Source organism: Canis aureus, chromosome 6 (genome assembly GCF_053574225.1).
Source record: "Canis aureus isolate CA01 chromosome 6, VMU_Caureus_v.1.0, whole genome shotgun sequence".
Lineage (NCBI taxonomy): Eukaryota > Metazoa > Chordata > Mammalia > Carnivora > Canidae > Canis > Canis aureus.
Window position 1 is genome coordinate 37629237 of NC_135616.1, and position 56388 is coordinate 37685624.

Sequence of the window (56388 nt, forward strand, 5' to 3'; positions counted from 1 at the left end):
GATATGTTCTGATAAACCAGGGAAACCTCCCTTCCCAAATCTCAGAAAGGGACAAACAGCAGCTTCAAAAAAAAGAAAGTTGACTCAGGAAGATGAGCGGTGATTTTAAAAATTACAGGGTGTTGCTCATGAGGAAGTGGTTTAAAGAGAGATGTTTTAAAAAAAAAATAAAAATAAAGAGAGATGTTTTAAGAGATTGATATGTCATACTAGGAAATGGTAACAGCAGAGAAAACATCAGATTCTGGGTTTTAACATTGACCTCACCATTTTCTCATTCTATCCATCCAGGATCTTCATCTGTAAGAAGTTCCACGTAAGCTCACTGAAGCAAAAAATGGGAAATACTGTGTTATGTAACTGGTAATCTCACTGAGATAATTCAAAGGATCAATGAACCATAGCCTTGGGACTAGAACAGGGAACTCAACAACATCCATCCAGCTGTCCATCCAGCTGTCCATCTATCCATCCTTCTCTCATCACTGTTCATCTCTTTACACACTGGCTTTAATCTTACCACAGCAGGAAAAAGGAACAGGCCATAAGCTGTCCCAGCTTTGTAAACCCAGTACCAATCTATCCCAGGAAGAGCACTGATTGGCCTTGCTTGGTTCACACACTCAGCCATGAACCAATGCTTATGTCCAGGGAGTCGGGGCACTGTGACTGGGCACTGTGGGTCAGGTTCCCAGCCCAATGGTCAAAGGATTCTTACCAGAAGAAGGAAGCTATCACAGTCACTACACTAGCCATATGACCTTACAGATGGTCCTTAATTTCCCTCTAAACATCAGTTTCTTCTTCAGTATTGTGAGGATGCTATCATCCCCCCTCAAAGATCAAACAAGATGATACACATAAAGCACATAGTGAATACTAAAAGGATTTTTGGATACAGCAGTAGAAGAAGTATAGTAAGAATTTATGTCATTGCTGGGATGGGGTTGTCTAACATCTCAGCAACATGAAAATACAATCAAACCCCATACATTCCCCAAAACACAAAAACAATAATGTATTCCTGGTTTCCTTGTCAATATTTATTCATCCTTTGAAACTTCATTTGGTCATCTGCTAGTATCAGATGTTAAAAGCTTAGGAAAAAATAATAAAGTAAATCTTAAAATTGAGAAAAATCTGTTTATTTGCTTGATTCTTTCTCTTAGTTTGGAAATGATCATATTTTTCCCATTGGAATTGGCAAAACACGCAGGTCCAGCTTCAAAGATAGTAGAGTTTGGTGACAACCTAGCCTGATCCAGTTTAATGCCTCCCTGCACCCCATGTCATAGAGAAAGAAATTGATACCCTGCATAGGGGCAGACACTCACATCATCATGCCAGCTCCCCACGCAGCCCGCTAAGATTGTCATCTTCATGTGCCCTGGCTCTCTATCCACCAACCAGACTCTGGTTTGCATTTGGATTCTCAAAGGGACTTTCCTGCTGGGAATAAACTGAGCTGATTTCTGGAATGTTTGGGCTTGCCAGACAGTCACAGGAATGAAGAATAATTAATCTCTCAGAACACGATCATCATTAACTGAAGTGGTAAAGAATGCCTTTCTGAACCTGCACAGCTTCGAGCTAGATAAAAGAAAGAAAGAGGAGGGCAAGCAGGAAGGAGGAAAGACACTGAAGTTTACTAAGGGCCTACTCTTTGTAGACATTGTTTTGAGTACAACACATACACTATCTAATTCAATCCTTTCAACCACCCTATAATGTGAGCAATGTCTGTGATTAACAGATCAGGAAACAGAGGCTCAGAGGATGAAGTATAGAGTCAGGATTTGAACTCAGTCGCCCTCACTGCCACCTCTCCACCCCAGGTTCCTGCCCTGGCCACTTCCTGGTTATTCTTCCTTTCCCTGTGCCTGCTGGTGGGGCTGTTATTAGTGTCTACCTTTTTCTCTCTTGTTCTCTTGCTCGCTTACAGTGGTTGCCTTTCTGTCTCTCCCCCTTTCTCAGAGCATCATAATCTAGACAACTCCTAGAATGAAAGGATTTGCCTCTGCACAGGCAGCCCCACCAGTGCAGCCCTAGGCCCTGGCTGCTGCCCCAATGTGGACATCGTCTCTGACTTGCTCCATTGAACCCCAGGCCTAGCCAGGCAGCCCTGGCCATCCCAAGTCCACCCACGGACCCTTCTTCTCTGTACCTACAGCTGCTGCCTCTTCCCAGCTGTCCTAAGGCAGCAACCTCCTGACCAGTCTCTTCCTGGACTCCCTTCTTCATCCATTCTGATCACAGCTGTCCATTCTGTCACTCACTTGCTCAAAACCCTTCTGAGTCTCTCTACTCACCACCACATCTTTTAAGATTTATTTATTTATTTGAGAGAGAGAGCACAAGTGGGAGGGCCAGAAGGAGAGGGAGAGAGAATTTGAAACAGATCCTGTGCTGAGTGCAGAGCCAGATGCAGGGCTTGATCTCAAGACCCTGAGATCATGACCTGAGCTGAAACCAAGACCTAGACACTTAAACCGACTGTGCCACTCAGCGCCCTGACCACCATATCATTTAAACTCTTAAGTATGTCGGGCAACCCCAATGGCTCAGCAGTTTAGCACCACCTTTGGCCTGGGTTGTGACCCTGGAGACCATGGATCGAGTCCCATGTCGGGCTCCCTGCATGGAGCCTGCTTCTCCCTCCGCCTGTGTCTCTGCCTTTCTCTCTCTCTTTGAGCTTCTCATAAATAAATAAAATCTTTTAAAACAAACAAACAAACAAACTCTTAAGTGCAGGTCTCAAGGATCCAACTCCCTAATTCATCCTTTATGCGTACACTCAGCAAATTTCTTTTCAGCAGTGACACTGTCTAGGCCCCAGGGATACAGTGGTGAACAAGAGAGACATCCCTTGCCCTAGTAGAACATGTAATCAAATGGGGAAGATGGGACATAAATGTAAAGTACAGGTTGTAGTAAGGGCTAGCAACAAAAATGAACAGGTGTACCAACAGAATTATCACCTGGGCAGGTGGTCAGGGAAGGATTTGCTAAGGGAGGAGCCCTGAAGGATGAGGAGTGCCTATACTGGGAGAGGAGGGTGTGTTCCAGGCTGGCCCAAAGGTGCGAAAGAGTTTGGGGTGTGAAAGAAGAAAAAAGCAGTGTGGCAGGCCATGGATGGTGATGGGGAGAAGGGCCGGTGATGGAATTGGGAAGGTCAGGAAGGGTCTAATCATGTAGAGCCTTGTAGGCCAGTGTAAGGATTTTGGATTTTATTCTAAGTACAACAGGAAGTCACTGGAGGCAGGTGGGATACACCTGGCTGGTTCAGTCAAAAGAGCATCCAGCTCTTAATCTTAGGGTCATGAATTCAAGCCCCACGATGGGCACAGAGACTACTTAAAAAAATAATAATTTTTTAGGGGCATCTGGATGGTTCAGTCACTTAAGTGTCCAACTCTTGATTTCAGCTTAGGTCATGACCTCAGGGTCGTGAGATCTTGCCCTTTGTTGGGCTCCATGCTCACCAAGGAGCCTGCTTGTCCCTCTCCCCCGGCCTTGTCAGTCCATCCCCCACCCCTTCTCTCTCTCTCTCTCTCTCATAAGTAAATAAATAAATAAAAAGATAGATAAAGGGATGCCTGGGTAGCTCAGCGGTTAAGCACCTGCCTTCTGCCCGGGGTATGATCCTGGGGTACCAGGATCAAGTCCCACATCTGGCTCCCTGTGAGGAGCCTGCTTCTCCCTCTGCCTGTGTCTCTGCCTCTCCCTCTCTCTCTCTCTCTCTCTCTCTCTCTGGGTCTTTCATGAATAAATAAATAAAACCTTTATAAATCAATCAATCTTAAAAAAGATAAATAAAATCTTTTTTAAAATTATATATATATATATATTTAAAGATTTATTTATTCATTCACAAGAGACAGAGAGAGCAAAAGAGGCAGAGACACAGGCAGAGGGAGAAGTAGGCTCCCCAGAGGGAGCCCGACACAGGACTCGATCCCAGATCCCAGGATCACACCCTGAGCAGAAGGCAGACGCTCAACCACTATGCCACCCAGGCATCCCCCAAAATAATATTTTTTTAAAAGATGTTTCTGGAGGGCAGCCCAGGTGGCTCAGCAGTTTAGCACCACCTTCAGCCCAGGGCCCGATCCTGGAGATCCGGGATCAAGTCGCACATCAGACTCTCTGCATGGAGCCTGCTTCTCCCTCTGCCTGTGTCTCTGCCTCTCTCTCTCTCTCTCTGTGTCTCTCATGAATAAATAAATAAAATCTTTAACAAAATAAGTAAATAAAAAATAAAAGATGATTCTGGAGAATTCTCAGTGAAAGATGGCAAAGTAAAGGTATTTATTTGTGTCTCCCCTTCAGAGCCACACTAAGAATAACCAAACACAACAAAATGTAAAGAGAAGAAAAGACCATGTTCAATGAAATTTGTATAACTTCAAGCCACAATCATGAAAGGCACCTGCCAAATGTAGTTATGTGTGTATCTAAGCAAGGGCATTACATGAAAGCAGAAATATGCTGCCCAAACCCTTGCATAGGACACCCCCTTAAAGGGATATCCAGGATCCCTTTGTCTGAAGCAGTAATACTGAAGTTGAGAACAGACTGAGGAGACGTTTCCCTTAGAAACCTGGTTTGAGGGGATCCCTGGGTGGCGCAGCGGTTTGGCGCCTGCCTTTGGCCGGGGGCGCGATCCTGGAGACCGGGGATCGAATCCCACATCGGGCTTCTGGTGCATGGAGCCTGCTTCTCCCTCTGCCTGTGTCTCTGCCTCTCTCTCTCTCTCTGTGACTATCATAAATAAAAAAAAAAAAAAAAGAAAAAGAAACCTGGTTTGACACCTCAGGACAGCAGAAAAGGAGTAGTTTAAGAAGAAATCATGCTGGGATGACATTCCTATTGCTTTGTGACATGACCTCCTAATCAAGGATGAACTGAGGGGAAGCAGGACAAAACGCAGAGAATGTCAGACTGTGTGCCAGCAAGTTTTACCATGACATGACCCTATCTCCCAAATACCAAAAACTGAGAGGACATGTGTCCCTCCACACACCTTCAGGTACTCTCCGCTGAGCAGGGAGCCCAATATGGGACTCAATCCCAGGACCTAGAGACCATAACCCAAACTGAAGGCAGACACTCAACCATCTGGGCCACCTAGGTGCTGATGAATTAGATTTTAAACCAAAGACTGTAATGAGAGATGAGGAAGGACATTATATCATAATTAAAGGGTCTACCCAACAAAAAGATTTATCAATTCTAAATATTGATGCCCCTAACATGAGAGCAGCCAGTTATATAAGCCAATTAATAACAAAATTAAAGAAACACATTGGGGACACCTGGGTGGCTCAGTGAATTAGCATCTCCCTTCGTCCCAGGGTGTGATCCTGGAGTCCTGGGATTGAGTTCAACATCAGGCTCCCTGTGTGGAGCCTCCTTCTCCCTCTGCCTGTGTCTCTGCCTCTCTCTTGCTGTGTCTCTCATGAATAAATAATAAAATCTAAAAAAAGAAAGAAAGAAAAAGAAAGAAGAAAGAAAGAAAGAAAGAAAGAAAGAAAGAAAGAAAGAAAGAAAGAAAGAAAGAAAGAAAGAAAGAAAGAAAGAAAGAAAGAAAGAAAGAAAGAAAGAAAGAAAGAAAGAAAGAAAGAAAGAAAGAAAGAAAGAAAGAAAGAAGAGAAAGAAAGAAAGAAAGAAGAGAAAGAAAGAAAGAAAGAAAGAAAGAAAGAAAGAAAGAAGAAAGACATTGATAATAGTACAATAATAGTAGAGAACTACAACACCCCACTCACTGCAATGGACAGATCATCTAAGCAGAAGGTCAACAAGGAAAAAGGGCTTTGAATGACACACAGGACCAGATGGACTTCACAGATATATTCAGAACATTCCATCCTAATGCAACAGAATACACATTCTTCTCAAGTGCACGTGGAACATTCTCCAAAATAGATTCTATACTGTGTCACAAATCAGGTCTCAACCAGTACCAAAAGATTAGGGTCATTCCCTGCATATTTTCAGACCACAATGCTTTGAAACTGAAACTCAAACACAAGAGAAAATTCGGGAAGAACTCAAATACATGGAGGCTAAAGAGCATCCTTCTAAAAAATGAATAGGTCAACCACGAAATTAAAGAATTTTAAAAATTCATGTGAACAAATGAAAATAAAAGCACAACTGTTCAAAACCTTTGGGATGCAGCAAAGGTGATCCTAAGTATATAGCAATACAACACTTTCTCAAAAAACAAGAAAGGTCTCAAATACAAATACACAACTTAATCTTATACCTAAAGAAGTTGGAGGGCAGCCCGGGTGGCTCAGCAGTTTAGCACCGCCTTCAGCCCAGGGCCTGATCCTGGAGACCCGGTATTGAGTCCTGCGTCGGGCTCCCTGCATGGAGTCTGCTTCTCCCTCTGCCTCTCTCTCTCTCAATGTGTCTCTCATGAATACATAAATAAAATATTTAAAAAGAAGAAGAAGAAGAAGAAGCTGGAGAAAGAGCAGCAAATAAAGCCTAAACCAAGCAGTAGGAGAAATAATATAATAAAGATCAGAGCAGAAATCAATAAAACAGAGACCAGAAGAACTGTAGAACAGATCTATGAAAGTAGGAGATGGTCCTTTGAAAGAATTAATAAGATTGATAAACCCCTGGCCAAATTTTCCAAAAATTAAACAGAAAGGACCCAGATAAATAAAATCATGAATGAAAGAGGAGAGATCACAACTAACACTGAAGAAATACAATTTTAAGAATATATTATGAGCAACTACATGCCAACAAATTAGGCAATCTGTAAGAAATCAGTGTATTCCTAGAGACATATAAACTACCAAAAATGAAACAGGAAGAAATATAAAATCTAAACAGATCCAAAGCCAGCAAGTAAACTGAAGCAGTCATCAAAAACCTCCCAACAAACAAGAATCTAGGGCTGGATGGCTTCCCAGGGGAATTCTATCAAACATTTAAAGAAGAATTAATACCTATTCTTATGAAGCTATTTCAAAAAATAGAAATGGAAGGAAAACTTCTGAACCCTTTCTATGAGGCCAGCATTACCTTGATCCTAACACCAAAGACCCCACAAAAAAGGAGAGTTACAGACCAATAGCCCTGTTGAACAAGGATGCCAACATTCTCACCAAGGTATCAGCCAATAGGATCCAACAGTACTTTAAAAGGATTATTCGCCATGACCAAGTGGGATTTATTCCTGGGCTGCAAAGGTGGTTCAACATCTGCAAATCAATCAGCTTGCTACAGCACATTAATAAAAGAAAGGACAAGAACTATATGATCCCTCTCAATAGATGCATAAAAAGCATTTGTCAAAGTATAGCATCCTTTCTTGATTAAAACTCTTCACAGTGTAGGGATAGAAGGAACATACCCCGATGTCATGAAAGCCATCTACAAAAAGCCCACCGTGAATATCATTTTCAATGGGGAAAGCCTGAGAGCTTTTCCCCTAAGGTCAGAACACGACAGGGATGTCCACTCTCACCACTGTCAACATAGTACTAGAAGTCCTAGCCTCAGCAATCAGACAACAAAAAGAAACAAAAGGCATCCAAATTGGCCAAGAAGAAGTCAAATTCTCAATCTTTGCAGATGACATGATGCTTTATGTGGAAAACACAAACGACTCCACCCCAAGATTGCTGGAACTCATACAGAAATTCAGCAAAGTGGCAGGATACAAAATGAATGCACAGAAATCTATTGCATTTCTATACACTAACAATGAGACAAGAAGAAACAATAAGAAAGAGAAATTAAGGAGTCAATCCCATTTACAATTGCACCCAAAAGCATAAGATACCTAGGAATATATCTAACCAAAGAAACAAAGGATCTGTACTCAGAAAACTATAGAAAATTCATGAAAGAAACTGAGGAAGACAAAAAGAAATGGAAAAATGTTCCATGCTCATGGATTGAAAGAACTAATACTATTAAATGTCTATGCTACCCAGAGCAATCTATTCATTCAATACAATCCCTATCAAAATACCATGAACTGGGATGCCTGGGTGGCTCAGTGGTTTAGCATCTGCCTTCAGCTCAGGGCATGATCCCAGGATCTGGGATCGAGTCCTGCAGCAGGTTCCTTGCAGGGAGCCTGCTTCTCCCTCTGCCTATGTCTCTGCCTCTGTGTGTGTGTGTCTCTTATGAATAAATAAATAAAATATTTTTTAAAAATACCATCAACTTATTTCACAGAGTTGGTACAAATAATCCTAAAATTTGTATGAAACCAAAAGGACCCCGAATAGCCAAAGGAATGTTGAAAAAGAAAACCAAAGGGGCGCCTGGGTGGCTCAGTAGTTGAGCATCTGCCTTTGGCTCAGGTCATGATCCCGGGGTCCTGGGATCGAGTCCCATGTTGGGCTCCCCATTGGGGAGCCTGCTTCTCCCTCTGCCTGTGTCTCTGCCTCTCTCTGTGTGTCTCTCATGAATAAATAAATAAAATCTTAAAAAAAAAAAGAAAAGAAAAAGAAAACCAAAGCTGGCAGCATCACAAGGCCTTTATACAGCTAGTATAAAGCTGTAATCATCAAGACAGTATGGTACTGGCACAAACAGACACATAGATCAATGGAACAGGAGAGAGAACCCAGAAATGGACCCTCAACTCTGTGGTCAACTAATTTTTGACAGAGCAGAAAAGAACATCCACTGGAAAAAAAGACAGTATGGGGAAATGGTGTGGGGAAAATTCAACAATTCAACACCATTCAACAAATGGTGTGGGGAAAATTGGACAGCCATGGGCAGAAAAATGAAACTGGACCATTTCCTCACACCATACACAAAAACAGACTCAAAACGAATGAAAGACCTAAATGTGAGACAGGAATCCATCAAAATCCTAGAGGAAAACACAGGCAGCAAACTCTGTGACCTTGGCCACAGCAACTTCTTGCTAGACACATCTCCAAAAGCAAGAGAAACAAAAGCAAAAATTAACTATTGGGATTTCATCAAGATAAAAAGCTTTTACACAACTAAGGAAAACAGTCTACAAAACCAAAAGGCAATCTACAGAACAGAAGATATTTCCAAATGACATAAAAGGGCTAGTATCAAAATAAATAAAAAAAAAAAAAAAAAAAAAAAAAAAAAAAAAAAAAAAGGGCTAGTATCAGAATACCTGGGTGGTTCAGTGGTTAAAGTGTCTGCCTTCAGCTCAGGACATGATCCTGGGGTTCCGGGATGAGTCCTGCATCAGGCTCCCTGCATGGGGCCTGCTTCTCCCTCTGCCTATGTCTCTGCCTCTCTCTCTGTATCTCTCATGAATAAATAAATAAAATCTTTAAAAAGGGGGGGGCTAGTATCAAGATCTATAAAGAACTTATCAAACTCAACACCTAAAGAACAAACAATCTAGTCAAGAAATGGGCAAAAGACATAAGCAGACATTTCTCTGAAGAAGACAAATGGCCAACAGACACATGAAAAAATGCTCAACATCGCTTGGCATCAAGGAAATACAAATCAAAACCACAATGAGATACCACCTCACACCTGTCAGAATGGCTAAAGTTATAAGTCAGGAAATGACAGATGTTGGGGAGGATGTGGAAAAGGGGAACCCTGTACACTGTTGATGGGAATGTAAGTTGGTAGAGCTGCTCTGGAAACCAGTATGGATGTTCCTCAAAAAGTTGAAAATAGAGCTATGCTATGACCCAACAATTGCACCACTGGATATTTCCTCCAAAGATACAAATGTAGTAATCCAAAGGGACACCTGCACCTCAATGCTTATAGCAGCAATGTCCACAATAGCCAAACTATGGAAAGAGCCCGGATGTTCATCAAAAGATGAATGGATAAAGAAGATGTGGTATAAATAAATATATATAATGGAATACTACTCAGCCATCAAAAACAATGAAATTTTGCCATTTGCAAAGACATGGATGGAACTAGAGGATATTATGCTAAGTGAAATAAGTCAATCAGAAAAAGACAATTATCATATGATCTCACTCATGTGGAATTTAAGAAACAAAACAGAGTATCATAGAGGAAGAGAGGAAAAAATAAAACAAGACAAAATCAGAGAGGGAGAGAAACCATAAGAGATTCTTAGTCATAGGAAACAAACAAGGGTTGCTGCAGTGGAGGAGGGTCGGGGGATGGTAACTGGGTAATGGACATGAAGGAGGGCATGTGATGCGATGAGCACTGGGTGTTATATAAGACTGATGCATCACTGACCTCTACCTCTGAAATGTATTATATGTATTATTATACATTATATGTTAATTAATTGAATTTAAATAAAATTTAAAAAAGAACCAATGGGGGGAAAGACTTAAAAGTAATTGATTAGTTTATGTGTTGACTGAATATTATAAAGCATAATGAATAATAGCAATGACCCCCCCAAAAAAAATCAGGGTAATAATTTTGATATTTGATAAAGAAAAGTTCAACATGAAAAAAATGAGACAAGTAGAAAATAATACAAGAAAATACAAATATCGGGCAGCCCCGGTGGCTTAGCGGTTTAGCGCCGCCTTCCGCCAGGGCGTGATCCTGGAGACTCAGGATCGAGTCCCACATCAGGCTCCCTGCATGGAGCCTGCTTCTCCCTCTGTCTGTGTCTCTGCCTCTCTCTCTCTCTCTGTCTCTAATGAATAAATAAAATCTTTAAAAAAAAAAAGAAAGAAAATACAAATATCATAAACATAGAAGCACCAAGAATATAGTCTCATAGCCTCAAAATATATGAACCAACAACTTTGCTTTGGAAGAAATAAATAAATAAATAATGGTTAGATTTTTAACACACTCTTCTTAGAACTGAATGACCAAGGAGATGAAAATAGAGGTATAAAATAGATGAGTAATCTTATTGATAAATTCAAGATACTGGCAAATATAAACTTCTATACCCAAGAAAGAGAAAATACACATTCTCGTCTAATGCATTGATTATTTATTTATTTATTTATTTATTTATTTATTTATTTATTTATTTATATATCCCAGGACCCCGGGATACAACCTGAGCCAAAGGCAGATATTTGGGCCGCCCAGGGGTCAGCGGTTTAGCACTGCCTTCAGCCCAGTGTGTGATCCTGGAGGCTCAGGATCGGGTCCCATGTCAGGCTCTCTACATAGAGCCTGCTTCTCCCTCTGCCTGTGTGTCTGCCCCCACCCCCACCCCCTCTTTCTCTGTGTGTGTGTGTCTTTCATGAATAAATAGATAAAATCTTTAAAAAAAAAAAAAGGCAGATGCTCAACCACGAGGCACCCAGGTGCCCCACTCCTTTTTATTATAAATAACATGTATTATGGTCCATGTTTGTGGCTTTTATTCCTGTAAGTCCCTCTCTCTCTCTGTCTTTCTAGCTGTTTTATACTGTGAGAGATCTAAATGGTGCTCACTCAGTGCTAGTGCTTATTCTGGGTGGTGGGATAGTGATTCCTCTGTTGCATCAGGATTTGCTGTATTGCTTGAATTTTTGTCATTGCTGCTGGGACTCATGGATATGGGTCATGGACATTCTAAAAAAGAAGCAGAAAAGATGAGCCAAGTTGTTGTTTCTAGCAGCCACATGGGAAGCGGGTGACAGGCTCCTGTAGAGTGGGGGGTGGCAGGGATCTGAAATGAGGGGAGGAGCATCTGAGAGGGAAAGAGAGAGGTTGAAGACTGATTTCTGAGGTAGAACTTGCTGATGCATTGCATATGGTAAGTTAAGGTGAGGAAAAGTCCAGATCTGACCCGAGGGACTGAGTAGATGGGGGCACCATTACCGTGTGGGGGGTAGCACAGATTTAGAGAGGAAAGCAGGAGTTTGTTTTTGGACTTAGTGGGTTTCAGACACTGTGAAACATCCATGTGGACATCCATGGGCTCAGCAGGTGTGTGCCCTCACTGTGTGCTGGCCCAAGGACAGCCCAGGGCACAGGACAGACCTGACAACCTTCCGTCCTACAGCTTGGTTGGTGCCAAGGGAAGGCCAGGCAGCATGAGTGATGCACACGTATTTCAGAAGTTACCTGTGCAGTGCAGGGGGAAAGGCCACAAGGAGGAAGAGCCTGCAGGGAGGCTAATTGAAAGGAAACTGGCCATGAAAGGCTCCATGGGAACAGCTGCATTAAGCAAAAGCCTCGAGGAGAAGAGGTGGGACGGAGGGGTGAACCTGGCAGGTGGCGGGCAGGTTCTGGGCTCACGGAGGCCTCAGGGCCACTGACAGGACTTCGGCTTTCCCTTGGAGGCCAACAGGGGGCCACTGAGATATTTTGAGCATAAGGCAGACATAATCTGATTGGCACTTGCAAAGGATCCCTCCAGCTGCTGCATGAGTATCTAAGATGAACATGTGATGCCGTCATCCCCCATTTGTGCAGGTGTGTTTCCAGGCCCCTGGGGGAGGCTGCACCTGCCCATGGTCGCCAGCCCTCACCACTGTGCTTTCCTGGGTATGCATAACCTATACATCCACCTTACAGACTAGGCTCAGCAAGAGATGACCATGATGCCATGAAGGACATGGATGACAACAACAAAAGTACTCAGAACAGCACCTGGTATAGTATAAGTACTTGGTAAAAAAATAATAATAATAATAGCTGTTATTTGCTATTGTTAAAAATTACCTCCTCACCTGTCTCCCTGAATCCACCCTGCCATTCTTCTCTCAAGCTTTTCCATATTGCAGACTGAGATTATTCAAAATTACTGATCACATCACATGCACAAGTGCACACACACACACATACTTAGATTGCTGAAAAAAAACATTTAGGAGTGCCTGGGTGGCTCAGTAGGTTAAGTGTCTGCTTTTGATTTCAGCTGGGATCATGATCTCAGGATCATGAGATTCAGCCTCAGGTCAGGTTCTGTGTGCATGGCATAGAGTCTGCTTGGGATTCTCTCTTTCCCTCTCTTTCTGCCCCTCTCCCCCTAAAGAAAAAAAATTCAGTGGCTACCACTCTTTAACATGCTCCTCGAGTCCTGTGCACCTCTCTAGTCTTGCCCTGTATCTCTGTCTATTTTGCTCTTGAGCTACAGCCACACTCACTTTCCCTCAGAAATTTGGGCTCAACATGCCCCCCTCCTTCTAGAGGGCTTTTGCATGTGATGGTCCCTCCATCTGGGAAGCCCTCCTCCCCTCAGCTCTGCCCTTTGCCTGTCTGCTCATCTTGCACATTGCAACTCCAGCATGGCTTCCACAAAGGTGCTCCCCACTCCCAGGCTAAGTTACATTCTTATTCTTTGTTAAAAATTACCACAAATGTGATCTTTCAGAAATTACCTCTATTTGTAATTATCCATTTGTTTGTGTGATAGTGTGGTTATTTGCTGTCCTCCCCTCTACACTGAAAGCCCTGTAAAATCAGGAGACATATTGGTTCCTACTGTTTTTGCTGCAGCATTCTACCTTGCCTGGCACATACAAGTACTATATTCTGAATGAACGAATGAATGAATGAATGAATGAATGAATGAATGAATGAATCTGCAGAAGAAGCAACCACAGCCAACACACAGGGTCCATAAGGGGCACTCTTGGCCCTTCCTAGTGACAGGGGCAAAGCCGCTGACTCCAGTTAGTGAGAGGTGGGGTCTGGGTCGCAGGTGTGGTGGGGCAGCAGTGTGTCCTTGGCTGAGTTCTGTCGCCTACATGAGCCTCAGTGTCTCCATCTGTAAAATGTGGATCATGATTCCTACATCTCAGGGTTGTCAGAAGGACTAAATGAGCCTTGGATAAGATAGCACATTTTTAAAATTTTAACATTAAACAAGGTAATAAGTTGTTTAGTTTTTCAAAAGGAATTTTGCCAGGAATCAAGATGGAAAGAAAAACCAAATATACAAGTACCAAGGCTGACACCGGCAGTTCTGACAACTTACTCGACGTGTAAGCCCAGTTCTTAGCCCAGACGATGGCAAGTCTGGCTACAGATGGGCTTGATGGGCACTATTTCCTGGGACCACCTCAGTATCCAATGGTTTGGACACAAGGCCAGGACACTGCGAGACCCTAGACAGAGGGACCCAGCCCAGCCCAACTCTGGGACCCTCAAAGAAACCCATTTCTGCCACTTGCTCCCCAGGGTGGCTTAGGTCCTGCTCAGGCTGTGCCTTGTGGTCCAGAGACCTCTGGGTGAGGGAGGAGGCATTCCTGCCCCAAGCTCCCTCAGGCGGACACTCACTCCCTGGGAGAGTCTCCAGCTGAGCGGTCTGAACCTGTAGCAGCTGCTCTTGTCCTCTGGGGCCTCTCGAGCTCCAGGCAGTGAAACCCTAGGCCTGGCTGCCTCTGACCTTCTCTGGCCTCCCTGAAACCCAGCTTCAACAGCAGAGCTCTGGACTTGGGCTTAGGCCTCTAGAAACAGGCCTCTAATTGGGGTCACACACATGTTTGTTTCACACCAGCCGTCCTAAGGTCTTTGGGGATGGGGTTTCCAGAAGCACAACCTCTCCTCTCAAAGAAACCAAAATGGGTCCTGGGGAACAGGGCTGGGAGTGGTCCCCAGACACCGGGCTCTCTGGTCTCTGACCAGGCACACTCTCTGTCCCACTTTCCCCTCCCTCCCCACTTTCTCTGTCCCTCTGGAAGGAAGGTCGGAAATGTTGAGTGGGTAGGAGGGAGCAAGCACAGCATAGGAAGTGGGAGATGAACTGAGTCGTTTGTGGGAAGAGGAGCAGGAAGGGCTGCCCTAGTCTGAGTTCCCAGGATTCTTCATGGCTCCAAGTCACCCCCGACCTGAACACTGTGCCTGCTCTATCTCCATCCCTGCCCACTAGATCTGCCCTTCCCCTGCCTCTAGCCCAGCCCGTTGATCCTCCAGAGCCTCCTCAGTAGCAAACACTCCACACCTCAACTCAGGTGACCCTGCTGCTCCCCCAAGGAGTGGTCTATCCCCATAGTCTTCACATCTGTGCTCCCTAAGGGAATTTTTTGGGGAAAAAAAACTACATGGGATGCCTGGGTGGCTCAGTGGTTGAGTGTCTGTCTTTGGCTCAAGGCCTGATCCTAGGACAGAGTCCTCCATGGGGCTCCCCTCAGGAAGCCTGCTTCTTCCTCTGCCTATGTCTCTGCCTCTCTCTGTCTCTCATGAATAAATAAATAAAACTTAAAAAAAAAAAAAAACACTACTTACTACCTTGAATGTATTTTGAACAGCTAATTTTTTTTGTCATTAGTTTAAATCATTACAGAGGATATTTCTGATGTCATGACTTTTCTTGTTTAAAATAAGGCTCCATGCCGAGTGTGGATCCTGAGATGAAGATCTGAACTCAAAAACCGACTGAGTCTCCCAGGTACCCCTAAGTGTTGTAACATTTTTAAATAAAACCATTAAGACTTTTTTTTTAAACATTTATTTATTTGAGAGGGAAGGAGAGAGAGAGAGAGAGAGAGCACTTGGTGGGAAGAAAGAAAGATCAGTGAGCTGCAGGAGGGGCAGAGGAAGAGAGAATCTCCAGCAGACTCCATGCTGAATGTGGAACTCAACATGGGGGTCAGTCCCACGACCTGGAGATCATGACCTGAGCTGAAACCAAGAGTCAGGTGCTCAAGCAACTGAGCCAGCCAGGTGCCCCCATTAAGACTGTTTTTGTTTTGTTTTTTTTTTTAAACTGTTTTTAAATGTGTGTTCAGGGACACCCAGGTGGCTCAGTGGTTAAATGCCTGCCTTCGGCCGGGCCTGATTCTGGAGTCCCGGGATGGAGTCCTGCGTCAGGCTCCCTGCATGGAGCCTGCTTCTCCCTCCCTCCTGTGTCTCTGCCTCTCTCTCTCTCTCTCTATCATAATAAATAAATAAATAAATAAATAAATAAATAAATAAATAAATAAATCTTTTTAAAAAACCTTTAAAGATAATAATAAATAAATAAATGTCTGTTCAATACAATCTAAACATCACAATGGTTTGACACCATCCATTGTCTCTTTATATACAAATAGACAACTAGACAGAAGAGCAGTAAGGAGACAGACACTTAGCACTATGTGCGGTGGATCCATCACACACACAGATGGCAGCAGAATGCACACATAGAACATTCTTCAAGACAGATCACATGTTAGGCCACAAAACAAGTCTTAACAAAATTAAGAAGATTAGAACCAAGTGTCTTTTCCAATCACAGTGGAATGAAATTAGACATCAATAGCACTAGGAAAACTAGAAAATTCACAAATATGTAGAAATTGAACCACCAAGGACCAAAGAAGAAATCATAAGGGAAATCAGAAAATATCTCAAGACAAATAAAATGAAAACACAGGGACTCCTGGCTGGCTCAGTCAGTAGAACTCTTGATGTTGGGGTGGTGAAATCGAGCCCCACTTAGGGCATAGGGATTACTTAATTTTTTTTTTTAATAAAAGTAAAAAATAAAAGGGCCACCTGGGTGGCTCAATGGGTTAAGCGTCTGCCTTCAGTTCAGGTCATGATCCCAGGGTCCTGGGATGGAGCCCTGCATTGGGCTCCCTGCTCAGCAAGGAGTCTGCTTCTCCCTCTGCTCCTCCCCCTAACTGTGTTCTCTCTCTCTCAAATAAATAAATAAAATCTTAAAAGAAAAAAGGAAGGAAAAAAAGAAAAAAGGAAGGAAGGAAGGAAGGAAGGAAGGAAGGAAGGAAGGAAGGAAGAAAGGAAGGAAGGAAGGAAGGAAGGAAGGAAGGAAGGAAGGAAGGAAGGAAGGAAGGGGGAGGGAGGGAGGGAGGGAGGGAGGGAGGGAGGGAGGGAGGGAGGGAGGGAAGGAGGAAAGGAAGGAAGGAGACAGGAGACATGAGAGCTAATGCTGAAACAACACAAGGAATCATAAGACAGTACTGTGAACGATTACACACCAACAAACTGTACAACATAAAAGAAATGGATAAATTCCTAGAAATACACGACCTACCAAGACTGAATCATGAAGAATTAGAAAATCTGCAAAGACCTAAGGAATGAGTAATCAAAAACCTCCCGACAAAGAAAAGCCCACAGCCAGACAGCTTTACTGGAGAATCTTACCAAACATGTAAAGAAAATTAATGCCAATCCTTCTCAAACTCCTCCAAAAAATTGAAGAGAACAGGGATCCCTGGGTGGTGCAGTGGTTTAGCGCCTGCCTTTGGCCCAGGGTGCGATCCTGGAGACCTGGGATCGAATCCCATGTCAGGCTCCCGGTGCATGGAGCCTGCTTCTCCCTCTGCCTGTGTCTCTGCCTCTCTCTCTCTCTTTCTCTCTGTGTGTGACTATCATAAATAAATAAAACTTTAAAAAAAAATTGAAGAGAACAGAACACTTCCAAACTCATTCTATGAGGCCAGAATTACCCTGATACCAAACACAAACAAAGACACTATAAGAAAACTAAATACCAATATCCCTGATAAATATTAACACAAAATCCTCAACAAAATACTAGCAAATCAAATTCAACAGTACATTAAAAAACTTATACACTATGACCAAATGGGATTTATCCCTGGGATGCAAGAAAAGTTCAACATAAAAAAAAAACAATAAACATAATACACCACATTAACAGAATAAAAGAAAAAAACACATGCCCATCACAACTGATATAGAACAAACATTTGAGGGAATCCCTGGGTGGCTCAGTGGTTTAGCACCTGCCTTCAGCCCAGGGCATGATCCTGGAGACCCGGGATCGAGTCCCACATCAGGCTCCCTGTGTGGAGCCTGCTTCTTCCTCTGCCTGTGTTTCTGCCTCTCTCTCTCTCTCTCTCTCTCTCTCTCTCTCTCTCTCTCTCTCTGTGTCTCTCATGAATAAATAAATAAAATCTTAAAAAAAAAATACTTTGGGTTTCAACACCCTTTCTTGATAACCACTCAACAAACTAGGAAAAGAAGGAACAACCTCAACATAGTAAAGGCAATATATGAAAACACACAGTTAACATCATACCCAAGAGTGAAAAACTGAGAGCTTCACCTCTAAGGTCAGGAAAGGGCAGGGACACCCCTCTCGCCACTTCTGTTCAGTTCTGGAAGTCCTAGCCACAGCAATCAGGTAATGAAAAGAAATAAAAGACATCCAAATGATCAACCAGGCAGAAGACTCATCTGCTGAAAACCATAGAACATGCTGCTGAAAGGAAGAAGAGATCAATAGAAAGAAGCTCCATGTTCATGGATTGGGAAACTTCATATTGATGAAATGTTGGTCTTACTCAAAGTGATATACAGATTAAATGCAATCCCTATCAAACCCCCAAGGGTGTTTTTTTTGCAGAAATAGAAAAAAACTATCCTAAAATGCATATGGAATCTCAAAGGACCCCATATAGTCAAAAAAATTTTGAGAAAGAGGAACAAAGTTGGAGGTGTCATACATTCTGATTTCAAAACATATTACAAAACTACGGTAATCCAAACGGTATGGAAGTGGCAAAAAGACAATAAAGACAGGCATATACACCAACTGAATGGAATGAAGAGCCTAGAAATAAAGCCTCATTTATTTGGTCAAATAAATGATTTTCAGCCTTATACCACATACAAAAATTAATTCAAAATGGATTAAAATCCTAAACATAAGGGGATCCCTGGGTGGCTCAGCGGTTTAGCACCTGCCTTCAGCCCAGGCCGTGATCCTGGGGTCCCGGGATCAAGTCCCATATCGGGCTCCCTGCATGGAGCCTGCTTCTCCCTCTGCGTGTCTCTCTCTCTCTCTCTCTCTCTCTCTCTCTCGCTGTCTGTCATGAATAAATAAATAAAATCTTTAAAAACAAAAAAACAAAAACAAAAACAAAAATCCTAAACATAAGACCTGAAACCATAAACCTCCTAGAAGAGAACATGGGGGAAATCTCCATGACATTGTAACAGGCAATTATTTCTTGGATATGACACCAAAAGCAGGTAGGTAACAAAAGCAAAAATAAACAAATGGGACTACATCAAACTTCAAAACTTCTGCAGCGAGGAAGAAATGTCAGGGTGAAAAGTAGCCCACAAGAGGGGAGATATATCTGCAAACCATACATTGCACAAGAAGTTAATATTAAGGATATATAAAGGGGCACCCAACTGGTTCAGTTAGTAGAGCAGACAACTCTTGATTTCAGTATTGTGAGGTTAAGCCATACACTGGGTATAGAGATTACTTAGAAAAAAAGTTATTAAATTTAAACAGTAAGGGACACCTGTGTGACTCAATGGTTAGGCATCTACCTTCAGATGTGCCTCAGGATGTGATCCCGGGGTCCTGGAATTGAGTCCTGCATTGGGCTCCCTGGGGCTCTCCCTCTGCCTGTGTCTCTGCCTCTCTCTCTGTGTCTCTCATGAATAAATAAATAAAATCTTTGAAAAACATAACTAAAGATAATAAAATTTTTAAAAATTAAATCTTTTTTAAAAATAATACATAAAGACCTGCTACAACTCAATATTAACAACAACAACAAGACACAAATAACCTCATTTAAAAATAAGCAGACAGGGAACACCGGAGTGGCTCAGCGGTTGAGCATCTGCCTCAGGGCATCATCCTGGAGTCCCGGGATTGAGTCCCACATCAGGTCCCTGCATGGAGCCTGCTTCTCCCTCTGCCCGTGTCTCTGCCTCTGTGTGTGTGTGTCTCTCTTGAATAAATAAATAAAATCTTAAAAAAAAAAAAAGGCAAATAGACATTTATGCAAAGCAGATATGCGAACAGCCCATAAGCACATGAAAAGATACTCAACATCAGGGAAATGCAAATCAAAACCACTACATATCACCTCACCCCTATTAGGATGGCCACTATCAGTAAAACAGAACATAACAAGTGTTGGCAAGAACGTGGAGAAATCAGGGCGCCTGGATGGCTTAGTTGGTGAAGCGTTGGCCTTCAACTCAGGTCATGATCTCAGGGTCCTGGGATTGAGACCCACATCAGGTTCCCTGCTCGGTGGGGAGTCTGCTTCTCCCTCTTCCTCTCACCCCACTCGTTCTCTCTCTTGTTCTCTCTCCCTCTCAAATAAACAAATAAAATCTTTTTTAAAAAAAGAAGAATGTGGAGAAATCAGGCACTGTCAGTGGAAATGCAAAAGGGTGCAGCCACTGTGGAAAACAGTGTAGAGGTTCGTCAAGAATTTAAAAATAGAACTACCAGCAATCCCACTTCTGGGTATATCTCAAAAGCATTGAAAATAGAATCTTGAATGGGACGCCTGGGTGGCTCAGTGGTTGAGTGTCTACCTTTGGCTCAGGTTGTTTGGCTCAGGGTGTAATCCCGGTCCCAGGATCGAGGCCCACTCCTCCTGCGAGGAGTCTGCTTCTCCCTCTGTCTGTGTCTCTGCCTCTGTGTGTGTGTGTCTCATGAATAAATAAATAAAATCTTAAAAAAAAAGAAAAAGAAAGAAAGAAAACAGAATCTTGAAGAGATGTCAGTGCTCCCAAGACACTGATGCGAATTGCATGTCTGTCCACCCACAGGTGAGTGATAAAGAATATGGTACACATTGAATGGAATATTAGCCAGCCTTTAAAAAGAAGGAAACGGTGTTGTGCGCAACAAGAGGGATAAACCGTGAGGATGTTATACGACATGATATAAGCCAACCCTAAAGAGACAGATATGGCATAATTCCACTTATCTATCTAAAGTCACTGAGCTCAGAGAAACACAAAGTGGAGTAGTGGTTGGCAGGGGCTAGGGGGCCTGCCACAGGATGGGCACAGTCTTGGGCACGTGGGAGTTCTCAGGCCCTGCAGGACCACGACAAAGTGCAGGGAGGTAACTACCATGACGTACAACTTGAAAGTTGTTGGGCATGAAATTACGTTACGTGTGTTTTACCACAATAAGATAGAGAGCCCCCTTGCCAAGAAATGTGAACAAGCTCTTCCCCACTTAGGGACATTGGGACAGGCAAAGGGGAGCTGGGGACGGGCCGTTGGGGTGGGGGTGCCACCTTGACTACAGACCTGTCCTGAGCAGATTATCCTAAGAAGTTGAGGATCTGTAAATGGAGTGTAATAAAAGTGTCTGTGCCTGCACATCTTGAAGACTGAAACTTTGGAGTACCTAGCCCCAGACTGAAAGCCCTGATCAGAGCCTGCTGGCTGGGTCTCCTCCCCTCCTGGGGGGCCATGGGGCACTGTCCCTGTGTAGGGGGCAGCCAGCATCGTCCCCACCTCACAGTCCAGATCTGGCCACTCTGTCCCTCCTCTTCACTCCTACTTCCCGGTTACACAAACTATTAGAAGGATCTATTGAGAAGGATTCAGGACCCCAGCACGGCTTGCGACTCCAGGCCGAGGGTGGCGGCTGCTTGCTCAGAAAACTGGAAGGAGACCTGATGGGACACCCTGTGTGCCCGAAGTGGAATGTGTGGCCCTGGTGAGCTGTGAGGGCCCTGGTGAGCTGTGAGGGCCCTGGGAGTCTAACAGCCCTGCCAGGATCAAGCGTTCTGGCTCCTTTCTCTGTCTGGCCAGATCCCCCCTTGCCTCAGAGCCCAGGGCAAAGACCACCAAGGAATGAGGATGCTCCAGGGAGTGGAAAGGCTTTAATGAGCGTCACAGATGGACCGGGTGGGACGGGTACACATTCCAAATGCAGTCATTGCCTCAGTGAGCAGGACAGTGGAGGCCCAGGCCTGCTCAGCTGTCCTCCGACTCACTGGCAGCTGAGGGGAACCCCTAGGCATCCCCTGCACCCAGCACAGGCCTTGAGAGGAGGGGGCAAGGGCTGCTGCTGCCACCTCAGCAGGAAGACCTCAAGCAGCAAGCTGACCTCCAGAGGTCAGGAGAGGCCAGGAATCAGACAGAACATGGAATCCCGTGGGGTCCCCAGACAGCACGGAAACTCACAGAGGGGCCCCCAGAGCCAACTGGCTCCAGGAAGTAAGTCCTTTAGGGGACACCCCCAGACTGAGACACTCACAAAGGGCCAGCAGAAGGTCTGGAGGGAGAAGCAGGGGTGGGGGCAGGGGGGTGGAGGAGGCAGGGGGGAGCCGGGAAGAGCACCAGGGCTGGGCGCCGGGCAGTGCCATGAAGGGGTGCCGGAAGGGGTCCTCTAGCTGCTGCTCTGCTGCTCCTGTTGGCGGATGAGGTTGGCAATGGGGCTGGTGATGCCACCTATCAAGGTCCAGTACTCGTCGAAGCTGATACGCCCATCGTGGTTGGCGTCCAGGTTCTGGATGAGCTTGTCTGCCGCCTTCCGGTTCCCCGTATCCTGAAGAGGAATGAGGGTCAGCGGCGCTGAGGGCAGGAGTCCGGCCTGGGGCTCTGGCCTGAGCGCTGCTGCCCTGGAAGATGTGGACCGAGCCTTCCCTGGTCATGCCCAGGCAGGGTAGGGGGTGGGACCCTGGTTTGGGGGGTGCCTCACCGTCAGCATATGGTTGAGCTCTTTCTGGAGCATCTTCCGGAAGCTGCTCTTGCTGATCTTGTTTTTGACCAGGCTGTGCTTAGACACATATTTGTAGAAGTTTTCCACCAGGACCACGACCGCCTTCTCCAGCTCCGTGTAGCTGTCTGCCATCTCACCGCCTCACTCCTCAGGGCCTGGACATCAAGAGCACAGGGGAGGTGAGGAGACCCTGCAGGCCAAGTCCCCTGCAGCCTCCTGCCCCCATCCTTCTGCTGCCCGCCATCCACCCCTGCAGGTGCTCCACAGGAGAGATGAGGCTGAGACAGGGAAGCCTGACTGGGGCAGCCAGGCAGCTGGGTGGGCCTGGGACAGAAGTGTGTGGCTGCTGCCGTAATCCAGGCGCTCACCAGCTAAACCGCCCCAGCAGGTTCCCCCAGCACATTCCCGAGGCCCTGCCCCAGCCCCAGGCACCGGGCCTGTCAGGGCCCCAGCCAGAGCAGTAGGTCCTATCCCTCTGCTCTCTCCACACCTGACCCACCCAGGGCCCTCCTCAGGAGCAGCACAGCTACAGACTGTGAGGACAAGCCAGAGGGGCCAGGAGGCAGAAGCCATGTCCCCACCCCAGGCAGCAAAGCGAGGGCAGGCACCTAGGCCCTCCCCAGTCCCTGCAGCCAGGCGCCAGGACAGGGACTGCAGGAGCCCAGGGAAAGGAAAGGACAATGTCCTCATTCACTGAGTTAGACTTTCTGCAGACCCCCAGCCACCTCCCGCTAGCCTGCCCTCCTTAATATCCACCCCCAAATACATAGGAGGCGCCAAGAGCCCTGCCCCATTACCTAAGGAGGAGCTAGGCCTGGTTCTGCCCCAGCTGGAGGCAGCTGCAGCCAGTCAGAGACTACACGCATCACCCCCTCATCCCAGGACAAAAGGCACTCAGTCCAAGCGGATACAGCCTTCAGAATAACAGGATATGAGGGGAACAGGCGGATCTACTCCAGGAGTCGCCGCCCATGCCCAGAGCCCCCCCAAGTGAACCCGGGCAAATGAACCTCCTCCCCTCCCGCCCCCAAGCCCAGGAATGAGCTAGTCACCCTGCCCATCAGGTCCCAACAAGGGAAGGTAGACACAGCCACTACGTGGGCCTGAGCATCGTGTGCCCCAACTTGGAAGAGAGGTCTGCTGGCCAGGCCTCCCTCAGCAGAGCCTCGTGCCCTGCCAGCGTCCCTCTGCTTCCCTGGCTCTCACAGGCTCCCAGGCCGCACTGGCAGGGGCTGCCGACTCTTCCAGGATCTGGTCTCCCCAGGTACCAGGCAATTCCTGAGGCAAGGATAGTGTTTCTTATGTGCAACCATTGTGTATTCTGAACCAAAATGCACAACTCACAGACTTTAGGACCATTTTTTAAAATCCTAGGTCCATGAGCTCCCTGCTTTTAATTTCTACCTTTCCCCTTGCCTGCATCATCTGGCCCAGTGGCTTACTGGAGGTAGACGTTCTATAGATATGATACCTCCCTCCAGCCCTGGAACCAGATATCCAGAGCCCCTGACCACCCTTCTATCATTTGTCCCTTAGGAAGCTCTTTATGAAGGAGGAACATCCAGAGGGACGAGGCCCTAATGGAGGGAGAGAGGTGGGCTGAGGGAGAGGAACAGACCAGGGTGTCTCTGAGACGGGCCCTTGCCTTCTGTCCCTGCTTCGCCCACCTGACCACTCTGGTCTAGGGCCAGAGGACGGAGTGTGGAAGTGGGACTACAAGAAACCACGTTCTTTCCCCATGCTCCTCATTTATCAAGTGTGTGACTGTGAGGTCCAACGTTCCCATCTTTGTGAGACTTTCATACAAACATCCTAACACCAATGAAGAGGGAGAAAAGTTCTGATCCACAAAATGCTGCTCCACTGGCCCTAGTCAGGGGAGGCCCAGGCCCACGGCCAGCACTCCTGGGGGTTCCAGAAGCTGTACTCACTTCCACAGGGACTGTGTGCCAAGCCTACTCCCAATCAAGCTTCAAGAGTTTGAAGAGAACCCCCCGAACTTAACCATCCCAGACCTCCTTCCCTAAATGAGGAACCCTGTGGGAACCACGCAGCAAGAGGAAAGAGGAAAAAATCAGGTTTGGAGTACTACACCTCTGACCCTGACCCACCTTCCCCTCATAGCCTTTCTTGGAGTCTGGTCTCTCTGATCAGGGGAGACTCCTCTGGCCCCGACCTGGCCTCTGGCAGCCATGCAGGCCAGACACTGCTGGGCACCCAGGTCGGCCAGCTGCTGTCTCCTTCAACACCCTAGTTTCGGGTCCCTAGCAGTCCGCGCCCGCGCCCCGACCTTCTTCTAGTCAAATGGGAATGCTGGTGATAGCCATCTGGATAAGGGCTTCTCTGAAGCTTTTTTTGAAGGAAGGCTATCAGAGTGGGATGGTCAGGTGCCATTACCCTGGTCCTCCTGCTTCCCTCCCCTGGGGACCAGGAGACAAGCTCTGCCACCACACTCACTCACCACACCTGCTTCTCCCACCTGCCCCATTCTGCCACCAGCCAGAGGGAACTAGGCCGGAGGGGTCAAGCTGTGGACATGGACATTAGAGCCCAAAAAGTGGGAGTGGGGGACCACTTGTCCTCCAAAGGGTCCTCTCACACAGAGCCCCCCATCCTCCCCCAATGTCCTCCTTGTCCCTTCCTCAGCTGATTCATCCCTTGAGCAACCAAGAGGTCCCACCCCCCAACCCCGCCCACCTCAGTCCAGCTTGCTGATTTCTCCCAAACTCTGTGGGCGCTCTGACACTTGACCCTGGGTCTCAGCCACTGCAGCCCCGCCTCCCACCCCCAGGTTCTAGGCTCTACCCCTCCAAGTGCCTCCTAACCACACCCAGCCCCCTTGGGTCCACCACACACACTCCACCTCTCCCACCAGAGTCTCGAATGGTCTCTGGGGGCCAGTGATATCCCTGAATTTCTCTACCTCTTGGTCACTGTCCTCTCTAGAGCTTGGCCCTCTCTCAAGCCTGAATTTGGCCTTTCATGTGTCCCTTCCATCCACCTCAAATTTGTTCACTTGTTTCTCATCATTTATTTCCTTCTTCATCCATTGTCTCATTTATTCACTCCTTCATTCACCGACCGGTTCTCTCATTCATTCACTCACTCATTTCCTTCTTCATTCATTTGTCTGCCCCAAGTACCTGCCCTGCACAGGGGAAGTGTGATCTAAACTGGCTAGTAACCGGTCACTCCATTTGCAAGGCTGTTTCAAATGAATGTCTCCAACCTTAATGGCCCCATTCTGTGCTCCCAGTTCCAGAGGCTAATGCATGACCCCAGGACCCCTGCCTCGCCCTCCGCCCTCCGTGACCTCACAGGACTCACTGCATCCACCTCCCACATCCACACACAGAGCCCCCAGGTGCCGTGCACTCACTTCTGCTTCAGAGCAATGTCGCTGGAGGAAGAAGGCTGCTTCTCTGGAGCGTTGTCCAGACAAGTGGAGTTGGAGGATGGTGTAGCGGCTCACACACCCGGCTGTCCCTGGTCTCACCAAGGGCCAGAGAGCTCTTTACTAGTCAGCAAGGAAGCCTGAGCCCAGAGCACAGGCACCCCCAGGGCTCCCTCTCCAAGCGCCCCTGCCCTCATCCCCACCCTCCAGGGCAGGGCACAGCACCGGTGGCTCCGTCAACCACAGCCAGTCAAGCCACCATCTGCCTGGGTCCCGGAGTGGAAATAAGCCTCCTGTCCTTGGGCTCTTGGGCTGGCTGGGCCCTGCCCGGTTCCTCTCTCAGGACAGAGTTCCCAGAGCCCAGTGAGGCCTGTGTCCAGGTCTGACCACCCCCAGCCGCCACCAACACGCACTTGCCCTTGTTCTGAAGGCAGGACCGAGCAGCTGAGACAAAGCTCCTGAGCGCTCTGCCTTGTGGCACAGGCCCTGCCTGAGAGCCCAACCAGCATCCGGGTGGGGAGGGGGCTGCCCCAGCCGCTCCTCTGAAGGCCTCTCCAGCCCCCAACCCCCCCCAGATGTCTCCATTCCCAAACCAGCCTGTGGGAAAATTAACAATTAACCAAACCTTCCTGCCCGGGGTCTGCAGGCCCCTTTCATGGCCCCCTCTCCTGGCCCCAAATGCCGGCAGGGCCTCTCGGGCAGCCCCCAGACCTCCCAGGCTGGGCTGGGGGTGCTCACCTGCCTCCTGGGATGGCGTCCTCTGCAGCAGGGCTCTGGGGCCTGGGCTCTGGCACTGCCAAGCAGCTCCCCCCGGCTCAGCCGGTCCAGGACTCCTCCCCGCTTCGCTCCCAGAATCTGTCCTACTCCCTTCAGCTGTGCCTGGCTGAGCTGGCTGGTGGGGAGGTAGTGACTGAGATCCCTCTTGACTTGGCCCTGGGGTTGGGCCCTCGTTAAAGGGATACACACCTTTTTTAACACCCCTCCACCCCCACCCCAAAGGGAGTGGTGGAAGCTGGCACCCCCCACGATTCCACCCTCCTTGCCCTGCAGCGCCTGAGGAAAAGAACCTAGTCAGTGGAGAAAGAAAGGGAAAGGCTATCACCTGCCCTGATCACCTGGATCCCTAGCAGCCCAGTTTCAAGGTCCCCCCCACCACACACACATTCAGTCAGCATTGCAGGCCAGCCTGGCTGGCCACAGACCCCCTTGCTATTAGGATTTCAGGAGTATTGCCTGAGTTCTGTGGGTCCCGTGAGAAGGCAGCGGCTGAGCCTGGCCCCTGGCCTTCCCACCCCCATCTCAAGCACCAGGAGCTGACACCCAGTATGCAGTGGAGGATTGTCCTAGGAACACCCCTCCACCCTTCCCCAGGACACCCAAGGGGAGCGGCCAGTTCAACATATAGAGGCAACAGAGCAAACCCTAACGGTAGAGACCTCAGCTCTGGGTGCTGGCTCTGTCAGGCTCTCCGCTAAGGACTTTATGCAAGGTGTCCATTATTCTCCAAACAAATCTGTGAGAGATACGGACAGGCCATTTTACAGAGGAGGAAACTGACACCCTGGGAGCATGCCCAAAGCTCCAGAGATGGTCAGTGGCAGAGCTAGGCGCACACCCAGGCAGCTCAGCCTGCTTCTCAGCCCAGCATTCCCCTGCAGCCAGTCAGCCAGGCTCCAGCACACCCGCTTTCTCAGGGGAGCACGCAGTGCCTCCTCTCCCGTCAGAGAACAAGTGACTTGGCAAAGAGAAGCCTACCCTTCCGAGAGGACCAGGTCTCCCAGCTTTGGGGCCTCCACTGAAATCCATGGGGGAAGTGAGTCCCCGTTCACTCTCACTGCAACTACTGCAGCCCCACAAGTCCCGTGCCTCCAAGGACTCTGACATTCACCCCAAGCACCCATGGACCAAGGGGGAAGCATCCAGTCAAGACAACATCTTTCACTTTTTCCATTTTTTTATTCATCAAATGATACAAAACAACCATACTTCTTTAAATGCCCAAGCACCCTGTTGATCCTCCCCAAAGTCACACCCTCCTCAGCCTGCTCTCTCTTTTCCTGCCCAGGGGCAGAGCGGGAGGCAGGAAGGTGTAGCACTGGACAGACAGCTACCGTGTGGGTTGGGGAAGAGATCTGGAAGGGCAGGTTCTCAGAGGCCCTTCTGAGTACCAAACCTCTAACCCCCTGCTTCAAAACATTTCCAGTAGCCCAGCTCCCCACTGCCCTCCTCTGTAACCCAATCACTCAGCCCTACACCATCCTTGTCCCCCCAGCCTCTCACCGAATCCATACCTGGCCCCCACCCGCCCCCCTCAGCGGGGGCCTCTGGGGAGCTCTCAGAGACCCCGGGAAGGGCTGCTGAGGCCTGGCCCTTGCAGAGGTGAGGCAGGTACAGACAGGGGAATCGTGTGGTGCTGGCAGAGAGGAGTTTAATTTCTAGGCCCACAGTCTCCAAGGTCCCCTTTCCCCCAACATCCCCCAAGAATCCCAGGGAAATGTTCTCAGCTGCTCCGCACAGGGCTCTCCAGCTTCACGCTCCTGGCTGCTTCTCCAATCAGCTCCCAGAAACTTCCAAACTCCAGTTTAGAGTCAGTACAGCTGCCCAAGTTGGCAATTTTCTCTTCCAGCCCATAGTTGCTCTGAGGGGAAGGAAGACAGCACAACTCAGCAAGGCGGCACCTGCCGCACCCTGCCCAGCAGGAAGCAGGCCCTGAGTCTACCTGCCATTGGCAAGGGGAAGGGCTAGGGCTCCCTCGTGCAGGGGCCAGCCCAGCTGTGGGTGCGGTCTTGCGGCCCTTGCCTGGAAAGTCAGGACCTTGCTGCCTGGGGCGGGGCGGGGCAGGGCAGGCCCACCAAGTACCGGCATAAGGTGGGGCAGCTGCTGGGTGACCAGGGCCTGCAGTTCTGAGGGAGTCAGCGTCTCCTTTCCGCCTTCCACAGAGTACTGGTGGAAGCTCCTGATGAGGGTCTCGATGGCCCTCTCCACCTCACTGAAGTCTTGTGTATCCTGAGGACCCGAGAGGGGGGAGCAATGGGTTAAGGAGGCCCCGCCCACCCAACCACACTCCACCTCCCCAGCCCCCCAAGGCCCACAGGGCAGAAGACAGCTGGAAGGCAGAGGGGCTCTCACCCACCACAGAGACCAGCATACAGCTCCCCTCGCCCCCGCTGGCCTCTGCCCTGAGCCTCAGGCTGAGCAAGGCCTCCTCCCTGTCACCCACAGCCCCCACACAGGATGGTCCCGGCATGAGGCAGAGATACCCTTTCCCCAGAGGGCTCCTTGTGTGGACACATCACCCTGTGTGAACCCCAGAGAGGAGTTGGGGTCTCCCGGGCAAGGTCTAGGGCACAGGCAAAGGGGGCAAGTCAGCAGGGATGCAGACCCTCAGGGTGGAAGATGAGCCTGGGAACAGAAAGGCATGACTGGCCCCACCTCAGCATTGGCCGACCGACACTGTCCCATGGTGACTGGTGTGCTGGTCCTGGTGAGAGCTGTGTCGTCCTACAGCTGGCCCTAGAGGAGCGGAAGGTTCATGATCTGCCTGGATCTACGGAGACAGTGGGGGTGGGTGTCAGCATTTCTTTCTCAACTATCCCCTCTAGCTGTACCCCAGATACTCTGTGCCTCACTCAGGAGGCCAGAGCCAACTCCACATGAGGCCGAGTTCCTGCAGGGGATCCAGGAGCTAAGATCACAGCCTCCAGGCCCACCCATCTAGAGGGAATCCCTTGGACCTCACCCCAGATCAGCCCTTCCATTTCTTCCCACCACTCACCTCTGCTACACACACACACACACACACACACACACACACACACACACACGCGCCAGCCTCCAGGACCTGCCCTTCTCCTGGCTGGCTAGGGCAGAATAATGAAGTGTCACCCTTTGGACAGGGGGCAGCCCCTTTGAGTAAAGAGCCCTGCATCTCCTTACCTGCTGGCAGCTGCTGGGACAGGAGGCTAGGAGTCAGCTCACCTGAGCTTAGTGCTTATACCTGGGGGCAGGGAGAGAAAACAGGGGGCTGGGCCTTCTCCTAAGCCTCCCCTGTTTTGGCAGTCATCCGGGCTGTGAGCCAGCTGTGCGGGGCCCCACCCTCCACCGGCCAGAACTCCAAGCCCGCCCATCCTCCCCTTGGAGGGAACCCTGGATTGCCCCTGGCTCCAGACCAGCAGGCCAACTCAGGGCAGGAGAGAAGGAAGGAGAGGTCGGGGAGAGAAGAGTTGGGGGTTGGCAACACTGCAGTGTCAAGCCTGGGGGGAAATCTTGGAGGAACTGTAGGGCAGGAAGTGGAGGGGCTTCTCGTCAATAACCAGGAAAGGAGAAGCAGAGGCTCATGGTCCAGAGGGAGTAAGCTACCCATGAGCTGCGAGGTCCCCCTGGACCGCACTGTCCTTGGACAAGTCTCACATACATTCCTACTCCTCCCAGCTGGGACAGTCTGGGCTGGGACACTCAAACCTGCAGTCCCCACAGCTGAGAGGTCAGGACTCAGGTGGGGAAGGAGCTCAGAAAGGGCACAGTGTAAGAGATACCCACATGGCTCAGCTGGCAGGGAGTGACCTCCCCAAACAGGTTGGGCTGCCTACTCCTCCCTCCCTCCCACGCCTTTCCTGCACCCCAATCCAGTGCCCAGGATGACATCCCCAGTGGGCCCTTCACCACCAGATGGGAAAGGGGAGGAAGACAGGCAGGGGAGTTAGGGGGGTCCAGCCCATGATGAGGTGGGATCCAAAGCCTGAAATCTGAGGTCAGGAGCATGTCTCCCAATGCCCTTCCCTGTGTCTCCTGCTAGGACTCCCCTGTACTTCTAGAAGTGTCTCCATGAAGAGGCCCTCCCAAGAGCATCTCATCTCAGTCTGAAGGCTTTTCCAAGTGTGCCTCAACCTGGGGTCCCTGTGAGAAGTCTCCGTCTGGGTGACTCTCCTAGGGTCTCTCACTGTGGGGAAGCTCCTGTGAGATCCCTTCTGGGATGTCTCAGCCAAATGACCCCTGGAAAGGTCCCCCCCTGGGGGTTCCTCTAGAGTCTCTCAGTCTGAGGGCACTTAGATCAAAGGTCTCAATCTAGGACCCTTTCTAGTGTGTGGTACAGAGGTTGCCTCAGCCTAAACGTTCCTCTGGACTAATGGACACCGAACCCTGGAGTGACTTCAGCTGGAAGTCCGCAAGGCCATTACCCCCCTACCCGCCCCCTGCCCTGCCCCGGGCTGCCCCACCTCTGCTCCCTCTGGTGGCGGGCAATGCAAACCACATACCCTTCAAGTCCAGAAGAATGGAGAGGATGCACCACTGCCCATCCCAGCCTTCACACCTTGTGTCCATTCTTCTGCTTCACCCCTGCTATGGTGGGAGGAAGGACAGGAGGGCTTGCTTCTCCCAAGCCACCCATCCAGAGAGGACCCCAGTTCATCACAGACATTATGGAACAGCAACCCAATTCCCCCTATTCTTGTCCTGGTGAGCTCAGGCTCTCTAAAATCTGTCTCCTCATCTCTGATACAAGACTTAAAAATAGCACCTCCCTGGAGGGAGGTGAGCGGGGATGGGCTAGACAGGACCCGCAGCAAGGAGGGCACCTGTTGTGATGAGAGCTAGGCGTTGTATGGAAGTGATGAATCACTAAAGTGTGCTCCTGAAAACAATACCATACTGTATGTTAACTAATTAGAATCTAAATTAAAATGTGGAAAAAAGGGACACCTGGATGGCTCAGCGGTTGAGCATCTGCCTTCGGCTCAAGACATGATCCCTGAGTTCTGGGATCAAGTCCTGCAACAGGCTCCCTGAGGGGAGTCTGCTTCTCCTTCTGCCTGTGTCTCTGCCTGTCTCTCTGTCTCTCATGAATAAACAAAATATTTAAATAACCAAGTATTTAATTAATATGTGAAAAGAATACTACCTACCTCAAAGGGCTGTGAGAATTAACTAGGTTAACACAGGAATTGTTTGGTACTGTGCCTGGTACATAGCCAGCCCTCAACACAAATTCACTGGTATCATTATCATCCTATAGCACAAAACTCAGGAACTAGAAAAGTGGGAGCTGAGACCATCTGCCTGAGCTCCAGGAGTCACTTCACCTGCCCCAGAGATCTATTCTCTCCCTTTCATATACTCATTCATCAACCATTCATTGAATAGCTACCCTGTATAAGACCTGGTGCTAGATGCTGTAGAGTATTCAAAGAGGAGTAATATTCCTGGTCCTTAAAGAGCTCAAAATTCTAGACCCACTCTCAGGTCAGGGCAGAGCTTTCCCACCACCTACTCGAGAAGAAAGCAGGGCAGGGTGTGTAGGAGAAACGTGTATTTTCAGGAAAAGACTTTATTTGAGGGGAGTGGGGTTCTGCTGGCCAGCCCAGCCCAGCCTATCCTGGTCAGGGGCTTTACTTCTTCCGGATCTCCAGGGCTCTCTCCTTCTGGATCTCCTTGGCCAGCTCCCCAATCAGTCTCCAGTACTCATGGAACTTGAGCTCAGAGTCCTGATTCACATCCAAGCTCTTCATCTTCTCATCTAAGGATCCGACGTCCTGAAAGGACACCAAAGGAAAGGGCGGGTTAGAAGTGAGAGTTCTCAAGACAGCGAGAGAGGAGAGAACAACTAATCTCCATTCGCTTTCTATGGGACAAGGCTGCAGCCCCAGGACAGCACTGCCGTGGTGTCTGCCACTGAATAACCTCTCCAAGCTGTGTGGGCTCCAAGGGTGGCAGCAGTAGGACATGGGGGACCTGACCTGTAGTCTTTGCCAGCAGGACCACACAGAGGTGGTGTCAGTGAACACAGAGCTGACAAGACATGCACACAATGCGCTGTCGCCTAAAGGTGAGGTAGGTCTGCTACAGGACGCTTGGGCAGCCCCAGAAGCCATCAGTATCACCCTTTCAGGCCCCTTCGTCCTCCACAGAAAGCTAGAGAAATTCACAGCCCTAAGTTGCTCATTTGCATGACCCCTATAGAGTCTCCTTTTTCCACTTTGGTTATTAGCCTGATTGACCAGGGCAATGGCAACAAAGGATTTTGTCTGTGACAAAGTTTCCCATGACAGGCCTATGAAATAATCTTAATTATTTAAGTAAAATCTTAAAAAAAAATTGCAGGGAGGCCAAGAAGCCATGCCAAATGCACAGAAGCTAAAGCTCATTCATAGAAACACTAAGCAAGAACTTTGTAAAAGCCACAATCATGCTTTTTAAAAATAATAAGATTTTGGGCAGCCCGGTGGCTCAGTGGTTTAGCGCCGCCTTCATCCCAGGGCGTGATCCTGGAGATCCGGGATCGAGTCCCACATAGGGCTCCTTGCATGGAGCCTGCTACTCCCTCTGCCTGTGTCTCTGCCTCTCTCTCTCTCTCTCTCTCTGTGTGTGTGTGTGTGTCTCTCATAAATAAATAAAAATCTCTAAAAAAAATAAAAATAATAAGATTTTATATATTTGGGGGGGGGGAGAGAGCGAGTGCACAAGAGCAGGGGGAAGGGCAAAGGAAGAAGCAGATTCCCCACTAAGCAGGGAGCCCAACATGGGGCTCAATCCCAGGACCCTCCTGGGGTCATGACCTGAGCTGATGCTTGCTTCACTGGCATTGGTGCCCCTACAGTCATGCTTTTTTTTTTTTTAAGATTTTATTTATTTATCCATGAGAGACACGGGGGCGGGGACAGAGACACGGGCAGAGGGAGAAGCAGGCTCCATGCCGGGAGCCCGACGTGGGACTCGATCCCGGGACTCCAGGATCGCGCCCTGAGCCAAAGGCAGATGCTAACCCCTGAGCCAGCCAGGCGTGTTCCCCGCCCCACCCCACACCCGCCAGCCCACAATCATGCTTAATTGTAAAACGCTATAAGCATTGTCAGTGGAAGGCAAAGATGCCCAGTGTATTGGGAGGGGGGAAAATATACAAGAGAAAGAAAGAAAAACTGTAAGTACTAGGAAAGAAGAGGCAAATTCACCTCTTATTACATTAGCAAGTATGTAATTGCATAGGTAGGAGAAACCAAGAGTGATAATGATTAACATTTCCACAACTGTAAGCCCTTGATCACGTCAACTGTTCCAAGTCTTCTGCTAAACACGGTACATGCCTTCCCCCATGGAACTTCGCAATCTCTGAGTGTGACGGTGACTCTGTCCACCTTGCTCACCTTCACAACCCCAGAGCCAGAGAGAACATCTGGCACACAGCACGTGCTTGTTCGTCACTGCAACCCAAAGCCCAGGACATGGTAGATGCTCGATAAATACTGACTGAATAAATGCAAGACCAATCCCACAAGAAAGGTATTATTAGGAGACCATTTCACAGGTAAAAAATGATGACTCAGAAAAAGTAAATGACCAAGGAAGACATGCTAGAATCTGCATTCGAGCCTAGATTGCCTGACTCAAAGTTCATGCTCTTATCCACTATTCTGCATTTTTCCCCAAAAAAACTATTAGAAATGATTAAGTATCTGCTTACAACATTAACACACAAACCCAGTACTTTTTAGGTGTTATATTAACCAGTCATAAAGTATATGAAAGATCCTGCTTAAAACACTAAAAAATGGGGCTCCTGGGTGGCTCAGTCAGTGAAGCATCTGCCTCCAGCTCAGGTCATGATCTCAGGGTCCTGGGATCGAGTCCAGTATCAGGTCCAGTATCACGTTCCCTGCTCAGTGAGGAGTCTGCTTCTCCCTCTCCCTCTGCCCCTCCCCCTTGCTTGTGCTCTGTCTTTCTCTCTCAAATGAATAAATTAAAAATCTTTAAAAAATAAAATAAAATGGCAAAAAAATGAAATAAAGAAAAAAGAACTAAAGAATCTAAAACATGAATAGAAAAATGTACCCTTAACGACTTTTGGAGAAATAAAAGTCAATTCTGAGGGTGAAAAAAAGAAAAGAAAAATGTACCCTTTTTTTTAAGAGAAAGACTCAACAGTGTAAAGATGTTAATTTTCCCTGAAATATAATTTTATATGATGCTAATAAAATATCCACAGGATTCAAGTCCAACGTGGGGCTCTCTGCAGGGAGCCTATGTCTCCCTCTGCCTATGTCTCTGCCTCTGTCTCTCATGAATAAGAAAATAAAATAAAATAAAATAAAATAAAATAAAATAAAATAAAATATAAAATAAAATATCCACAGGATTCTTTTTTTTTAGTTTTATTTTATTTTATGTTTTTTTAGTAACCTCTGCACCCAATGTGGGGCTCAAACTCACAATCCTGAGATCAAGAGTCACATGCTTCCCTCCAACTGAACCCACTAGGTACCCCTCCAAAGGATTCTTTTTAACATGATTAAATGTTTCTAAAATTCAGGGTACCTGGGTGGGTCATTCAGTGGGCTTCTGCCCTCAACTCGGTCATGATCCCGCGGTCCTGAGATCTAGCCCAAAGGCCGGCTCCCTGCTCAGCAGGAAGTCAGCTTCTCCCTCTGCCTCTGCTGCTCCCCCAGCTCATGCTCTCTCTCTCTCTCTCTGTTGCTCACTCTCTCTTAAATAAATAAATAAAATCTTATTTTTAAAAATGTTTCTAAAATTCTTCTTGAAAAACAAACTGCAGGATCCACCACAAAATTTTGAAAAATGAGAATAATGAGAGAACCAATGCTACAGGTAATTAAAGCATAGTAAAACTACAGTAAACAAAATTGGTACTCAATAAATAATTAATAATAATTAATGATTAATGAATTAATGAAACACAGTAACGAGACCCAAAATACGCACGGGAATTGAATAAATAACAGAGATGGTATTTCACATCAGTAGGAAATTTTTATTTATTTATTTATTTTTAAAGATTTTATTCATTTATTCATGAGAGACACAGAGAGAGAGAGAGAGGCAGAGACACAGGCAGAGGGAGAAGCAGGCTCCATGCAGGGAGCCCAATGTAGGACTCAATCCCCGTTCTCCAGGATCAGGCCCTGGGCTGAAGGCAGTGCTAAACCGCTGAGCCACCCGGGCTGCCCGGAAAATTTTAATAATAAAATAAATTGGTTTTTTTAAGATACATTAAACTTGGGAAGACCTTTCCAAACGTGGCATAAAACACAGAAGCCATTCACAAAACTTTCAAAGATCTGACTACATAAAAAATTTTTATATTCTGTATGGCAAAAACTACCAAAAATAAAGTTAGGAGAAAATGTTTGCAACACATATAATAGACAAAAGGCTAATTTCTTTATCCTACAAAGAGTACAATAAATCAGTATGAAAAAGAAAATCTCTTTAATCTCTTTAATAAAAGAAATAAACAAGCAGTTCACAGAAGGATTACACATGTCCATCAAAAAAAATTTTTAATGTTCCATTTCAGTCAGAACTAAGTAAGTGTAATCAGAACAAGATATCATTTCCACATATTAGATTAGCAAAAATCAAATCTGATAAGACCTGATTTGGACAAGGACACATGGAAACAGGCATTTGCATACACTGTTGGCTATGAAACATAATACAGCCTGGCTGGGAGGCAAACTTGAAATAGCTATAAAAATGAAAAACAAACATGCCTCTTGACCTAACATTTCTACTGCCACACATTTACCCTAAGTAGATATTTCCCTCAAGTATGTAAAGATATGTAAACAAGGAAGTTTGCAAAAGAGAGAAAACGGACATGAGAATGTCCATCAATAAAAAATAAAAATAACATACATTTGTTAACCCATGTACCATCATGCGCAGTGCATCATCTTCTTAAAATGGGAAAATATCTTATATGCATGGTTCCATTTTTTTTAAGATTTATTTATTTATTCATAAGAGACAGAGAGAGAGAGAGAGAGAGAGAGGGAGGCAGAGACATAGGCAGAGGGAGAAGCAGGCTCCTCACAGGGAGCCCGATGTGGGACTGGATCCTGGATCCTGAGATCAGGCCCTGAGCCAAAGGCAGACACTCAATCACTGAGCCACCCAGGGGAGCCCACATGGTTCCATTTTTAAAAAGGCATTTGTAGAACAGTAGGTAAGATGCATTTATTCATTTACTCAACAATTCTTACTCTTTTTAAATAATTTTTTTACAATTTCACTTACTTGACATTTTGCTGGGCACCTACTAGAAGTCAGGCACTGCTCTAAGTGCCAGAGATAAAACAGTGAGCAATTCCTTTCCTTCATGGGACTTATATTCCTGGTAACATACAAGTGTGTAACGTAAGTCAGGTTGTGATGGGTGTGTTGTGAAAGAAAATAAAGAGGGTAAAGGAACAGAGCACAAGGGAGGTGAGAGGTGAAGGAAAGCAAGCTGAGGATTTGCCATCTGAAAAGAAATTGGATTTCAGTGAGGAATAAGCCTAGCCAATACCTAAGGAGTGAGCATTTTGGAACAGGAGAACAAATATGTATAAGTAACTTTGCTGCTTTTGAGTTTTGCTATAAAGGGGAACAAAGATATAAGACATAGCTGGAGAGAGTTATAGAGCCAAGAGAGAAGGGTTTTTTTCATTTGTTAAGATGGGAGATATTACAGTACATTTGGGAACCAATCAAAACAATCTAGTGGAGAGGGAAAATTGATGATGCAAGACAGAGAAGAAAGTGAAAGAGTCCAGATTTTAAGTGGTGAGAAGAATGGAGCCAGGCAGCAGAGGAGAGACTGGCCTGGGGCAGAGACAGATGCTTCAGGTAATAGGCAGGCAGGGGAGATGCAGCTCTTTGCTAGATTTGGGGAGACAGTACACAGGAGTTTCTTGATTGCTCTTATTTTCTCCAAGAAAATTCTCACTGAGAAGAATGTGGAGAGAGGGACCTTTGAGAAGACAGGAAACATTATGAAATTATCATCTGAAACGGCTGGTGAGTAAACCAAATTGGGAAATGGAGAACTGGCTGGCTGTGCCCAGGGCCCCCTTGGAGCTTGTCGTTCTAGACTTAGAGAGAGATGGGACACCTGGATGGCTCAGCACTTGAGCATCTGCCTTTGGTTCAGGGCATAATCCCATGGTGCTGGGGTCGAGTCCTACATCGGGCTCCCTGCGAGGAGCCTGCTTCTCCCTCTGTCTAGTCTCTGCCTCTCTGTGTGTGTCTCTCATGAATAAATAAATAAAAATCGGGCAGCCCAAGTGGCTCAGCGGTTTAGCGCCGCCTTCAGCCCAGGGCGCTATCCTGGAGACCCAGGATTGAGTCCCAAGTCGGGCTCCCTGCATAGAGCCTGCTTCTCCCTCTGCCTGTGTCTCTGCCTCTCTCTCTCTCTCTCTCTCTCTCTCTCTGTCTCTCATGAATAAATAAAATCTTAAAAAAAAAAAAAGACAGTGATTTCGTAAAAATAAAATAAAATAAATAAAAATCTTAAAAAAAATAAAGATTTCGAGACAAGTCAACCCAGTGTACCAAGTATACTTCAATTTTAAAAATAAATAATAAAATTAATAAAGTGGGACAAGTCAACACAGCAGCACCTTTTTCTGCAGGCAGATTCAGCTACACAAGAGCAAACGCAGAATGGTTTGTAGATTCATTGACTGGGTTTTGTTTTGGGTTTTTCTTTCTTTATTTTTTTTTTTTTTGAGAATGGAAATGTTTGCCTTATTTTGGATCTGAGAAAAAAATGATAGATTTAACCATCAAGTTAATGCAGGTGAAATACTGGCCTTAACCTAGATTAAGACTGTCAAACAATGAGGACAGGGAGAAATAGAATCAAGGGAGCTGGGATCCCTGAGTGTCTCAGCGGTTTGGTGCCTGGCTTTGGCCCAGGGCGTGATCCTGGGGTCCTGGGATTGAGTCTCACATCGGGCTCCCTGCATGGAGCCTGCTTCTCCCTCTGCCTGCGTCTCTGCCTCTCTCTCTCTCTCTCTCTCTCTCTCATGAATAAATAAAAAAATAAAATCTTAAAAAAAAAAAAAAAAGACTCAAGGGAGTTGATTGAGCCTTAGGACCCCTCTGGGTGAGAAGAGAATGAGGACAGGCGGGGATTGCATGGGAAAGAAAATGTGGTGGTCCCCACAGAGTCGGGAAAATGCTGGAGTGGATGAACAGAGCTGGAATGGCAGGTGGTGGTGCTCACGGAAAAAGAGTGGCTGTTCTGAAGCAGGACAGAATCTTTGAAGGTGAGGGGTTGATGAAGTGTGAAGGCCCAGGTGTTGGATGAATTTTCTGTGTGCAGACCGAGGGCCACAATGAAAGCAGTGGTGAGAAACTAACTGCAAGGCAGGAGCTGAACTTACAAGGAATGTAGGAAAAGGGGGGCAGGTGGCCCATGAGCTTCCAAGGAGCTGTGCATCTTAGGAAGAAGAAACCAAGATCTGGAAGCAGTGACAAAAAGCAAAGAGGTCACTTCTTGCATCTCCAGGCCCAGAGGGAGTTGGAGGGAAAACCAGTCATTCTGTGGTAAGGCCGTAGGGAATGTCACACCTCCTGTGGAGTCTCAAGTCTCCTGGAAGAAGACGAAGGGAAAGGTCTGAGAAGTCTAAGACCGTAGGGGGTTTGTGGATGATAGACTGAGCTTCCAAGACTAGTTTTTTGTTTTTTGTTTTAATCCATATGCACACACTTCATTTGCCAGTGAATTCTCAGAAAGGGTGTAAAAGAAACTGTTAACAGCCTGGGATGATTAGGCAACCCAAGTGGACGAACTCTAAATTCCTACTCTGTCCACCAAGTGGGAGAGAAAGAATGACCTTATCAGGGTCATTATTAAGGGGATTCCCAGAGGGAGTGAGAAGTAGCCAATGGTTACTTACAGGTCCCTCCTACCCTGAGCTTTTATCACTACTTTATTATTTTTGGCAAATCCCTTTCTGCAGCTGGGCCTCAGTTTCCGTACATGTGAAGTGAGGCGTTTGGACTGTCTTCTCTTGGCCTCCTTCTAGCACTGATGGTCTACAACTCTCCCAGAAGCACCTTTGGGTCCACTCCTATAGTGGGGGAATGAGACCAGAGAAGCACAGAGTAGACACAAGTGCCCACAGCACCATTTGAGGGTAGCACACTTGCATGCTCACCAACACAGCCACTGAGCTACACACGCAGTCACTCAAACCCTGTGTTCACAGTATTGTGTCAGGAATATCACCTCACACCCACAGGATCCTGTAGCCACTGTCTCCTAAAGTCTCAGGCCCAGAGACCCCCACATAAGACCCCCACATACCTTGAGCAAGTGAGGCAACTGCTGAGTGACCAGTTCCCTAAACTCATGGATGCTGAGGCTGCCCTTCCGGCCCTCCTGCCCTGCAAAGGTGAAGAAGGTGGTGACCACTGTCTCAATGGCGGCCTCCAGCTCCGTCAGGGGCTCCGCTGCCATCAGGACTCTGCAGGACAGGAAAGGAGGGAAAGGCGGAGTCAGAACAGACCCAAGGGCCCCTGCCGGGGCATTGCCACCTCGGCCGGCCTGGGAGAAGAATTACAGGGAAGCAACGGGGAGGGGGCGGGGACAGGGATGGAGATGCGGAGCAGGAAAGGGTGGACGCGGCGGGGAAGGGAGGTGGCGCTCAGAAACTGGTTCTCCCCAGCTCCTGGGGACCCTCTGCGTGGTCTGAGCGGAGGCCCGGCGGAGTGGCCTCTCCGTAGGCTTCAGTCCCAGGGCTCTTCCTGGGAGGCTCCTCCGGCCCCCGGAGCCCAGGAGGCTGTCTCCTGGCCTGTGTGCGCAGGGACCCCTGCCACCCCGCCCACACCCGGGGTCAGGCCTGGGGACCCCCGCCCGGCGGCCTCTTCCCGCCCTCCCCTCCGAGCACTGCCCTCCTGGCTCAGGGACGGCCCCGGGCCCAGCGCGGGGACGCGGGACTTACGGCTGCCGGGCCAGGGGCAGGTGGGCGGTGGGCGGTGGGCGCCGGGACCGCAGGGACCGCAGGGCGGGAGGCAGCAGAGGCCCGGCCCGGAGGTGTCCTGCCTCCGCCTGGATGCTGGAGGGAGTCTCCGCCCAGGCCCGCCCCGCCCCCGCCTCGCCCGGCTCCCCCGCCTCGCCTGCCCCCAGTGGCCCCCCGTGGCCCCTCAGCCTCCGGGTGCGACCTCAGCAGGGGGAGGCGGTAGGGAGCCGCTTGGCCCTCTCCGCTCTGCGGCCTGAAGGACTGAGTGTGCGGTCCGAGAAGCACCGCAGAGAACCCCCCCCCCCCATTCGATCCTGAGAAGGACCTCGCAGCCCAAGACCCCTGAGAGGGGGACCCCGCTGAGATCTCCGCGGAGGAAGATTAGGACTCAAACCTCTGAGGGGGTGTCAGGCCGGGGCCCCCCAGCCAGACTCCCGAGATGAAGTGATTGACGGAGAGGCCCCCTTCCTGAGAGCCCTCGGCAGGATCAGGATCCTCCCTCTCCTGTCTGCCAGGACCTTTCCCACCTCCCTTCCTCCTGTCCTCCCGGGCCCTGCCTGGGGGACCGTGGGGGAGGGGAAGCCAGTGAGGCTGGACAGGACACAGGGCAACCTGTTCCAGCTCGGGAGACAGAGGGCGCCTCTGTCCACTCTGGGCCCCTTGGCCCCCTGGGTGTCTGTCTGGGAAGGGGTGGAGCCGGTGGGAAGGAGGGGGCAGCGGGAGAAGGCCTGAAGACTAGTCTCCCCACACAGCTCCGTTAACCACATTTGCAGACTGTCCATCTGTCCAGAACCTGCCCCCACCTCAGGTCCAGGCTGACTGACGGTGAGTGTCCTGCACCCTGTGTGCTGGGTCTCTGCTGTGGCCAGCTTAGGGGGAGAGGGGGCTTGGATGGGGCTCCCAAAGTCTGGGGTGGGAAGAAATGGTCTGGGAAGAGTTCCAGGGACAGCAGTTTGGGATTTGGGAGAGACAAGGTGCGGATGGTAGTGCAGGGAAGCCAGTGGAGGTCAGAGGGAGGTGTGCAGTGTTCCTCAGAGAACGAAGAAGCCGGTGGGGAAACCAGACACCAAGCTTCCTTGGAGCCCTCCAAAGTTCCCTCAATCTCCCAGGGGCTGGGGGTGGGGTGGGAAGGGCAGCCCCCACATTGCTTCCAGTTGGGTAAGCAGAAGAAAGCAAATGGAACTGTTGCTTCTGCCCCCACCTGACCGTCCCCTAGCCTTGCCAAGAACTCAGGTCCCAGGGAAGTCTGGGGGTGGCAGAGCGTGGACCACGTGAGATCAAGAGGAGGGGGCATTCAGGTCCTGCACCCACTCCCAACTCTCCTCTCACATGACCTTGCCTTTCCCCTCCTCCTTCTTTGGCCCAGACTTCCAAACTCCTCTTTCCTTCAACTCTTTCCTTCTGTTTTGCTGTGTGCCACCCCCCACCCCCTGCCCAAGTCCTCTCCAAATGCCCCCCACATAAAATCCCAGGCTGCTCAAGTGCCCCTACTGGATGGGGCCAATAATAGGGCCACCGACAGCCAACCTCTTCTCTCCATCAGCCTCAGCTTGGGTTCCATCTCCCCATATCTCTTTGACAACTGTTCCTCGTGTCCAGAGTTCAGGTGACACTCACAAGGCTCCCATTGTAAAGATGGAATGTCATTCGATCAGGGCCCATTGTTCAGCCCTCAGGCCTGGGGGAGGACAAAGACATTTGATCTGAGATACCAGAGCTGTCCCCTGAGGCTGCAGAGGGGATGACCATCCCAAGACCAAAAGAAAGAGACCCAGTGGCATGGCAGTCCCCTTCCTCAACAAAGCCTTCCGTGTCCCTCTTCTCACCAGCCTCTGGAATTCAGAGGACACACTCAGCCTTTCATGTCCCCCAATACATGGCTCCATTCTCCTACGAACTGTCCTCACATCATCCAGGCTGGGCCTAGGTGGGGGAGTGAGCAGCAGGAGGGACCAGGCCCCAGAGGCCTCCTCTCACCTTCACTGGTAGCCCTGGCTCTGGGGAAAGGCTTGGCCATTCCTCTCTCCCTTCCCACCATCACTTGATGTAAGGCCTGATTCTGCAGAGAAGTAGGAGGAACCAAACTAGAGGTAATGGAGGTGCACCCCAGCACAGCTGAAGCGACCTGTTGAGGACAGAGCAGAGTTGAAAGACCAAAAGAGGCCTGTCTGTCAACAGGAAGCTTAGAGGCAGTTAGATCCCCCTCCCGCATGAAGCCTTAGGCCAGCCACTCTGGCTGACTCCATCAGGCTGGCTGAGGGCGTCAGACTGATTCCTTGCTAGGAGCAGACAGCAGAATCAAGGCTGTGGGGAGGAACGAAGCCCACCACCCTCAGCAGCAGAGCTGGGCTGTGCTAGGCAAGCAGAGCAGAGTAAAAATAGAGCCAGAGAAAGCTTGGCAGTGTCCTGTGACCACTCCCGCCTGCCTGCCTCACCCTCCTCAGTGTCCACCTTGGCAGCCAGGAGCCACTGCAGAGGCCACTGGAGCCACTGCAGAGGTCCAGAGCTGCTCCACCTCCACCGCCCAAGCCCTGAGTCCCTCTGGCTGGGATATGGATTGAGGGAGAGAATAAGCCTGGAGGTAGGCCTGCTTGGGTTCCCACATTCTAAAGTCTCAGTGAGAGATAAAGTGCAGTGTGGCTCTGATCTCATGGCGGTTTCAGGTAAGGGACCAGGCCAGGTCTGAGGGCTCCCCTCACCCCAACCTCAGATACCCTGAGCATGGTCCCCTACTTACTTCCATGGTGGGGGGTGGGTAGGTGAGCTACGCAATGGGCTCTGAGCTGGAGACAGCGATGGAGACTCTCATCAATGTGTTCCATGCCCACTCGGGCAAGGAGGGAAACAAGTACAAGCTGAGCAAGAAGGAGCTAAAGGAGCTGCTGCAGACTGAGCTCTCCGGCTTCCTGGACGTGAGCACAGGGCAGGCGTACAGGGTGGTATGGGTGAGGGGAGGAGGAACACCTGGGGACCTCTCTGCCACCTTCCCACCCCACCCCCAACCCACTCCAATCATCTTCTTCCTCTGCCAGACTTCTCTCCTGGATTTTTCTGGGCTCCCATACTTATCTTGTTTCAAGACAAAAATACCCTAATTTGTTCATCTACTGTTAAGTGCTAGAACCTGTGCAGATGCATCATTAAGAAGGCTCACAGTCTAGGAGGGAAAGACTGACATGAAAGTAAACCATGAACACTGGGAAGTGAACTATTGAGGACAGAGCAGTTGAAGGACCAAAAGAGGCCCCCAGTCTGCTGGCAGGAAACTCAGAAGCAATTAGACCACCTCCCCATGAAGTCTCCGGCCAGCCACTTAGGAGCTACACAGAGCATTAACAGAATTGCCCGAAAGGATTATGGGACAATAGTAACCTGACTGAACGGGGCTTCTCCAAAGACGGGGCACTTGAGCTGTGGATTTCCTTTGGAATATTATTAGGGTAAATGTAGGCATTTTAGGAGGTATCTGCATAAACAAAAGCATGAAAAAAAAATATGGAGCACGCTCAGTAGTTTTGACCTGAATGAAAGATGCAGAAAAGTAGGCTGCAAATGCTGACAGGGGCTCTATGATACAGAAGCCAGTAGTAAGTGTAGTAAGTGCACCAGCTTCGAGGTTTTATCAGCCCTGGGGTTTCGGTTCTGATCCTGTCACCTTCCAGCTGTGTGAGTTGGGCACATTATTTAACCACCAACTGTTAATTTGTTTATTCCTCTAGCATTTGTGCTAGAATTAACAATTTTACAAGACAATGCTTGTAAAGCTTCGAGTGTACTACTCTTATATAAGCACTCACCATACGGTAATCAATGTTGTTATTACTCTGCCTTGTTAAGGAGCTTATTTGGTGGGTAACAGAAGGCCACAAGTGTTAGTTGTTTTTTGTTTTTTTTTTAAGATTTTATTTATTTATTCATGAGAGACACACAGAGAGAGAGGCAGAGACACAGGCAGAGGGAGAAGCAGGCTCCATGCAGGGAGCCCTACGCGGGACTTGATCCCTGGACTCCAGGATCAGGCCCTGGACTGAAGGCAGCGCTAAACCGCTGAGCCACCTGGGCTGCCCAAGTGTTAAAGAGGATTCAGAACAGTCCCATAATTAGATGTAGTTCTCCCTCCTTCCTCCCAATCACCCACCTCCCTAGCCCAATTCCATACTATCTATCTCCCGATGTACCCACCTCTCCATCTCCTCCCTCCACAGGCCCAGAAGGATGCGGATGCTGTGGACAAGGTGATGAAAGAGCTAGATGAGAATGGAGATGGGGAGGTGGACTTCCAGGAGTATGTGGTGCTGGTGGCTGCCCTCACAGTGGCCTGTAACAACTTCTTCTGGGAAAACAGTTGAGCAGACACCCCCAGTGGCCAGCGCCCTTCCCCATCCCCCTGCTTCCCTCCCTACGCTCCTACCCTTGCCCACCCTCCACCAAGGGCGCAAGAGTAGTGGGCCAGGCCTGCAACTCATCTTTCATTAAAGGCTCTTCTCTGGCCAGCTGCTGTCTGTCTCCTTTGGGGTCTGGAAGTGAGTGGGAAAGTCAAGGTTCCTCACTCCCAAGTCACCTTATTTGGTAAAGGATCTTATTGTGAGAGAGGTCAAGGGGACATTACATCTTCCTGGCTGAGGAATGCTCAAGGCCCAGGAAGGTAGGCATTCGAAGTTCCAGCTGCAAATGTAGGAGACTTCAGCTTCTCAGCTACAAAGCCAGAATTCCCCTTCAGTCTGCAGAGAATATTTACTGAGGACCTACCGTGCGCTAGACGTTGTGAAGGAGCGGTGAAGTTCAGTAAGGATGGCAGACCATCACACACGCGCAGGTGCTGGGAGGGAAACAAAAGACCCTGAGGCACTTGCGCGCAGAAGAGTCAAAGAAGCGCCTGTGCCTCATTTGCCCAACCCCGGCGTGTTCCTACTGTGCACCCAGGCCCAGGGAAAGTCCCGAGTCGGTGTGCATGGAGGTGCACAGACTGGCGGATGGGGAGGGCATCATCGGGGGAACACGGACACAACGCCCACAGGGGTTTAACAATATTCAAGACGAGGAACAGAAACAGAAGCCCGGGCGTCCCTGGCTCTCCCGGGCTCGGGGCTCGGAGACAGCAGCAGGTGCTGCTCGGCCAGGGGCAGGGGGCACACCCCGCGCGCAGAGCTGCGGACGGCCGCCCTGAGCCAGGCCGAGGCGCCGCGAAGACAGAGGAACGGCTGTCTCCCGGGCCCCCGCGCGGTTCTCCGCGAGCCGGGCCGGCGCGCGCTAACCACGCCCCTCAGTGGGCGGGGCGAGTAGTGGTCCGGACCCCGCCTACTCCCTAGGGCTCCGCCCCAAGCCTCGCGCAGGCGTAGCGTTCAACGTCTCGCCCCCTAGCTGTGCGCGGATCTGACGTCTGACGCAATTGCGTCGACGCCATTTTAGCCGGTCCCAGTCGGCTCTGGGCGTGGCGGCCATTTTGTTTTGGACACCGAGCGGGAGGCGGCGGCGGCGGCTGTGGTGGCACCGACACAAGGCAGGAAAGGGCAGGCCGGGCAAGCAGGCGGACCCGGCCGACCAGACAGCCGGCCGGCAACAACGAGCTAACCTAGCAACCTACCGCTTACATCTCTAACCAACCGCCCACCAAGTCAAGTCAGGTTCCGCCGGGCCCCGGCCCGCGCGCCGCAGCCGTGGTGGCAGCCCCGGGAGGCGCACTGGCGTCCGTTTCCTTCGGTGCGTTTCCGTAGCGTGGGGGGAGTGGCGGGGCGGCGGGCCCCGGGGGGGCGGAGCCGGCGGGGGGGGGGGCGGCGTCGGGGAGGGGAGCGGGCGGCGGAAACCAACGTCCGGATGGGGAGCGTTGAGGGGGGCGCCCCGTGGGTCCTCCTTCCGCCGGGGCCAGTGAGGGCCTTCGGACCCTCGTGTGTGTGCGGAGGCTCCTCGCGGCCCCGGCTGACGAGGGCCGGTCCGGGTTAAGACCAGTCCGCTCTGTCGCGTTGGGGGTCGGGCGGTGGCCTCCAGGCCCGGATTGGCCGTAAGTGTGTGGGGACTGGAGCCCCCGGAGCGGTGTTCAGGGCGAGCGTCGGTCCTCGAGACAGGTCGTCCGTTGTCCTGCCTGTCGGGCCCTCGCTGCCCTTGAGACGAGGGGGTCCTTGGTCTGACTCGGTTTATCCTCTTACTGTCCTTTGTAGATTCTCGGGATTTGAAGATGGCTGCACAGTCAGCGCCGAAAGTTGTGCTAAAAAGCACCACCAAGATGTCTCTAAATGAGCGGTGAGGCAGCCAACAGCAACTTCAGCTCGTTCATAAGAAAACATTACTTAACTTGGCCCTGGGGTCCGATGCACAAAAACCAGTTGTAAATACCAACAGAAGGCTACAGACCTCTGTTTTTAGTTGCATCTGATGTGGTACACGAAACAAATTGGGCGGTTGTTTCAAAACCCCTTATCAGTAGATTTTTATGTTAAGCTGTCTGAAATATTTAGCTGGTGGGATGTATTTTAAAAAGACTCCTCACACCCTCCCTCTTCTTCACATTTTTTTACATTGATACAGGGGTGGTGCAGCTCGGTAGCATGGTACCTCGGCTGCAGGAGGCTTGCTGCTCAGTCCAAGGCCAGCAGTGTTGTGTCTGGCCTGTAAGAGGCAGGCAGCAAGCTGTGGATATGTCCAAAGGCCCTTGAATGCCATTCTTGGGCCTTGTAAGAGGCACTTGCTTTGCTCCATTTCTCTTTCTTTGAATTCTGCTTTTAGTTTGTTTTTGTGTTAGATTCTTTTACAGTTAAGTGTTCTTTTTTGTACAATTAAACATACTTTGACAGGAGTAACAGAGGAGTGTCTTCACAAGCTTTTAAGTGATTAAAGTAATCTGATTTTCTCAGAAATAATCACATGCAGTCAGGAAAAGTAATCATCAGACTAAAAAAAGTTAGGGTGCCAAAAGCTCTTTATTGAGCGCCTTTGACCAGTGATTTTATTTAGTTGATGTTAGACCACAAAAGATCCAGAAGATTGACTTGATGTTTGCTTTTGCCTTTTCTGAAGCATATGTACTGCTTCTTCTCTCTTACACTATGATATACTGATTTTTCATGCTTCTATGTACCTGAACGAACAAATAGATGAAGAAAGTGAGATCTACTCTGATGACTTACATGGGTGTACTACTACCATGGGCTGTGAAGGTGCTCTGGTCCTTCCCTACATTCGCCCTTACAGCCACCCTCCAATTCCCCCAAGAGTTTGGCTTTCTTTGTTTGTCTTTGAAACTACGTTTTCTGTCTTTTGTTGTCCTCATATCTGCTTATTGCGTGTTTTTCATACCTCCCACCTCTCTAAAAGCCGTTACCCTGAGCCCTTGTTATCACTTTTGATTGAATGTGCTGCTGCACTTAGCTGCGTTTCTGAGTTTCTGATTCTTGCAAGTTTGTGGAAGCCGAGGAGTCTTTAACCCACATCAGCCTTGATCTAAGTGTACCACTTTTACTTAAAGTTCGTGGGATCTGGAGCTCCTGGTCTAGCAAGCCATGAAAATGCCAATAAATGTTTTGTAATAAAGCTTTTATTTAAACATCCATTCTGTTCGACCTTGAAGCTTTACTAATATGCTGAAGAACAAACAGCCGATGCCAGTGAATATTCGGGCTTCGATGCAGCAACAACAGCAGCTAGCCAGTGCCAGAAACAGAAGACTGGCCCAGCAGATGGAGAATAGACCCTCTGTCCAGGCAGCATTAAAACTTAAGCAGGTGAGAAGATGAGTCTTAATGCTCCAGAAGCAGCTGGTGATCTCTGTCAGGCAGTCCAACTGAGGCTGTCAGGACGTGATGGATGATTGTAAGGTGGCTCAGGGCAAAAGCAGAAACTTCTCTGGAGGAAAGAGAAGTTCAGAGAATTCCCATTTTGGCAGGTACCAATAAGTAACTTTCATTGTCTTTCTCTTTTAGGTAGTTTGCCATCAGTGGCCTGTTTCTGTGTTATCAATGAGTATTAATCTCTTTCTTTCTGATCCTTTGCCCTTAAAGTAAATTGACTGGATTTTCCCACAAAGAAATGTTGGTGTCTGTTTTAGATGACTTTCAAAAAATGCTTTATTCCCTATTGAGTGACTTACACATGAGGGAAATCATTTTCTTGTTTCTTCCTTGAGCATAGGAAGTCTGAACAGCCTTAGTCAAGGATTTTCAGTGCTAAAATAGAGAAAGAGTAAGGTGACCCTCATCTCCACAGCACCTAAAGTTTTGTCAGTAAAATAGAATGAGAGCACTGAATAATTAAGAATTAGTAGGTTATTTTTCAAACTTCCAGTAGGAGATAATCCTATTCAGACTTGAAATAAAACCTGCTCTTTATTATTCATAGACTTTATATGCAAGTCCGGACAGTGGCTGTGGAAGGATATGTCCAAGCTGTGGCTGGGCGTCTGGAGGGCGATGCCATGCAACTGTAAGGACTTTAACTGGTAGCACTGCATGGCTGTGCATAAATTCAGCGGTTAAATATAACACCATCCCACCCCCACCCTGAACTGTTGGGCTCACTGACCAAAAATAAACAGGGCCTTCTGCTTCAGCTACCTTAAGCCTTGGAGTTCCTGTATTTGTCCCTGACCCAGGAAAGCGGTAAAAAGGGCCCCACCATTTTCCAAGAGAGGCAGTTCTAAATTGCTAAAGATAAATCTATGGCAGATCATTCCAAGGGACCTTTCTAGAAGAAGCTTTAAATACAGGCTGGGCAGAAAGTAGCCTCTGGAGCAGAGGTGTCTGATAGAACTTTGCGTGGTGAAGGGAATATTCTTATCTGCTCTCCAAATTTGGTAGCTACCAGCCAGCCATGTGTGACAATTGAACACTCAAAATGTGGCTAGTGTAACTGAGGAGGTTTTTATTTTATTTATTTTTTTTTTAATTTTTTTTTAAATTTTTATTTATTTATGATAGTTACAGAGAGAGAGAGAGGCAGAGACACAGGCAGAGGGAGAAGCAGGCTCCATGCGCCGGGAGCCCGATGTGGGATTCGATCCCGGGTCTCCAGGATCGCGCCCTGGGTCAAAGGCAGGCGCCAAACCGCTGCGCCACCCAGGGATCCCGATTTTTAAATTTTATTTACTTGAAGTTTAAATAGCCACATATAATCTTAGCATTACAGCCTAGCTCTAGAGTAAAAGCTAGATGGTATAGGAACATCCTTAAGCTTGCTGTGTTAGAGATTTCTATTGCTGAGGTCTCTATACGTTATCCCCTGAAGCACAGGTTTTGGAAGAATATACTCAGGATCACTGAACAGAAGGGATTTGGAGAATGAAGTCCTGACCTCCTAATGTGTGCCGTCAGGGGAATGATGCGACAGACTCTTAGGGTTGGTTATGCCTAGGTGCATAATGTTCAGAGCTTGCCCTTTTAATTAGAAGCAGTTTATTATGTTGTGCTAGAAAGCTAATAACAACAACTCAAAGCATGTGGTTGCAAAAGAAAAAGTCCTTGGTAACCATCTATGGGTGAAGTCTGAGGATACACAGAATTTATTTTCATTCATACTGACTGATGGCTTTATAGGAAAACGGGTTTGCTGGGGCCTTGGTTGTGTTCAAGGCTACACAGTTCCTTTTACTTTGAAGGAATTTAATTCGCTGAGATATGGTTTTAATAGTTTCTCTCTGAGGGACAGTTTATTGAAAATCTCCGTATGTGGTGTGTCCTTGTTCTCAAATACAGCCCTGAGTTTTGTGATTGTAGGTCACCTGTCTTAATTCTAATGCAAGTTGGCCTTTTCACTGGAGATACATTTGAGTATTTTGAATTAAAAGGTCATTGTACTGGCTTAATGGAGGTGTTTGCAAGGGGAGACGTGGAATTAATAGCGATTTAAGAAATGTAAGGAAAGGAAGTTTGACTTTTTTGTGTTTATTTACATCTTAAGGTAAAAAGTGGACCGTCTGGAGATAGATATTCAAAGGAAAAATGGAACACCCTGGCCTCTTTGACTGAAAAAATCAAATCTTGTTTTTAAATGACAAGAATTCAAATGAACTTATAATTTAAATATTTCCCAGAGTGTGATGAACTTCCCATGGTGTTTGAGTAAGCTTCTGAAGACAGTGGTAGTCCTTGGGCAGGTACGAATCAAGTCATATCATTGTCAACCTGTGCTTCAAAAACAGCAGAATCCAGGATTTGAGATACAGAGTCCGAGGAATGGTCTATGGCATCTGTAGCCAGACTAGAGAGGTAACTTGTGTTGGGGCCAATGTCAGGGGACCGTACTGAAGCTGGATCAGAATTCTCCTCCTTTTATACCATGTCCTGAGGCAAAGGCTAGTTTCTGGTTTAGGATCTTTGTGACACCTACAGCAGGTTTATTTATCTCCCTGCACACAGCCATCTCACTTGCTTCTTTTTCTCTGCACTTTGAGTTGCTGAATCCCACTGGAATGCTTTTTTTGATCTCAATCCCCCAACACCTTTTCTTCCAGAAGAGCTTAAAGCAGCGCCTGGGTAAGAGTAACATCCAGGCACGGTTAGGCCGACCCATAGGGACCCTGGCCAGGGGAGCAATCGGAGGACGAGGCCTGCCCATAATCCAGAGAGGCTTACCCCGAGGAGGACTGCGTGGGGGACGTGCCACCAGAACCCTGCTTAGGGGCGGGATGTCGCTCCGAGGTCAGTGCTGTGTACTTGATCATTGTCGGGCCTACCCCTCCCTTTTCTCTTGGGCTGCTTATGGACACATTTGTTTTAACATCTTGAATCCTGAATTTGTATTAATATAATAACTTTTGAAATCACGTATTTTTAATAGTGCTGCATGTCTTTTCTCGATACCATTCCCTTTCTGATAATGTGCAATGGTGAGAGGCTATGACCTGCATAACGACAGGTAATTCATGTCATCTCCATTCCGTCTAAACACCCTGCTGCTGCTTGAATCAAAGCACATGCAAGTTCTAGAAATAAGTCAGATCTGAGAAATATTTGGTCCCATGGCCTGTATCTTAACTAACCATCTCTGTGCTAGTGAAACATTGTTCTATTTGGAAAAGAGAACAAGTTGACCCATAGCTACGTGTTATATTTTGGGCACTGTTACACTGTTCCCTGTGTTGTTCTTGTCCCTTGTAAGAATGTATTGAGAGCAGGAACCATATCATTTATTTTTAAATCTATGGTAATGCTAGGCGCACCTATCTGGTTATTCAGATACTCATTGTATGTACTTACTAATTAACTCCCAGCTTCTTCAATGGGTTTGTGGTCAGACTTACTGAATTGATTGAATAAAGAGCAGTTTGATCTGTTCACACTTGGTGTACAGCTTGCCCCAACCCAACCTAAAAATTAACTGAATTAACTCTCACTTAACCCTCACCTCCTTCCTTTGGTTAGAGTCTACTTTGTCTCTCTTGGATTTACCTGCATATACATTGTATGCCTCCTCTCCAAGGTCAAAACCTGCTCCGAGGTGGACGAGCCGTAGCTCCCCGAATGGGCTTAAGAAGAGGTGGTGTTCGAGGTCGTGGAGGTCCTGGGAGAGGGGGCCTAGGGCGTGGAGCTATGGGTCGTGGCGGAATCGGTGGTAGAGGTTAGTCAGCTACCAACTTCAGAGAATAGCTCCCCCTTATTTCTCTCCCTTCAAAACTCAGAGCCACCTTTCTGCACAGCTTTAAGTCATAGGCAGGCTTATTTGTTTGTCTTGTTTTGTTTTTTGAAACTGGCTTATTTTCTAAATTCACATGCTGGTAGTGCGAAAGTCTGTCATGGGTTGTCTGAGAGCCAGTCAGGTACATGTCAGAACCAAACTATATGCAGTCTTTTTCCAGGTTCTTGCAAATTTAAGTCCTATTGTCAGTTTAAGGTTTTACCTTTCTGTGCCCCTGCCCCACCACCACACACACCCATCCCATAGCTCAAAACCCCACTGTGAGTCTGAGAATAAAGAAGGGAGGTATACAAAAATGAAGCAGTTTAAAAGGATGATGAGATTGGAACTGGGTATTGACTTTGAAGCCAAGTAAAGTCAGGGCACAGTTTGTGTCTACAGGAAATCAGAGATGACTTTTTTTTAAATCAATTTAGAAAGCAAGAAGGTACTGTGTCAGTTAACTGACAGACTCTTGTTGATAATCTTACCCTTGAGACTTAGTGATATTTGTCTTGTGACCTCATGACCCAGATGGGAAAGAATTTAATGGTGTTGCTGTCGTTAATCCAAATCTCATGGGAGTTTTCTGACTTAGAGCTTAGTGGAAAACTCTCAACAACACCTGCCCGGGGCGGGATAGAAAACCTATTCCTGTGGCCTCTGCCTCTATCTGCTCTGGTCTTTTGCAGTGTGTGGTGGGTCTTCCATAATTGATGACCTTGAAGTTGCCAAAGGGTAATAACTGTTAGGAAAGGAAATTTGATAGCCAAGGACTTGTTTTCTTCGCTCCCATTATATGTTTGGCTTTCTGAGTGAAGTACAAGCTAGTTTGGGTTTCAGGATGAAATAGCATATTTCCAGATTATCTTGACCTGGTTTCTGAGAGAGCATTACAGGGCTTGGGGGATTCTAAAGGAGCTTTCCAGAAACCTTGCCTACGTTTTGTTAAGTGGATTGAAACCACCTCTCAGATAACCATCATTGTTATAAGGCGACTAGAATCTGAGATGGAAGTGGCTACTCTAAATGTATCATTCCCCCCCCCCCCCCCATCCTCTCACTTTGTTCCTATGTCAGAATAACTCATCAGGCTCCCAATGTGGGGTGGGTGAGCTCATTAGGTTTAACAAATTGAGAAGAGATAAGATAATTTTCCAGAAAGATCTCCAATAAGGCTTTAAGAACTGTTTAGCCCTCCCCCCTGTTTCTCTGTGCCCCTTTTACTTCCTCCCTATCTGAGTGGGGTTATCTAGAATGTATTTTAATTATGAACCGATTGTGGGTCTCAAACTCAAGATACATTTGTTTTAGGAGAAGTTAGGATTCTTTTAATTGTCAGTTAATTTCCCTTTGTTGACAATAAAGTCTTTAAACAGCACATAGAGATGAGCATGTAAACAGGGATTCATTATGTGTGCTTTCCATGTGTTGCTTTCTACCCAATGTGTTTCCTATTTTCCAGATTTCTCCTCTTTGCCCTGCCCTTTCAGCCTTTCTCAGCTAGGCCCTGCTGCTCTGAGGGGCATTTGCCATAACATCCATTAAACCTACTTGTAACTGTCTCCTTTTTTTCCCCTTGGGCCAGGTCGGGGTATGATAGGTCGGGGAAGAGGGGGCTTTGGAGGCCGAGGCCGAGGCCGTGGACGAGGGAGAGGTGCCCTCACTCGCCCTGTGCTGACCAAGGAGCAGCTGGACAACCAGTTGGATGCATACATGTCGAAAACAAAAGGACACCTGGATGCCGAGTTGGATGCCTACATGGCACAAACAGATCCAGAAACCAATGATTGAAACCTGTCCACCCTACTGTGAGAGACTCTTATTCAAAAGTCACCACATCTGTAAATAACCTTGAGATAACAGATGGAGAAGAAACCTGATCGATGCTGGAAGGACCTATCACAATAGGCTATGGACTTATTTGCCACCAGTTTGTGCATTTAGTGTGTTCCTTTTACTTTTTTTGATACTGTGTTGTATGAAACCTTTCTTTCCTCTGACTTGGGTTTTGTTTTGTGTTTGGGGTTTTTTTCCCCAATCGCTCTGACTTCTCTTTAAACATGAATGTGGTGGCCTTGTGGCTAGAACACACTCTTCCCACCTCTGCCTCCCTTCATCTGTCATATGCTCTGATATTCTGACATTCCTCTCGTCATTTCTGTGTCCCCGTGGATAAAGCCCCAGAAAGAGCCCATCAGTGTTACTTCCTGGGTTTCTGAGAAATGGTTCTGTTCTACATAATCTTTAATAGCTTCTTAGAACTGTTCAGAAAATCTGAAGCTCAAAAATGAATTCTGCCACATTGATATTTTGGGGTAGTAAATTAGGGACACTGATATAGCCGCAGGGCCGCATAACAGGTTACACGTGGTAGCACTTCAGATTTGATTAAAGTTACTTCCCATGTAAGTTGACACCACATGACAAGTGTGCTGGTGGGTTGGGTCTGTGCACTTTGACCCTGAAATACTTTGCTCTTGGCTTTGTATCATGTCCTAAGAGCTGCTGTTCTGTTGGCTTACACCTGCAATAGAGAGGAAATCGCCGTTTCATTTGGCAGGTTGTTCAGAGAAAGAGCTAGAATGATAGCACATACCTTCTAGGAGTCAGAAGATACCCACCCTGGAATGCTATTGTCCTTATGTTTATCCCAAACCAATCCTGAGCCTCTCCATTCATTGGCTTTGTTTGAACCTCTATTTCCCTTGAAGGTTTAAATAAGTTCAACCATATTCTGTCAACTGTTCCAGTTTTCAGTGGAATCTTGTATTTCTGGTTCATCATAACAAGAAATCGTTCTCAAATCTAGTCAGGACTTTTTCTTCTATCGTTGGGCTCCTTGAAACGCTGTGGCCACTATAACAATATCCTGACCTACCTTGTGGAATTCAGAGTCCTTCCTAGGTGTATTAAAATCAAGTCCCTAAACTGTTAGAAAGGTGTGTGTGGCACACTGGGGAGGAAATTCTGGTAAAGACAGCTTGGACTTGAGTCCTATCTGTAGGACTTGGGCTTCATAACTTCTAGACTGTGAGGCAAGTGGCTTAGTCCTGTGGAAGAGCAAGATTGGTAAGACCAGGTGGTATCAGGACAGAACCACACTCAGAATCCCACCTGGTTTGATTTTGAAGTGTCTGTACTATAATCACTTTATTAAGAATGGACTGTGAGCCTAGAGGTCTTCAGGCAGGGTTCATAACCCATAAGTAGAAAGGATGTTAAGTATTTTTATGTGGCCAAGGCCAGTCGTAATGATAAGTCGTTAAATAGACCCCAGCTTGGTCAGCACCCAAGGTATGTGAGGGAGGTGCTGACTGGCAGTGGACAGGGTACCCTTTGCAAACACCTCCACTGGTTACATCAGGGACTTTCCAGGACACCTTTGGAAAGAAGGAAAGGGAACTGCAGGGTGTGGAAGTTCCTTACCCACTTCACACAACCTTGGATGACCCATCCTCAAGGTAGCAGGTGCATGCCCCCAAATAAGACTTCACTAACTTAGTACTTGCCCTGAAGTTATTTATTCAATGACTTTTTAAAGATTTTATTTATTTTAGAGTGTGCGCAAGGCTGGGGCAGTGAATAACCCCAATCAGATTCCTCACTGAGTTGGAGCCCAATGCAAGACTTGATCCTAGGGCCCTGAGCTGAAACCAAAGAATCCAGTGAGCCACCCAGGCTCCCCAACCAGTGGCTTTAGGACACTCCCCACCACCACCAATCCACTGAGCTCCTCTAAAAGATTCACGGAAGGATTTGGGGTGAATGAGAAAGGAAACACTGTGCTCCCCACACCTCTGTGCCCGTGTCCCCCCCCCCTTCGGTTTACTCACAGATGACCCCACACTTGGGCAAGATTCCAGGGTAAAAGCAAAATGTGTGAGTTGGGAAATGGCTGTGTAAGACATGGAGTGCTGGCGCTAAGCCCGCGGCACTGCCCTCTGGTTTACTGGTTGAATTCCTTTGTATGTTCCCACCCCACTCCTGGGTTAGAGAAGCAGAGGTGTGGTCTGCTGACTGGCTTTGCTGCTCCCTCATAGATCAGTCTCTTCCAGCCCCATCATCCTGCTGGCACTGGGCTCTTGCGCACAGGTGGCCATCAGGAGGACTTGCCCCATGGCCTCTGCATTCAACTGTTGAATGGGCCCAACTTGAGGCTGCTGTTTCTGGCACCTGTGTGAATGCTGGGAACCCTGAGGCATGAGGGGCACTCTGAAGGTCCCAGTGGACCCTCCAGTGTATCCTCCCTACATTAGGAAGGAGGTTTTTTTTTTTTTAAGATTTTATTTATTCGTGAGAGACACAGGCAGAGGGAGAAGCAGGCTCCATGCAGGGAGCCCAAC

General features: G+C 48.1%; 5 protein-coding genes and 2 long non-coding RNA genes across 23 annotated transcripts; 3 read left to right on the top strand and 4 right to left on the bottom strand.

Annotated features, from left to right (window-relative positions):
- Positions 1-21445: 21445 nt before the first annotated feature.
- On the bottom strand, positions 21446-26639 carry S100A16 (S100 calcium binding protein A16). Of its 5 annotated transcripts, none has more exons than XM_077900727.1 (4): positions 26439-26639; positions 25686-25792; positions 22286-22461; positions 21446-22132 (listed from the first exon to the last, which is right to left on the bottom strand). In XM_077900727.1, exons 3-4 carry the CDS (start codon positions 22436-22438, stop codon positions 21974-21976), a joined length of 312 nt encoding a protein of 103 aa, XP_077756853.1. In that variant the 5' UTR covers positions 22439-22461; positions 25686-25792; positions 26439-26639; the 3' UTR covers positions 21446-21973. The 5 variants fall into 5 exon arrangements, with proteins under 5 accessions (XP_077756853.1, XP_077756854.1, XP_077756852.1 ...); XM_077900728.1 differs by having other exon boundaries at positions 25686-25797; XM_077900726.1 differs by lacking the exon at positions 25686-25792 and having other exon boundaries at positions 26439-26636.
- A 997-nt stretch (positions 26640-27636) lies between these two features.
- S100A14 (S100 calcium binding protein A14) lies at positions 27637-29711 on the bottom strand. The gene is made up of 4 exons (XM_077900742.1): positions 29637-29711; positions 29133-29213; positions 28560-28706; positions 27637-28338 (listed from the first exon to the last, which is right to left on the bottom strand). The coding sequence occupies exons 2-4, from the start codon at positions 29160-29162 to the stop codon at positions 28201-28203; spliced, it is 315 nt and encodes a 104-aa protein (XP_077756868.1). The 5' UTR covers positions 29163-29213; positions 29637-29711; the 3' UTR covers positions 27637-28200.
- A 2296-nt stretch (positions 29712-32007) lies between these two features.
- Positions 32008-41112, bottom strand: S100A13 (S100 calcium binding protein A13). Of its 7 annotated transcripts, none has more exons than XR_013381539.1 (6): positions 40424-40582; positions 39787-39946; positions 39377-39550; positions 39048-39069; positions 38861-38938; positions 32008-32230 (listed from the first exon to the last, which is right to left on the bottom strand). XR_013381539.1 is itself a non-coding variant. In XM_077900744.1 (5 exons), coding segments are annotated over exons 2-5 (324 nt in total). In that variant the 5' UTR covers positions 39940-39946; positions 40836-41112; the 3' UTR covers positions 32008-32228. The 7 variants fall into 7 exon arrangements, 2 of the variants coding, with proteins under 2 accessions (XP_077756870.1, XP_077756869.1); XR_013381541.1 differs by having other exon boundaries at positions 39460-39550; positions 40424-40580; XR_013381542.1 differs by lacking the exon at positions 39377-39550 and having other exon boundaries at positions 40424-40580.
- On the top strand, positions 37207-39989 carry LOC144315751 (uncharacterized). The gene is made up of 3 exons (XR_013381545.1): positions 37207-37319; positions 37409-37490; positions 39689-39989. It is a non-coding gene; the product is annotated as an uncharacterized LOC144315751 (long non-coding RNA).
- Positions 41110-44934, top strand: S100A1 (S100 calcium binding protein A1). The gene is made up of 3 exons (XM_077900745.1): positions 41110-41266; positions 43201-43353; positions 44647-44934. Exons 2-3 carry the CDS (start codon positions 43213-43215, stop codon positions 44788-44790), a joined length of 285 nt encoding a protein of 94 aa, XP_077756871.1. The 5' UTR covers positions 41110-41266; positions 43201-43212; the 3' UTR covers positions 44791-44934.
- Positions 41881-45184, bottom strand: LOC144315753 (uncharacterized). Its single transcript, XR_013381547.1, has 3 exons — positions 44624-45184; positions 43179-43907; positions 41881-42119 (listed from the first exon to the last, which is right to left on the bottom strand). It is a non-coding gene; the product is annotated as an uncharacterized LOC144315753 (long non-coding RNA).
- Positions 45185-45844: 660 nt separating this feature from the next.
- CHTOP (chromatin target of PRMT1) lies at positions 45845-54853 on the top strand. 7 transcript variants are annotated; one of them, XM_077900735.1, is made up of 7 exons: positions 45853-46141; positions 46597-46678; positions 48003-48156; positions 48770-48853; positions 50880-51066; positions 51848-51985; positions 53631-54853. In XM_077900735.1, the coding sequence occupies exons 2-7, from the start codon at positions 46614-46616 to the stop codon at positions 53834-53836; spliced, it is 834 nt and encodes a 277-aa protein (XP_077756861.1). In that variant the 5' UTR covers positions 45853-46141; positions 46597-46613; the 3' UTR covers positions 53837-54853. The 7 variants fall into 7 exon arrangements, with proteins under 7 accessions (XP_077756866.1, XP_077756867.1, XP_077756861.1 ...); XM_077900737.1 differs by having other exon boundaries at positions 50883-51066; XM_077900736.1 differs by lacking the exon at positions 45853-46141 and adding an exon at positions 46263-46439.
- Positions 54854-56388: the final 1535 nt, after the last annotated feature.

Excerpts from the sequence above, each read along its gene's own strand:
- S100A16 (XM_077900727.1), bottom strand. The coding sequence starts at position 22,438 with ATGGCAGACAGCTACACGGAGCTGGAGAAGGCGGTCGTGGTCCTGGTG. Across the intron at positions 22,133-22,285 it reads AGCTCAACCATATGCTGACG|GATACGGGGAACCGGAAGGC; the intron begins GTGAGGCACCCC and ends ATTCCTCTTCAG.
- S100A14 (XM_077900742.1), bottom strand. The coding sequence starts at position 29,162 with ATGGGACAGTGTCGGTCGGCCAATGCTGAG. Across the intron at positions 28,707-29,132 it reads GTCGGTCGGCCAATGCTGAG|GATACACAAGACTTCAGTGA; the intron begins GTGGGGCCAGTC and ends TCGGGTCCTCAG. Across the intron at positions 28,339-28,559 it reads AGCTGCCCCACCTTATGCCG|AGCAACTATGGGCTGGAAGA; the intron begins GTACTTGGTGGG and ends CCTTCCCCTCAG.
- S100A13 (XM_077900744.1), bottom strand. The coding sequence starts at position 39,939 with ATGGCAGCGGAGCCCCTGACGGAGCTGGAGGCCGCCATTGAGACAGTG. Across the intron at positions 39,551-39,786 it reads AGTTGCCTCACTTGCTCAAG|GAGTGGACCCAAAGGTGCTT; the intron begins GTATGTGGGGGT and ends CCCCCACTATAG. Across the intron at positions 38,939-39,459 it reads CCAAACGCCTCACTTCACAT|ATCTTGGTTTCTTCTTCCTA; the intron begins GTACGGAAACTG and ends CACTGCTTCCAG.
- S100A1 (XM_077900745.1), top strand. The coding sequence starts at position 43,213 with ATGGGCTCTGAGCTGGAGACAGCGATGGAGACTCTCATCAATGTGTTC. Across the intron at positions 43,354-44,646 it reads AGCTCTCCGGCTTCCTGGAC|GCCCAGAAGGATGCGGATGC; the intron begins GTGAGCACAGGG and ends CTCCCTCCACAG.
- CHTOP (XM_077900735.1), top strand. The coding sequence starts at position 46,614 with ATGGCTGCACAGTCAGCGCCGAAAGTTGTGCTAAAAAGCACCACCAAG. Across the intron at positions 46,679-48,002 it reads AAGATGTCTCTAAATGAGCG|CTTTACTAATATGCTGAAGA; the intron begins GTGAGGCAGCCA and ends TCGACCTTGAAG. Across the intron at positions 48,854-50,879 it reads GAGGGCGATGCCATGCAACT|AAGAGCTTAAAGCAGCGCCT; the intron begins GTAAGGACTTTA and ends CTTTTCTTCCAG.